The sequence below is a fragment of the Peromyscus maniculatus genome, chromosome 8 (genome assembly GCF_049852395.1).
Source record: "Peromyscus maniculatus bairdii isolate BWxNUB_F1_BW_parent chromosome 8, HU_Pman_BW_mat_3.1, whole genome shotgun sequence".
NCBI lineage: Eukaryota > Metazoa > Chordata > Mammalia > Rodentia > Cricetidae > Peromyscus > Peromyscus maniculatus.
The window spans coordinates 86,562,037-86,633,958 of record NC_134859.1 but is presented as its reverse complement, the minus strand read 5'-3'; the positions used below and the strand labels follow the sequence as shown (position 1 = coordinate 86,633,958).

Here is a 71,922-nt window from a genome sequence, read left to right as displayed (position 1 = left end):
CATTCCCCTGAGTCTTCTTGAGCATGTCCTCTCCTATGTCTCACTGAGATGTCCAGAATATTCAGTGTCTTGTCCATCAGATCTCACCAAAATGATGCCATTAATATCATGAGACAACAGGGAGTTCTGTTGGTATCCAGAGGTTCACATCTCATTTAAAATGTGTTGTGATGGAGAGGAGACTTAACACGGCCCTGAGTCAAGGCAGTAAAGTTACACGACTGCAGTGGATGTACCTCTGCTTCTCCTTGCATGGGTATCTTAAAGAGTTGATCTGCCAGTCCATTCTCTACTGCTCAGTCTAGACACCAAGAACTTGTTCAAAGTCACACTGCACATGTATCACATCAACTGCTATTGCCGGGCCATGTGGTCATCCACGGGTGACAGTCTCCAGCCATCTCTTTGACATGGGACTTCACATACAGGGACATGGGACAGATCAACAGTCCCTCCATTTTCCTGCCTTTAAAGGCAGCCCCGGCATCTGATATTTATTTTCTACCTCACCTGCAGTATGGTGAGGGGGGTTAGGTTGTTTCAAGGGTTTCCTGTGGCTTTTCTATTGTGCAGTTTTTACTCCGTGGCTCAAGGAAAGAAGTTGCTGGATTTCACACACATGCACTGAGTAAATGACCTTTAGGGACAGACTATGAGAACAGCCTGGGGAAGACACATTTGCTTTCTGACTGTCACGGACGGACTCCGATGGGGACTGTGTCTGCATTCTCATACCAAGTTGTGTGTGTGAGCTCCCATCTACTCCCTAGCAGCCTCCACATGCATGTGTATCATTCCCCTGGAGATGCGTGTAATAAAGGAGCAGAGGAGTCATCACTGTGTACACCAGCTGAGGGCTTTTAACTGGGGGAACCAGCCCGTTTTATAGCTGACGTGTCACAGCGCTAAGTACCACACCAGGACTGGATCTGGAGGAGTGATAAACCCTGGCCATTGCAGCAACTCATCTCTTCTCCTTGCTCATTTACCATTAAGATCTTGTTTTCTGGCTTAAAATTATTTCTCTTTTGAGATTCTAATATTATTACAGAATTTCCCTTTACCTTTCCACCCACCAAACCCTCTCCTGTATCACCCCTTTCTCTTTTTCAAATTCATGGGCTCTTTTTTCATTCTTGTTGTTACATGTACTTTGTGTGTGTGTGTGTGTGTGTGTGTGTGTGTGTGTGTGTGTGTGTGTGTGTACATATACATACATACAACCTAACCTACTCAGTCTGTGTCATGTTACTTGGATATATGTTTTCAGGTCTTGCTAACATAACTACCTAAACACAAGCTAAACAAAGACGATGATAATGGACATGTTTAAGGGGGCAAGAGAAAACCCATGAGGCCTCAGCCCTACACAAAGGACTATGGGAAACATCGAAATGCTGAAAGTGAGGGAAGTTGCCTTTCCCACGGAAGAGCACACCAATTGGTTATCCAATGCTATTAATACCTTTTACATATACATATGTACAGGCACGTAACATGCTGTAGCTACATAGACCTGGACTCTGAAATCACGGCCACACCAGTTTTGTCTATATTCACTCTGTTGTGAGGGGCATAAATGTTTCTACTGATAACCATCGGTCCCTCTGAGTTACATACCATACCACTCTACCTCAGTTGCCATTCCTAACTGATTGTTCATAAATCATTATATCCACCTTCATTCTTCCAGTTAAGTGATGCCACCTGGACTGTGGTTCACTACACACTTACCACTGCCATCACCCTTAGCAAGCTCAGGCCTGCAACAACATCCCCATTAACAAGAGGCAATAGGGACAGAGCCTGGTCCCAGTGCATCCCTGTTCTCAGGCTACTTGGCTTTCTGTGCTCACCTGACCTATTATTATGCATGAGCTGTCGGTCTAAAGCACCTGTATCTTCTGGGGTCATCAGATGTAATTACAAGAAAGTAAGAATGTGACTACTTGCAGGAAGGGAAGAGGTACCACAAAAATGACACCGAGACATGTGGGACCAGGACATAGAATGACAGGTGACAGCTCTCTTGGAAGAAATTAAAACAAAAGCCACTTAGGAAATAGTTCAGCAAGAACTGACAATGAGTCCTAACATGGCAGGAAGGAAATCATGTTTTCCATTCACCTGAAAAATGTAACCAGGAAAAGAAACTTGGCTAATTTGATAATCACCTGTTTATTAACCTAAACAATAACAGGGAAAGAATGCTGCCTGTGAGGACAGCAGCCCCTCAGCGGGGTATAAAAGGGAGCGTGGGCAGGGAGAGTCCCACTTCCAAACCTTCCAACCCACCTTCTTGTGAACTCACCCAGAACCTCCACCTCCGACACCATGGTCAACTCCTGCTGTGGCTCTGTCTGCTCTGAGGAGAGCTGTGGCCAAGGCTGCTGCCAGCCCAGCTGCTGCCGCCCAAGCTGCTGTGTGTCCAGCTGCTGCAGGCCCAGCTGCTGTGTGTCCAGCTGCTGCAGGCCCAGCTGCTGTGTGTCCAGCTGCTGCAGACCCAGCTGCTGCCAGTCTGTGTGCTGCCAGCCAACCTGCTGCCGCCCCAGCTGTTGCATTTCTAGCTGCTGCAGACCTTCCTGCTGCCGCCCCAGCTGTTGCATTTCTAGCTGCTGCAGACCTTCCTGCTGCCGCCCCAGCTGCTGCATTTCTAGCTGCTGCAGACCTTCCTGCTGCCGCCCCAGCTGCTGCATTTCTAGCTGCTGCAGACCTTCCTGCTGCCGCCCCAGCTGCTGCATTTCTAGCTGCTGCAGGCCTTCCTGCTGCCGCCCCAGCTGCTGCATTTCTAGCTGCTGCAGGCCTCAGTGCTGCATCTCCAGCTGCTGCCGCCCCATCTGTTGCCAGACCTCCTGCTGCCGCCCAGCATGCTCTAGCAGTTCTTGCTGCTGAGCGCTCTCACCCACGGTCTCCTGTTCTTCACCACCCAGCATTCCTGATGTGGACCACCTGTGAGCTGATCCTGAGAGACCAATCAAAGCTTCTCTTTGAACTTGATTTAAAGCCTCAAAATGCACTCAGTCTCTCTTCCCTAGCCAGGCCCTCCCCTCTCTCTCTTTCTCTCTCTCTCAAATAAAAACAAATCTGGATTTTCTCTGTAATCTAGTATGTTACTCCTACTCTGATGTTTATTTTCTGTTCTATGTCTATAATACAAGTATTTCTATATATTAAATAAATCTGAATTTTAGATATCCAGATGTAAATGCATCGTATCTCCTCATTTCTCCTTCATTGCTCTTAGCTCTCAGCTTTTTTTTTTTTAGCTCCACTCAAAATAACAAATAGCCCATAGCAGATTAATTTACCTGCACCCTCTGTTTCCTCTGTGTGCCTGCTGAAACGCAGGAAGGTGTTTTCTTTGAGAGGCCATGTGGTTCTCTCTACTGGAGCTTTCTCTGTCTGAGGGAGAAGCCCAGAGGGAGAGTTGAAGCCTGAGACCCAGAGCAAGTGGAAGAAGAAGGTAGGAAGCACATGCTCCCACTGGCACTCACTCACTGAGTACGTCTCAGCCCCGTGGTCTCGGGTGGGAACGGAAGCCAGACCCATCCGCTAGTGTCCTGCTCCTATGTGCTCTGCTCTGGCTTCCTTCCCATCCTGGATCATTTCTCAAGTGACTCCCTCATCTCAGAGCCCTGTCTCCCTAGTCTCAGTGTTGCTGGCCTTTTGTACATTTTCACATAACATGGGTGGTCACCATAAATGATGTGACCTTTGGATTGCTTCCCACTGAACTGCAAATCTTCTCACATTTTTCTCTTTCTTTACAAGTTTTACACCATTATTTTATCTATTAATCTTTATCTATTTGTCCATTTTGTCCCCATACTGTATCTGAGCCCTAGAGAGTAGTGTCCATGTCAGTAACACTCTAGAGGAGACTGTGTTTAGAGGGGAGCCACCTCATGGTTTGTGAACTATGTGGGATTTGCTAAAAGCACAACTGGACCCAGGGATTTTTGCCAAGAGAAAATTCTAATAAGGAAATTCTCCTGAACACAATCTGGCAGACAGCCACAGAAGCAAGTCACATTCCTAGAAACGGCTAAGCTCCAATCTGCTATCAGTGAAGCCCATCTTTCTGATTGCCAGCAGGCTCTGGAGTAGGAATGCCTCTCCTGGAGACAAGGTGCCTTGCTCTGTTGCCCAGTGTCACTACCTTAGGCTTCCACAGTGTCAGGGGAGGTGCATAGAAAGCACATACCTCCTACTGATTGCAACCCATCCACTGAGGACAGTTACCCAGAGAGCAGAACGCTATTTGCCTTGTGTCTCACATTAGCAATATGGACAAAGCATCTTTCTTGTATTCTTTGCACATACTAGAGTGGGGAGAGAGAGAGAGAACGAAGTTGGGTATTTAGGGAGGTGGGAAGCATCAGGGAAGACTTGGGGGAGGGGGAAGAATATGTTCAAAATGTATTGTATGAAAATATATTTGAGATAAAAACAAAATATCAAAAAGCAATATTTGACAGAGAGAGAGAAAAGAGAGAGAGAGAACATGACACTTCAATGGCACTAACTACACAGATAATTTGCTTGCCAGTATTTAAAAATATGGAAATGATGCCACATCTTCAACATCTGGCAAAATCCATTCCAGTGGCACAGATGTCATTAACATGACACACGCATACTTTAGTATCCTCATTACTCAAAAATGACCTGAACTATCAAGACCTTTTCCCTTTGCCCCGCAAAATCTCACAACAATGGACATCATTCCCGTTGGTTAGTGAAAAAATACAGAATAGGAAATATGTCTACACAACTATCATTGTGGTAGAAGATACAGACAGGGAGGGAAAGGGCTGTAGTCTCAAACACAGAGAGGGAGAGCAGCATACTTCAGAAGCAATCAGGACCAAATGTGAGTCAGGAGGAGACCAGATCAGCAGAATTTATCACAACTGGGCAAGAAAATTTTGTTTCTCACAAATTAAGTCATTAAGTGGGTAAATGCTATTCAAACTGACAATTACTCATCTAGACAGGAAATACAAACAAGGAAAGCATACTCACACAATGTGTAAGAGACTGTGGTAGAGGAGCTGTTTAAACTCCAGAACCTTCTTGGGAACCCTCCTGGGTCCCAGCCTCTGACACTGGTCAATTCCTGCTGTGGCTCTGTCTGCTCATTGCAGGGCTGTAGCCAAGGCTACTGCCAAGGGAGCTGCTGCCCGGCCAGCTACATCTCTAGCTGCTGTCCTCCCACCTGTGGTGGTTCCAGTTGCTAAGGGTCCAGCAGATGTGCCTGCTGATGTGCTCAGCATGTGGCCAACTCTTCTGTTATACCACATACCATCTCCCAACCTTTGTCATCTGCACCAGCCACCGCTCTGTGGACTGCGCCTCTCCTTGCTGCGGATTACTGTTTGGAATATTTGTCACACCATGGATGTTTCCACTAGTCACATAAAATGCATTGTAGCAACCCGGTGACTGGAAAAATGGATTCTTGGCTGCTAAGTCCTCTTTGATGAAACATTAAGAGCTGAATTCAGTTCCTATGGGAAATAGCAAGAGTAAATACGAATGATATATTAACCCAAGCTGAGCATATCTATTTTTAGACAGGACATATCTGCATCGTGAGTACTGGCTAATTGTGATGATCTCATAGAGCATTATTTCCACGAGATCTTAACTAAGAGCTATTTCCCATCTTACTAAAATCTCCTAATGTGTTTAATATTTTATCTCATGGGTGTGTGTGCATGTGTGTGCGTGCATGTGTATGTTTGCACATGTGTTTATCTATCACTTCATCCAAGGTCACTTTTCTCACCACCAATGTAGAAGAGCATGCTTAGGAGTGCTTTATTCTTGTCACATGGGATGGAGTCAGGACAGCTAAAGGGAATTTGCAATATGACACAGAGGAGGCTATTGACATCTTCGGATCTCAGACTGTCTCTGTAGAATACGCATGATGCATTATACCTTTCAAATTTAAAGACCGAATTCATGTTATATACTTATCACAGAGTCTGGCATATAATACAGGATCTTTATATGTGTATTTTTTATTATTGAAATATTACCTGAGGCTAAAAATAATGCTTGTTAGCATAGCATTCTCTTTGATGAATATCAGGAAAATATGTATCGCCCATGGATTGTCCTGTATAATTTAAAATGAAGCATTGGTCTGTATCTAAAGGGTCCTTTAAGGATTGCAGTGAATTCAAAGTCATGAAGCTATCTATATGTCACCAGGCTATATTTCGTGTTCCATTATGTTCTATTATTGTCTGCATAAATTGTGAGCATCTTTCCTTGTATCCTTCCTTCTTTTTTTCCTTCCTCTCTAAATATATGACTCTTATTTGGAATCCAACATGTGTACCTATTAACCCAAAATCTCTGGAAATGTATGAGCTATGTGGCAATTTCCTCATGAAAATTTAAAATGTTCATCAGCAGATGCTCACAGTTCTAGTGCCTTCATCAGATGACCAAGCTACTGAGGTCTCTGAATTTTCTTTGTCACTTTATTGTCTAATAATTAACTCTCTCCACTGTCTTGATCTTTCTTAGGATGACCAAGGATGGACATTTCTTGAACATTCAGTTTTCTTTTTCTTACCACCAAAACATAAAAAGTTAGTCAATAAAAAATATATTAAAGTTCAAAGTTTCTGTCCATTATACAATTGGTGATATCATATTTACAAACAACAAATGAAACTGAGTCAATTTTTTTCATTTTTTAAAAATTTTACCTTTAGTTAAAATGTAATTCCAACATTTCCCCCTTCCCTTTTGTCCCTCCTCTCCCACCCATGTCTCCTCCCTCCAAACCCTTCCCCACTCTTCCATGCCCTCCCCACTCTTTCTCAAAATGATGACTTCTTTTTCTTTGGTTATTATTGTCACATGTGTAGCAGTATGCAAATATGTAAATACAACCTGCTGAGCTCATTTATTGTTGCTATTGGCTGCAGCCACTTTGCATCAATGTGTAGTGAATAAAACGGTGACTACCCTTAGCTCTCATTTTGTTTAATTTGCCCATATATATATGGTTTATTTAGGCTGTTAAGTCCATCTGGATAATAAATAGCAAGTTATAAAGAATCACAGGACAACAAAAGATGTTCTGATCAACGGCTGAAAAGGGAGTTTCACTCCTCTACAAATCCTTTTCAGTCAGTGTGGTCAGAATGCAAGGAGGACAGCTCCTGAGGGTTAACAGACAGTTCTCCATGAATAAACAAGGTGGCTCCTACAGAGACTTCACTGGACCTAGTGTGCAAGACTTTACAAGAATCTTAAACCTAGAGAAGCTGCTGAGTCAGAGTCTGGCCAGGGGCCAGTCACATTCTCAGGGCAAGAACCTCACTATGCTTATTATTTTATCCCAGATGTAATTGAGTTCACTAGCATATTGCCATAATAATAGACTGGATTTGAGAACCATTACAAGCAAATTAATTCAATTCATTAATTCCTGCTGCAGTGGTCCATGAAAAAATCACTAGGGCATTGAAAATCAAATCCAGAATACATAAAAGAAGTTACTATTTTTGAAGGTGGCTGTAATGGTTAGTTTTAATTGAGAACTTCATACATTTTAGAATCATCTAGGAAGACAGTCTCTATGAGGGATTCTATAGGTCAGTTTGGCCTTTGGGCATGTCTGAGGGAGACTGTCTTGACTGTTTTAACTGAAGCTTTGTTTTGAACACCACTAATCTTTTATTTATTATTTGATACTTTTATACATATGTATGATATATTGATCATATGCTCACTTCCTGTTATTGTCTTGTATACCTACCTACTCCTAATGAACTGCCTTATCTTTCTTCCTTAGCCTCCCTCCTGCATTCTTTATCTGTTTTTGTGACCCATTGAACTTAAGTAGCATTGCTGGCATGAGCATGAGTGTGGGGGTCATTTTCTGGAGCATGAAAAACTTACCAATGGTTATACCACTAAATGACCCCACATCCTCCAACTTCAACTGAATGACTCCTTAGGGACAGATGAGGCCTCATGAGACCCTCTCCCATCTATGGCAGATTGTGAGTCTTGCGCAGGTAATCACACACACTGTGAGTTCATAAGTGCAAGGGCTATATCATGTGCAGAAGACAATGATTTCCAGTGCCCCATCCCTTCTTCCAGCTCTTACATTCTCTCCACCTGCTCTTCCAGGCTGTTCCCTGAGCCTCGGATGTGGTGATAGAGATGTCCTGTTTGGGATTACAAGTCACTGCATTAACTGTCACCCACTATTGAGAAGTTTCTCTTACCACAGTTGAAAACAGAATTTCTCTGGAATCCTGGTGTCTGATGTAAACTCTATAAATGTAATTTCTGTGTAAGCACATGTAAAATTGAGAATAGGTCTTATATTCATTTTAATGCCTCTAAAATTTAAACAGATCACAAAACTTCTAGAATATATAAAATTATTTTGGTAAAGTATAACAATGAAATACCTTAATATTCCAGAAAAATGCATTTAAAACTATTGGGTGTATTAGTCTAGCTCAGCCTGGAGGGCAATTCTGAAGACAGATCTCAGTCCTAGATAACTCTTCAGGGCATTAAAATACTGAGTCCTGCTTAACCATTTCATGGTGCATCAGGGTGCTGAGATGGAACACATCTTGGAATGTCCTAGCATTTCACTAGCTCAATGGGCACCTAGAATGTACACATGGATCATGAGCACCCTGCATTCTCACACTTGAAAGAGGGGACCTTACATCCTATTTCCATTCCAGTGGTGCACCTGATAGAAGCCAGCATTTATCTACTGTGAATTCCAGCTCCATGAGGAGCCCCTGGGAATCATGTGGGCACGAGAACTGAAGCAGACAATTGAGTCTGCCATGTCACATGACAAGCAGGGACTGAGGTCATGTAATATGGCAACCATGGGAAAAATACAAGAAGTGATTCATGAGGGAACACCAGGAAACATGAGAAAAGTAAAGTGATTATTTCCTACAGATTGGAAGTTTTTACTGGAAAAGTACAGCCTATTAATTTGCATTGGTATCATGTAAACAAAAACAAGGAAACAGTGTTTGCATAATTACAGAAACAACTTAGCTGGGTATAAAAGGGGACCTGCAGCAAGGAGGCTCCAAAACGTGAAACTCACTCACTTGTAAATTCACCCAGAACCTCCACCTCCAACACCATGGTCAACTCCTGCTGTGGCTCTGTCTGCTCTGAGGAGGGCTGTGGCCAAGGCTGCTGCCAGCCCAGCTGCTGTGTGTCCAGCTGCTGCAGACCCCAGTGCTGCCAGTCTGTGTGCTGCCAGCCCACCTGCTGCCGCCCCAGCTGCTGCCGCCCCAGCTGCTGCATCTCCAGCTGCTGCCAGCCCTCCTGTGGTAGTTCTAGCTGCTGTGGCTCCAGCTGCTGCCAGCCCTGCTGCCGCCCCTGCTGCCAGCCCTGCTGCCAGCCCTGCTGCCGCCCCTGCTGCCGCCCCTGCTGCCAGCCCTGCTGCCGCCCCTGCTGCCAGCCCTGCTGCCAACCCTGCTGCCAACCCTGCTTCCAACCCTGCTGCCAGCCCTGCTGCCGCCCCTGCTGCTGCCTGCGCCCAGTCTGTGGTCAGGTCTGCTGCCAGACCACTTGCTACCGCCCGACCTGTGTGATCTCCACCTGCCCCCGCCCCATGTGCTGCGCCACCCCTTGCTGCTGAGACCTTCCTTTCCTGAACACACCCATTTCCCCACCTCCTTTGTTATGAAAACAGACCTTGTGTACCTCAAAGCTGTCTTGAGAGAGGCCATTCCCATATCCCAGACTCAGGAAAGCTGCCTCTGTTGACTTCTACCTTGTCTCAGGCCAAAATATGAAATTGGAGGTTAAGAATTTAATATACAGGGGGTGGGGGTAGCTCCTGAAGAAGTTAGAGGAGGAGTGGAGGTGTTAATGTGATCAATATACATTGTATGCATTATGAAATTCTCAAATAATTAATATAAAATATTGTATTTTAAAAAGAAATTCATCAGAGTACAGGTCTTCTCTATCCAAAGTGGAAATACCTCCAGCACCTGTAGAGTCAGATTATGGAGCTGAAAGTTTCACGGTGCCATCTTGCTTTCACTCTAACTGTGACATCTCTGTACTTTATTGCTGCTACTTCTAAATAAAACGCATTTTATGGGAATAGAAATACAATTTTCCCGTGTCTGTTGCTGTATAGCGATTGTCTTTAACTAAGGAAATTATATTCAAAGCACAACTACACCAACATTTCCTGACCTTGCTCTCACAACTTCAGAAAATATCCAACACGTTGAGTCAAAAATTGGAAGAAAAGAAGTAACCACGGTTGATTGCAGCAAGTTCATGAGCGCATCAACCTGGCATGTCCAGAAGACACTGGCTTTTGTAGACTTTCCACTCTCTTTTTCATGATCTTTCCTGAGCAGTGTGTACATATGTGTGGGTGTACGTGTGTGTGTGTGTGTGTGTGTGTGTGTGTGTGTGTGTGTGTGTGTGTGTGTGCATACGCTCATGCATGTGTGATAAAATGTCCAGTTTAGGCCTAAGTTCTCCCCAGTCTCTTAATCATTACTTGGATGGTTATGAGTCTGCATTTAACTGCCCATGTCTACTGCAAAAAGCAGCTTTGTTGGATGAGGGCTGAGAGATGCCTACTTTCTTCAGAGGCCTAACTGCTGATAAGTTGCCCATGTTACAAGAAATAACCTATCCCTGCCCACTCGGCCAGGCCTGCTTAAACTCAGCAGTCACACCCATGGACAAAGGCCTGAAAGAAGAAGGGGGCTAGTCAGGAGGAAGCTTTGGGTCTGAGGAGGGGATGAGACTGGGTGACAGAAAATGAGAAAGACTAAAACCCCCTACACAAGGATGAAAGTGTCAAAGAGTTAAAAATAAACAAAGTAGAGCTGGAGAGATGACTCCACAGTTAAGAGCACTGACTGCTCTTCCAGAGGACCTGGGTTCAATTCCCAGTACCCACATGGCAGCTCACACCTGTCTGTAACTCCAGTTCCAGAGGATCCGACACTTTCACTCAGACATACATGCAGATCAAATACCAATGAACATAAAAAAATAAATTATATATAAAAAAGAAAAGAAAAAGAAAGAGAAAAATGTGAAAGAATACTTTAAGAGGTTCTGTACCAAGTATTCAAATGACAGCCAGCTTTTCATAGTAATCCATTAAAACACTTTTAAGTCTATCATCTCTTTGAATATCTGCATGGACTTCAAAATGAGTGCAGTGTTAAGAACACATGGAGGAAAATCCTTTTTTTAAAATGCCAGTGTATGACTATCCTGGATTTTTTGTTTTTCCATATGAAACTGAGTATTATCCTTTCAAGGTCTATAAAGAATTGTGTTGGAATTTTGATGGAGGTTGCATTGAACCTATAGATTGCTTTTGGCTGGCTAGCCATTTTTATTAGAATAATCCTACCGATCCCTGAGAATGGGAGATCTTTCTATCTTCTGATATCTTCTTCAATTTTTTTCTTCAAAGACTTGAAGTTTTTTTTTTTATTTTACAATGCTATTCAGTTCTACATAATAGCCACAGATTCCCCTGTTCTCTCCCTTCCTGCTCCCCTCCCCTTCCCCCCATTCCCACCTCCTCCAGATCAAGGTCTCCCCCGAGGACTGGGATCGACCTGATAGACTCAGTCCAGGCAGGTCCAGTCCCCTCCTCCCAGATTGAGCCAAGCGTCCCTGCATATGTCCCAGGTTTCAAACAGCTAACTCATGCAATGAGCCCAGGACCTGGTACCACTGCCTAGATGCCTCCCAAACAGATCAAGCCAATAGACTGTCTCACCTATTCAGAGGGCCTGATCTAGTTGGGGGCCCCTCAGCCTTTGGCTCATAGTTCATGTGTTTCCATTCATTTGGTTATTTGTCCCTGTGCTTTATCAACCCTTGGTTTCAACAATTCTCGCTCATATAAACCCTCCTCTTTCTCACTAATTAGACTCCCAGCGCTCCACCCAGGGCCTAGCCGTGGATGTCTGCATCCAGATTCCTCAGTCCTTGGATGGGGTTTCTGGCACAACTATTAGGGTGTTTGGCCATCCCATCACCAGAGTAGGTCAGTCCCGGCTGTCTCTCAACCATTGCCAGCAGTCTTTTGTGGGGGTATCTTTGTGGATTTCTGTGGGCCTCTTTAGCTCTTTGTTTCTTCCTTTTCTCATGTGGTCTTCATTTACCATGGTCTCCTATTCCTTGTTCTCCCCCTCTTTTCTTGATCCAGCTAGGATCCCCCGCTCTCTTTCCCTCGACCCTTGCCCTTCATTGCTCCTATTCATGTCCAGGCTGCTCATGTAGATCTTATCCATTTCTCCGTGTCTTTCTTGGGGTCCCGTTTTCCAGGTAGCCTCACTGGTGATGTGAGTAGCAGTCCAGTCATCCTTGTTCCACATCTAGCATCTTCCTATGAGTGAGTACATACCATATTTGTCTTTCTGAGTCTGGGTTACCTCACTCAGGATGATTTTTTCTAGATCCATCCATTTAAGACTTGAAGTTTTTGTCATACAAGTCTTTCATTTGTTTGGTTAGGGTTGTGGCTATTGTTAAGGGTGCTATTTCCCTGATTTCTTTCTGTCTGTTTGTCATTTGTATATAGGAGGGATACTGATTTTTTTTCTGAGTTAATCTTGTATCAAGCCATATTGCTCAAGGTGCTTATCAGCTGTAGGAGTTCCCCGGTAGAAGTTTTGGGGTCTCTTATGTATATCATATCATCTGCATATATATGTTGACTTCTTCTTTTCCAATTTGTATCCCCTTAATCTCCTTCAGTTGTCTTATTGCTTTAGCTAGAGTACTATATTGAATACTATACTATATTTTGAGTACTCTATTGGATAGATAGAGAGAGAGTGGACAACCTTGCTCCTGATTTTAGTAGAATTGCTTTGAATTCCTCTCCATTTAATTGGATGTTGGCAATCAGCTTGCTGTGTATTTCCTTTATTATGTTAGGTTTTCCGTTGTATCCCCAGTTTCTCCAAGACATTTATCATGAAGGGGTGTTGGATTTTATCAAAGGCTTTTTCAGCATCTAATGAGATGATCCTGTGGTCTTTCAGTTTGTTTATATGGTGGATTACATTGACAAATTTTCATATGTTGAACCATCCCTGCATCTCTGAGATGAAGCCTACTTGATCACAGTGGATGACCTTTTTGATGTGTTCTTGGATTCGAATTGCAAGTATTTTGTTGAGTATTTTTGTATCTATGTTCATAAGGGAAATTGGTCTGTAATTCTCTATCCTTGTTGAATCTTTGTGTGGTTTGGATATTAGGGTGACTATGGACTCATAAAATGAATTTGACAATGTTCCTTCTGTTTCTGTTTTGTGGAATAATTTGATGGAGTATTAGCATTCTTTGGAATGGAGTATTCTTTGGAAGTCTGGCAGAATTCTGCACTAAAACTATCTGTCTGGCCCTGGGCTTTTTTGATGGGTGGAGTGGAGATACTTTTAATAACTGATTCTATTTCTTTAAGTGTTATAGGTCATTTAAATTGTTTATCTGATTTGACTTAACTTTGACAAGTGATATCTATTGAGAAAATTATTCATTTCTTTTAGTTTTTCCAATTTTGTGGAGTATAGATTTTTAAAGTATGATCTAATGATTCTTTGGATTTCCTTGGTGTCTGTTGTTACGTCCCTATTTTGTTTCTGATTTTGTTAATCTGGATGTTCTCTCTTCCTGTGTTTTAGTTAGTTTGAATAAAGGATTTGTCTATCTTGTTCGTTTTCTCAAAGAAACTCTTCGTTTCATTGATTCTTTGTATTGATTTTTTTTGTTTCTATTTTATTGATTTCAGCCCTCGGTTTGGTTATTTCCTGCTGTCTACTCTTGTGTGTGCTTGATTCCTTTTGTTCTATAGCTTTCGGGTGTGCTTTTAAGTTGCTGGTATGAGACTGCTCAACATTTTTATGTAGGCACATAGTGCTATGATTGTTCCTCTTAATGCCACTTTTATTGTGTCTCGTAAGTTTGGGTATGCTATGCAATCATTTTCATTGAATTCTAGGAAGTCTTTAATTTCTTTCTTTATTTCTGTCTTGACCAAATAGCCATTCAATAGAAATTTTAGTCCCAGTTCCTTTTATATTTTTAAACTTTTATTTTTAAAAAGAATCAGGCTTATTGAACAATTGTAATGACAATACAAAGAGTTCCTCATTGCATGCTGCTTTCACCAAGATTCATCATTTTGCCACACTTGATGTCTGTCTAGACAGACACATTAGGAGACAGGTAGGTAGGTGGGTGGATGGATAGGTGGATGCATGGATGGGAACAGGAATGGATGGATAGATGAAAAGAGGGAGAGAAGAAATGAAGGAATGAATGAAGGAACAAAGGCCAATGAATGTAGTCAGACATAACACACAGATATATACATATCCTAAATTTAGGGACACTTTTATATAACCACAATACAGATAAAAATTGCATCATATGTTATCCAATATTATTATCTATTGTCTAATGTGCACTCCATATCCAAATGCTGTCAACACCTTCCTATAGAGGAATACTCACAGCTATACATTACGCTTAGATCCTGCATCTCTTTGATTTTCTTAAATCTGAAACATTTCCTCAGCCTGTCACTATATTAGAAGATTCTGACAGTGCTAAAGAGGGTGAGCCAGTCATTATGTGCAGAATTCCTCAGCCTTGGTTTATCTTAAGTTTCCCTAAAGCTACAGTCAGATTATGCCTTTGACAGGAATAATAAATGAGGTTTATTTTCAAAGTGTGACTGCATTTATCACATGTGTGTGAGCATGAGAGCATCTGTGCATGCACACATGTGTGTTCATTCATGTGTGTGCAGATGCAAATATATGCTCATGTTTGTGGAGACCAGAAAATGACCTTGGGCTGGGCGGTGGTGGCGCACGCCTTTAATCCCAGCACTCGGGAGGCAGAGCCAGGCGGATCTCTGTGAGTTCGAGGCCAGCCTGGGCTACCAAGTGAGTTCCAGGAAAAGTCGCAAAGCTACACAGAGAAACCCTGTCTCGAAAAACCAAAAAAAAAAAAGAAAAAAAAAAAAAGAAAATGACCTTGGATATTGTGCCTCGGGCACTGTCTATCATTTTGATTTTGAGACAAGACCATTCATTAGCCTGACTGGCCAACAAGCCCCAGGGTTCCACTTGTGTCTGCCTCCCCAGTGCTGAGGTGGCAAGTACATGCCACTCTGCTTGGAATACTTTCTGGGAGTTGAACTCAGGTCCTCAGGCCAGCAAAGCAAGCAGGAACCATCTTTACAGCCCTAACACCAATACTGATCCCCAGATTAAGAGTTCTTTCATAGTAAGTTAGTATTTTTCCATTTTAAAATTGATAAATAACTGATAGAGAAATACTTTGAAATATACAAATATCACATTCCTAGTCAAACCTTTATCCAATCATTTTAGGATTTATTGAGATTTCCCTGACCAAGTTTTATTATGATGGATCTAGAGACTCTAACTCCCTACTCCTTTCCCATTTAACTAATCACCATTCCACTGCTGTGGAGGGTTTCTCACCTTCTTCTATTTCTCTTCTTAGTCTTAGTATAGGCCAATTATTCTTATTTTATTTGGTGTGTTGAAATCCATTGCTGTCATTGTTTGTTTTGGTTTTCAAGTTGTCCCATACTGGGCCAGTGAGAGTGCCTTCAAGGTGGCACCAAAGGCCTCCTCATATTTAAAACAGTGAGTCATTCATGACAGCTTGAAACTGGGTGAAGGAAGTATCATTTTGACTGCATACCTTGAGATAGTCTGGACAACCCACCATCTAATGAGCATCCTTGACTCACAGACAAGAGTCTCTTCCTCATAACTCACAAGGAGCTATCTCACAATGATAAGACCCCCCCACACCCATTTATCTACTATCATTATACTTCCCTTTTGACATCAAAAGAGATGTGAGCATCATGAGACACATTGGCTTAAATAGCATCATGAGTGATACACAAACCACAGGCATAACCAGTGACCAGACCCATAGGATGGACCCACCCAAGAAGCAGGGTGTACAAACAGGGAAGGCAATTCTGAGACAAAAGTCAGATTAGGCAATCTCAATACACAAGGAAAAGGAAATTGTGTGTTTCATCTTCAAGTATTTAAAAAGGAAAACCAATGATCTGACTTAATGATGCCCATTTCTTCAGGGAAAAGAAAAACAAGTTGGAAATATTCCAGGCTGTGGTCACAGCACCCTTAGCAGAATATAAAAGGAGGCATTCGGCAAGGGGATGTTCAGATTCACTACACTACTCACTCCCTTACTAATCAGAACCTCCACCTCCGACACCATGGTCAACTCCTGCTGTGGCTCTGTCTGCTCTGAGGAGGGCTGTGGCCAAGGCTGCTGCCAGCCCAGCTGCTGTGTGTCCAGCTGCTGCAGACCCAGCTGCTGTGTGTCCAGCTGCTGCCGCCCCAGCTGCTGTGTGTCCAGCTGCTGCAGGCCCAGCTGCTGCAGACCCAGCTGCTGCAGACCCCAGTGCTGCCAGTCTGTGTGCTGCCAGCCCACCTGCTGTCGCCCCAGCTGCTGCCCCCCCAGCTGCTGCATCTCCAGCTGCTGCCAGCCCTCCTGTGGTAGTTCTAGCTGCTGTGGCTCCAGCTGCTGCCAGCCCTGCTGCCGCCCCTGCTGCCGCCCCTGCTGCTGCCTGCGCCCAGTCTGTGGTCAGGTCTGCTGCCAGACCACTTGCTACCGCCCGACCTGTGTGATCTCTACCTGCCCCCGCCCCATGTGCTGCGCCACCCCTTGCTGCTGAGACCCCTGCCATAGATCCACTTTCCTCTCTATAGATTCAGATCTTTTGTGCGTGTAATTTAACTTGAAACACGTGGAGTGGATTGATACCATGAAATTCAGCTTCATGAGTCCAGTGAGGAGCCAGACCATATGGATGATGTCTGGAGTCTGGATTTCACCTGGAAACAAATTTTATGGAGCCAGCAAACAACTGGAAAAACACTCCTCTTCACACCCTCTCTATAGGACTTTGCAGTTGGAGTAATTAATATATGCCTGTACCAAAGGAAACTTTCATATTTTCTGCAATAAAAACTCAGTATGACTGTTGCTCTTCTAAGATGATGTCTACTCTTCTTAAACAAGTGTGTCCAGGGGGGTTGGAGGATGGTTCTGTCAGTAAAGCACTTGCTGCACAAGCGTGGGGACCTGAATTCTATCACCAGAACCTGTGTAAAAAGCCAGATGTGGGGGTACATGCTCATAAACTCAGTGCTGTGGAGGCAGATCAAGGGAGTTCCATGTGCTGCTGGACTGGCCAGATTAGCCCAACTGATGAACTCTAGGTCCCAGGGACAGATTCTGTTTCAAAAACTAAGATGGACAGACTCTGCTGAATGACATTAGAGGTTGACCTCTGGCCTACCCAAAGAGAGAGAGAGAGAGAGAGAGAGAGAGAGAGAGAGAGAGAGAGAGAGAGAGAGAGAGAGAGAGAGAGAGAGAGAGAGAACAAGTGTATTTCACCTACAGAGCACACAAGAAAATGTTCTTGCTTTCCAGGTTCCCTTGGTCACTGGCCGACTTTTCCCCGGATGTCTTACTATTTCACAGACAAGCTATTTAGCACTATGAATCAATTTTGGGGAAAGAGAAAATCTGTGAGAAGTAGCCATACTTGCAGGACTTTATGAATGTAAGAGCATGAACAACAGAGTGCGTGCTTCTCACTTCACACCAGAAAGCTTGCGTCTTTGGGATCCAAATGCCACAAGCCTATATTGCCTCTGCCTCCATGCAGAGCAGGGCTTCTGTATGAGCACAAAGCACATTGACACCTATGTATAAAGATGCCAAGATGAAACTCAGTAATATGCTAACCTCATATATTAACTGGAAAATAATATGGCAGACATATTCCAATATCAGATTAAAATGTACTTGAAATAAAGCAGGACTTGGCCCATGACTCACCTTTCCTCTTCATAGAAAGTTTTCAAATCCTGAAATATCCAGAGGACAGAACCATATCTTAGAGGAGAGGATAGATTCAGTAGGGTAAATAGTCAAGCAAAATGTGATCTGTTGTAAACTATGGTCAACTGCATGCTGCATGTCCACATCAGTAAAGCCCCACAGAGCTCCTGGTGATTGTTTCCATGTTCTTTTGACATATGGGCCTGTTGAAAAGAGAGTCTGCTGCCATTGACCCTCTCGGATTCCAGACTCTTCACATACTCATTCAAAGAGCATGTACTGAATGCTTCCAACACAACCCCGGTTGTAAGTGCTGAGGCAATAGTGGGAGCCGACAGGCACAAGCCTCTGCGCTTAAGAGTCTACACCATGGAGTTTCCCAATAAAGTATCTGATGTGTTTGTTCCCTTTCAGATTTTTTCCAGGAGATGGAGAGATGTCTCAATGGTTAAGAGCATCGGCTGCTCTTCCAGAGGACCCGAGTTAGATTCCCGGCACCAACATGGTGGCTCTACAACTGATTGTAAATCCAGTTGCAAGGAATCCAGCACCTTCTTCTGGTCTCCGTGGGCACCAGGTGCACACATGGTACAAAGACATAAATGCCGACAGAACACCCATGTACAGAAAATGAAATGAAATAATAACAAAACAAATAAAAAGCAAAACCCTTGTCCTCTTCAGTTTGTACATAGTATTTTTGCTGGTAATTTTATTCATAGGGATGAAATTGAGCTTTAGAGTTCCCCTTTAGATAAAAAATGGGAAATATTCTCTCAAAAGGATATTTTTGTTAATGACATATCCTATCTTCCCATTCTAGAGAGCACCTGAAATCTTGTAGTTTGGAGAGGAAGCCAGAAGTGCAGACCCATGGATAAGAAACAAAATGGAAATACACCCTCAGCTATTTGCTTAGGATAAAAACGAAATGAGCTAAATCTAACCCAAAAGGCATTGCATGAGACAAAGAGAGATCCATTATTATGATGACGGTGATATAAATATATGAATATAGAGCAAACCTCAACTCAGAAGCTCTAGGACAGTAGATCCCAAACTAAGACAATCGGAAAACACAAATATTTACATTATGATTCATAACGGTAGCAACATTATAGTTATGAAGTAGCAATGAAATAATTTTATGGTTGGGGGGTCACCCCAACATGAGGAACTGTATTAAAGGGTCCCAGCATTAGGAAGGTTGAGAAGCCCTGCTCTAGGAGAAACAAGAATCAGAACAAAACTCAATATTCTGTGCAACTAAAGATAGAGCCCACAGGAAAACTGATTGAATTTGAAGTAACCAATCTGTAAGGCAGAGCTTATACTTGGCAGCGATCTCCAAACCAAAACAAATTAAAACACCCCCTCCCCAAAAACTTGTTTTCAAATGCAGAGTATCATTTTTATAACAAAATTTGCAATAGACCAAATATTTCTCAGTAAAATACTAGCTGGATGAGCTATATTACGTCCACAAAATCGAATATTGGATGGCTGAAATGCAATGAGAAATATCTGAAGCCACTACTATAGAATAAATAGTAATATACCATTACTGTGGTGCAATAAGTGAAGCAGAACACACTGTAAGTAAGTGTGCATAGTATGAGAACAGCTACCAAACAAAACTGACAGGAAATATGAACTTGTATTAAAATAACGATGTGAAGGCAACCTTCAGTTTTAAAAGTGATAAACATTTAAGTTGGTTGATATATTCATTAATCCGAGTTAATCATTATCCAATATGCACATGAGCCAAGAAATTGCACTGTGCCTCACAAATATGTACACATAACATGTGTCAATCAAAAGCAAGTTCTATTCATAGAGGAGAGAGAGAATGCATGCAGAGAAGAAAGACACAAAGCAAGGCTTCCTTGGATATGCCTCATTTTGTAAAAATTATTTTGGAACCCAAACTAATTTATGTAATTATAAAACAATTAAAATTTTAAAGTAATTTTTAGGACTATGAGAAGCAAGTATGGGATGTGTAGTCAATTCTAAGTATATTCACTTTTTTTTTTTTCATGATCAAATCCCTGGTAAATGTAGCCTAAGGAAGAAGGGTTTACTTTGCTTACACTCAGGGAGATATGGTCCATTGGACCTGCAGGGAGGGTGTGAAGTAGCTGGTCACACTGAATCTGTAGTCAAGAAGCAGAGAGAGATGAATGCTGGTTCTCTGCTCCCTTTCCTCCCTTTATTCTGCATGGGATCACAGCCTAAGGGGTACGTCGTCAACATTCAGGGTGGGTCTTCCTTGCTCTGTTTAAGATTTCTGGAAACACTCTCTTTGATACATTCAGATGTGAGTTTCCATGGGGAGCCTAAAGCCCATGAAGTTGACTATGAGGATTATCCATCGCACCCAGCATGATGACGTGGTAATACATACTTCTAAATACTCACTTCAGGAGTTTACAGTCTGGCATGAGACAATTGAACACATTCAGATTGCAGTCATTTGGGCTCTTCCCAGTATAAAGACAAGCAAAAGGAACAGGTGAAATTTCCACAAACTAATAAAATAATGCCAAAGAAAACACTTGGAAGGAAGGAAGGTGGGGCTGCTGATTGGCTTGAAGTAAAAGAACTTTCTGGAAAGAAGCTAAGGAGGGTACATTCTAAGGAGATGAAACAGGACAATAAAAGGTATGGAAGTTAATATTTCTGCTTTATGGACTACTGAAGTCTCTAACAACTTTAGCTCATTTCTGCTTGAGCTGTAGTGACCACATGCCTTGGGGGTTCTTTGAAAAGTAAACTCACTACAATAAACACAAATTATGAATAGGAGGTCTGGAGCATGGCCAATACTCACTAACAGTGATGGCCTCTGTGAGCTCTATTGTCATTGAAAAATATATGAGATGTTTAATTCTTGATTTGGATCCTGGTCTTCTGCACTTTCAATTTGTGTCAGAATTTCCTTTTTAACATAGCACACTTTAGAGTTTATAAGACAAAGAGCAAAACCTACTATGCCCTCATTATCCAAGCAAAATATCTTGAACCCATAATTACTAAAAGAGTGTCAGGAACAGATGCTTCACGTGAGTTTTTTTTTTTAATAGAAAGCAGAATCCACTGCATATGCTGGTTTATCAGACCCATTCACATTTCATATATCATACATAGAGAGGATGACTAGGGGGCTGAATTTGACTCCTTAAATAAGTCTTTGCCATTGAAAAACATTCATATAAAGCTAACCACTCAAGTACAATCTTTACAACGAGCTATGAACATTTACAACGAGCTATGAACATTGTTGTCCCTTAATTGTAGCCAAATAACTGCACTGACAAATCTTTCCCATCTCTCTCATTACCAGTGCGCTCCAGACAATAGCTTATGTGTATCCACATAAAAAAGAGACAACATTTTGTGAGCTATTCTCAAAATATTATCAGGCAGGCATAGAGTGACACATGTATCATGTGCTAGTACCAGTTTAGAAGGGACACAGGCAGAAATAGAAGCACAGATGTTGTTTCATGTGCCTTAATTCAATGAATCATAACAATGTAGAAAGAGAAAATGATGCCTTTTCCACATGCTGGAATATTTAACCTTGCAAACATAATTATGCCTTAATTACACTAATTAATGTCCTGGTAAGAAAAACAAGGAAAGGAGCTTTGCTCATGGTGACACCAGTTGCTGAACAGACTATATAAAAGGGAACACCAGCCAGGAGACCTTCAGATTCTCAAAACTCACTTTCTCAGAAACCCACCCAGAACCTCCACCTCCGACACCATGGTCAACTCCTGCTGTGGCTCTGTCTGCTCTGAGGAGAGCTGTGGCCAAGGCTGCTGCCAGCCCAGCTGCTGCCAGCCCAGCTGCTGCAGACCCAGCTGCTGTGTGTCCAGCTGCTGCAGACCCAGCTGCTGCAGACCCCAGTGCTGCCAGTCTGTGTGCTGCCAGCCTACCTGCTGTCGCCCCAGCTGCTGCCGCCCCAGCTGCTGTGTGTCCAGCTGCTGCAGACCCCAGTGCTGCCAGTCTGTGTGCTGCCAGCCAACCTGCTGTCGCCCCAGCTGCTGCCGCCCCAGCTGCTGCATCTCCAGCTGCTGCCGGCCCTCCTGTAGTAGTTCTAGCTGCTGTGGCTCCAGCTGCTGCCGCCCCTGCTGCCAGCCCTGCTGCCGCCCCTGCTGCCGCCCCTGCTGCTGCCTGCGCCCAGTCTGTGGTCAGGTCTGCTGCCACAGCACTTGCTACCGCCCGACCTGTGTGATCTCCACCTGCCCCCGCCCCATGTGCTGCGCCACCCCTTGCTGCTGAGCCTCCATCCCTGGATCCAGCTTCAATTTCACCTCTGTCCCCATAGCTGACCACAAGGACATACAGAATGGGCTCAACGTTGTTTTGTTGAGTCATGTATTTCTTTGGACCCAACCACAGCTATTCTAGCTTCAATCCAAATCCCTCATGTGGCCCTCTCCTTCCCATCTCCGTGGGGACTTGCTCGCCCCTCACCAGCTGATGAATTGGCCTGACTAATCCTTCCTAGATTCTTCTCAACTTCTAGGTTCAGGTCACAAAGTTCAAGCGTGCACCATTTGATTTCCATATTTCTGTGTCGTTGATTTTCATAGTCTCTGTCTTAATTGTTCAATGAAGATGCTCTTGGGTCATTCTTACTCTCCCAGTTTTCCTGTGTTATATCACCGTGTTAAAAATAAACTACCACCTTCCCATATAGAAAATCTGGTGTGATTTTATAAGTCTCTAAGATTTCTTCTTAATCCTGAAGAACATGTGTTTTGCCTGTACCCGTAGGATAAATGAAAAGACTCTTTTGGTGAAAAAAAATTTAAACTACATTTGCATTTTTCATCAGCAGTCTCCTTTGTTTTTAGACAACATGGGAAAACTCATGGGTAGAAATCAGAAAATCCATTTTAGAAAGATGGTAAATCATGTTCCGTGGATCTACATCTGTTGATATTATGCACACGCAAACATCTTGCAGTAACTAAAAGGAGAGCAGAGTCAGGTGTCTGTAGCTGAGGGCAATTGGTTTTTTAAAAATGCAACGAAAGCTACAGGTGCTAAATGTGAGATCAGAGGATGAAGGTGAGAGATGGAGGCTTCGTATTTGTGTGTAAACTCTCACTTGCAAACAGAGGAAAGACGAAACTGAAGATGAATCTATGACTTAGAGTAACCAAGCTCCAGGATGCTGCTTCTCTCAGTCTAGACTGTTCCACCACACCAGGACAGATTCCCTAACTAGGACAGAAGACACTGAGGTATGGTATGGTAGCATCTGGCTTGAGCAACTAAAGATCTTAGGTCTCTGAATGTCCCTGAGCTCTCTGGAGCAGAAGTAGTGGTGTTGTTGTTGTTGTTGTTGTTGTTGTTGTTGTTGAAGAAGAAGAAGAAGAAGAAGAAGAAGAAGAAGAAGAAGAAGAAGAAGAAGAAGAAGAAGAACAAGAACAAGAACAAGAACAAGAACAAGAACAAGAACAAGAACAAGAACAAGAACAAGAACAAGAACAAGAACAAGAACAAGAACAAGAACAAGAACAAGAACAAGAACAAGAACAAGAACAAGAACAAGAACAAGAACAAGAACAAGAACAAGAACAAGAACAGGATATCTTTTTGTTTAAAGATAAAGTGATGCCCAGCCTTGAAAGATAACACAAGATCCTTTCCCTCTCCTCCCGGGCCTCTCCTCTTTACCACACACCAATAGCCCAGCCTCCTGACCCACCTGACAGCCAATATCTACAAACCTGTGTTCACTTTCTGTTTGGCTTTTCAGTTGTCTCAGAAAAGAAAGTAAATCCACTCCTGCTACTCTAGACTTTGAGTGGAGATCTTTTATTCTTATGTCCTCACTTCCTTTTTCTCTATTTTCTCATTTTAAATTTTAAGCAAATGTGTGTGTGTGTGTGTGTGTGTGTGTGTGTGTGTGTGTGTGTGTAACACATTTAACAATTTTTACTTTATGTGTATAGGTCTTTTGTCTGCATGTATGTCCATGCACCACATATGTGCCGGGTGCCAATGGAGACCATCAGATCCACTGGAACTGGAATTACCAATAGCTGTGAGCAACCATGTGGGTGCTAGGGATCAAACTCAGGTCCTCTGGAAGAGCAGCAAGTGCTCTTAACCTCTGAGCCAGCTGTCTAGCAAACATGTATTTTTATATTTGCATCATGGGCTGTTTGGACATACCTTGATATTTGAGATGGAAGGTTTTTATCATCATCATCATCATCATTATTATACTTGTCTCATCTTTTCTCTCTCTTTTTTAAAATTTATTTCTTTACCACTGCTTAACAATATACTGCTTCACAGTAGCACAGAGAGGAGCACCCTCTTCACCTAAGGGCTACACAGTGCTGTGTTGTAGAAAGTTGATGTCATTCATTCTTCTGCCTCCTATAGAGGGATGCCCAGGTTATGTCCAGTTCTGTTTTCTTTCTTTATTTTACCTTACGAATAAAACTGATTTAATAATCTCATAAAAACATCTTCATATTTTTATGGATTGCATATGGGGATACTTTATAGAGAAATAGCTATGATCAAGAATAATGTTGCTATTTATTGGCAAATCGTCACAAGAAATTCATGAACCATTTATTTCCATATTGCCAAATTTTGAGCTTTTGACAACCTAATGGATAAAAAGTATCATCTCTAATTATTTTATTTCTTTTATTATGCAAGAGAGGGCACATGACTTATTCCCTCACCTCCAAATATTTTCGAGGCCTTGATGGTTTCACACTTTACTTCTCACTGTCCTGCATCTTTGTATGAAACATCTTTTTCCCTTTAGGCAGCTGATCTTTTTCTTGATCTATTTTATTTTTTCCTTTCAATAATCAATTCTATTTAATTGGAAGTAATTCTTCCATGTCAAATATCAACAAGGTTTTTATCATCATCATCATCATCATTATTATACTTGTCTCATCTTTTCTCTCTCTTTTTAAAAAACTTTTCATACAAAATATTTTGATAATGTTTTCCCCTCCCCTTGCTCCGCCCAGGTTCCCCTCCCCTCCCATCTCAGCAAACCTTTGTGTTCTCCCTCTCTTGAAAACAAAATAAATATGAGAATTAAAACAAACAACAAGACCAAAAATAACAAAACAAGGTAAAACAAAAACCTCGCAAAAAAATGTAGTGCTTGTCTAATAATACCAGAAATATAATTATAAATGTGCTCATTTCAACCGTTAGGTGAATGACTAGCTTACCTTTACCAAATACCAAATCCGTTCATGTGTTCTGTGCTTTTTTAAGACATTTCAAACTGTCCTGGAAAATGGGAGCTGAGCACGATTATACACCACTTATCACAAATGTCCAGTGTCTGAAGTTATGCTGTTCTTTAATTAATTCTTTTAATATTCTGATTGATTAAATTTGTTCTTTGACAATTTCATACATGGGTAAAATACATTCTGATTCTTCTCACCCCCGCCCTCTCTTATCTCCTTCCCACCCATCAGTCCCCCTCCCTACAATTGCTGCTCCCTCATCTATGTCTTTTTGTTTTGTGGCACAGTGAGTTAAACCGCGCCCAGATGTGCGAGACTAAGTGTGGTGCTCACTGGGGCCTGCACTACACCTTGCCCAGAATCTATCAGTAGCCAATAGTTTAACAGGAATGACTAGAGCCCCGCCCTAATCTGTGACTGATTGCTGACAAGGCCAGTCTTGTGCAGGATTGGAGCGGGTCAGAACAGGTCCTGGCTGTGACTTGCTTAGAGGATGGCAGTCCATAGCCTTCCTCCCTATCTTCCGGATCTTACATTCTTCTAATCCGCTCTTTGGCGATGTTCCCTGAGCCTTAGAGGATGTAGTGTTTTATTTAGAACTGAGCATTCAGCTGTCTCTTATTTTTGGCACTTTGAACAGCTGTGCATCTCTGCATTTGTTGCTATTGGCTGCAAAGAGAGGTTTCTCTACTTAGACCGGCATTTGTCTACAGGTATAAACCTACACACCTAGAAAACAGTCTGCCTTAATTTCAATCTAGCTGAACAACAGCAGTAAGTTTCCTTCTAGGGACTATGACTTTTATAGACAGTTTTTCACCTTGGACTATAATATCAGGCATGGATTCCTTCTGATTTATCTTGGAAGCTCTTTATGTTCTGCCCCACCTCCCCTCTGTCTCTGCCATTTCTGGTTTTATTTGTTTGTGATGACTTAGTATGCAGTATTTTTAAAACTTTTGTTGAGTTTGTTCTTTGGCAATTTTATCAATGTATAACGTATCCTGATTACTGGTGTGCATTTTTTCATGCCAAAATTATCAGGAAGGATTTGAATGCAAAAAGTGTGTTTGTTCACATGTAAGAGACAGAAGCATATGAAACTTCTCGCATGATGAAGCTCCATTGTAGCTCTGTCTTTGTAACTAACTCTAACTTTCATTGAAATGTCTATCAAGACAATGCTTTTCCTCCTTTCTACATTTATTCTTACAACCCTAGACAGGCATTCCCATTTCACTCCTTCAATACAACCACCATCTAAGTGTTCTTCCTGCTTCCTAGCATTCTCACACCTCCAAATATTTGCAAGCCCTGGATGTTGCTCACACTTTTATTCCTATTAGATGATGACATGGCATTCAGTATAAATTCAAGAAAATCCTTAAATTCTCTTAATCCTACTCATCAAGTGTTGTCTTCCTCTGCAATCCTCACACATGATTGATAGGTTATTGAGCCTATCAAAAGCCCAAACACAGGCCCATCCAAGCCTGTGTTCATCATTTGAATGTTTCTTCTACACCCAAATATATTATCTCTGTCACTGATAAGTGCCTTTGTTTTTAATAAATCACATATTTGCTCAACTAAACTATCACTTAGAACTGGGCATCATACTAATAAATGCAAGTGAGAAATTTTCTTTTTTATTTTTATTTTATTTTATAATTTAATTTAATTTTATATATCAGCCATGGATTCCCTTGTTCTCCCCCCTCCCACCCCCCACCCTCACCCCACCTTCCCCCCAGCTCATCCCCCATTCTCATCTCCTCCAGGGCAAAGATTCCCCTGGGGATTGAGTTCAACCTGGTAGATTCAGTCCAGGCAGGTCCAGTGAGAGATTTTCTTGAGACTACGACTACCATTTAGGTGATATCTTGGAAAGGGAGATAAAACAAAACAGTTGTGATATGATGTGATACCCTAGAACCGAGGCAAGAGTCAAAGAAAGGTTCCGTTGAGTATAACAGATGTTGAAAAAGAGATCACAAGTGAGCTGTGCTGGGCATTGAAGGATGAGTAAGGATTTGATAACTTGGCAAAGGAGAAAACATCATTCTAGGCAAGTAGAATATTCTAGGCATACGAAATGACACCAGATTATCATTTTTCATGTTCTATGAGAGAGTGGTTGTGTCCCTTCAGTCCATTTGGGACCTCAGTCACCTAGTGTGTAAGGAATTAACAAGAACTGCACCCACCTCAGAATCCTTGAGAAATGTAAATAAGATAACAATTACAGAGAACTCCAAAAATTCCTGGCACAAAGTAGGTATTCAGCAAATTTTAACTAGCAGGGTTATTACACTGTCCATTAGGAATGCACAGATTTAAATACCTCATTGTTATTTTATTAGCTAGTCCAACACCCTGGGAATAGCTGGCAAGCTCTACCATGTATATCTCCTGTTCCCTTAATTGTTTGTATGATGCAGATGAAAGTTTATGCCTTTATTTCTATCTTATTTCAAGCAAAACTTGTCCAAAAGAGGAAAAAAATAACTCAGAATATGGAAAAGACATACCTTTTAAAATTATTTTTTATTTATTTGTTGGGAATTTCATGCCTGTAGAGAATGTATTAAGATGATTGCATTGCATGTACTCATTGGGTTTGTTGACTTACCAAAAGGTTGATCAAAATGTGCCCTTAAGACACCCCACTCTGAAAAATATGACACTAGTAATTCAGCAATGTTTAGGGACCCATCAGGCTAACATGCTTTTGCTATTCAAAAATAATTGTCATTTCCAAGTCCTTTTACCTTGGAGAGACTAAATAAGACGAGATTGATAGGACCTTCCCTCAGCTTGCTCACATTCTACTGACAAAGTGAGAAATACAATACTCTTTGCCGATTGCAAGTTACCTCCTTCACACCCCCAAAATACCACCTATTCCATCCTGTTTTCCCACCAGTATCCCATAAGACCTGCTTCTAACCTACTGCTGCCAGAGATATAATCACCATAATGTCTGTTCTAAACAGGATAAGACCAGACATAAAGAATTAACTCTAAACACAAGGAGACAAAGTCAAAGACTTTGTCTGCTTTAGGGGATGTATCAAAGAAAGCTTTGTAGGAATTAGGAAGAAAAGGAAAGCTGATTCTCTTTGCTTTGCCAAATTAAATAGTGCAGAATAGAGCAGGAAAAGGAAGCAGCGCCTTTTCTATATATAGATAAACACAGTAATTGACTAAAACTGATCTTCTGTAGTATAAACAAGAGTCACGTGGTTAGTAGCCCTCAGCGGGATATAAAAGCAAGAGACAGCACAGAGAGAGACCAGACTAGGAACTCTCACCACCTTGTAAACCCACCCAGAACCTCCACCTCTGACACCATGGTCAACTCCTGCTGTGGCTCTGTCTGCTCTGAGGAGGGCTGTGGCCAAGGCTGCTGCCAGCCCAGCTGCTGCCAGACCACCTGCTGCAGGACCACCTGCTGCCGCCCCAGCTGCTGTGTGTCCAGCTGCTGCAGGCCCAGCTGCTGTGTGTCCAGCTGCTGCAGACCCAGCTGCTGTCAGTCTCTGTGCTGCCAGCCCACCTGCTGCCGCCCCACCTGCTGCATCTCCAGCTGCTGCCGCCCCTGCTGCCGCCCCTGCTGCCAGCCCTGCTGCCAGCCCTGCTGCCGCCCCTGCTGCTGCCTGCGCCCAGTCTGTGGTCAGGTCTGCTGCCACAGCACTTGCTACCGCCCGACCTGTGTGATCTCCACCTGCCCCCGCCCCATGTGCTGCGCCACCCCTTGCTGCTGAATCTTCTCTTCGAATGCACCTTTAATCCCCTCATTCTCTACAGATGAAGCCCTTCCTTCTAGAAAATATGTAGTGTTCAAGGGACTTGATTTCCCGAGTCCCAGAACTCAGTCTCATTTGCAGTTGTTCTGTGCGCATATTCTGACTTCTGTCCCAAGTTCTTCCTCTTAGTTTATCAAAATCTCCCAATAACTTAACAGGCCTCCCCCAACATGTCTCACCTTGTCTTTTTATCTATTCATCATGCTGGAGGAATTTAAATTATCCCTGGCACTTGTAGGAGCACAAATTTTAACCCTTCTGCCATTAAAATCCAATAAAGTGTCTTTTATAGTCTTTGCAAAAATTTTCATACTTTATTATCTCTGTGTAACAAAAATAAACATCCATCACACAGATACTTAAAATTGAGTGTGACTGTTGCTTTCTCTATTTAAAAAAAAAAATGTGTAAATAAAAAAGGAGGCAAGGGAAATGGTTCAGCAGATAGAGGCACTTAATAACAAACCTGATTATCAGAGTTCCAAGTCTGGTATTCACACTGTGGGAGAACTGACTACCACACGTTCAATGACTATGTGTATGCTGTGGCAACTGCAAACACACACACACACACACACACACACACACACACACACACACACACACACGGGGGGGGGGGTGGAAAATATTTTAAAATTACCAAAAAATAGAAACCTTTACATATGCTTCCTGGGCAAATGTATATTTGTCTTCATTTAGTTAGTTAATTTTTGAGAGTATATTTTAGTTAATAACATTTTCCCCTCCAAATCCTTCCATATACCCCTCCCTACTCTCCTTCAAACCCATGGCCTCTTCTTTCTTCAATTGTTACTCTATGTACATATTCCCAGATCTAACCTGGTAAGCCCACTACAGAAGGCCATAACCAATCAATGTGCAGAGTTGTGGAGCCCAGTCCCAAGAGATACAGCTATAGACACTCCTACACCTAAGGCTCAGGGAACATTGTGGAAGAAAGGATGGGAAGATTGTAAGAGCCAGAGGGTCAGAAAATTTGCTGTGAGATTGTATCTCCTGGAAACATCAGAAACTGCACCCATAAATCTCACCAACATGACTGCCTAAGTGTGAATTGTATTTTCACTGCACTTGAAAGCGAACAACCCATGGTACTCAAACTTCCAACAGAAAAGAAATGGCATTAGTAACTGCCTTGTTTCTCTAGAAAGTCTTCTTTGTTTCAGGTAAATTAGTCAATTTGTAATTGTTGGGCGAGGGGTAGGGGGGGGAAGGAATTAAAATGATAGAGTAGCCATGAGTATATGTTATCAGGGAAGACTGAACACAGTTCACACCACCTTTTATTCTCTTTGGGGGAATAAGGACAGTCAGTAGGTTGTGTGGTAAATTCTTTATATGTTCTACTCCAGGGTCAGGTGTGGTGAATCTTTTCTCCACATGTATGCTTCATAAGGGCAGACTGTCAATGGGGCATTCATCCCCCTGTATAGGGGACCACTTCTGAGGCAAAGAGATGATGCAAATGAGGACTGGAGGAAGCTTGTTGCTTTATTGGAAGTGGTGGCTTTCCCCCAAGCTGCCCTCTCTCCTTTCCCAGGGTGGCATATAAAGAACCACATTTCCTCTCCTCCATTTAGAGATTGTAAACAGGTCATTCCATTTTCTGAACTCCCCAAAAGACTAACTAAGCCTGTTCATGAAGTAGCCCTCCAGTTTGGTTTTTCCCAGTATCCAATTCTACTCGACCCTTCCCATCCATGACAGTTGATCCCCACAGCGTGTCTCCATGAACTCCCAGCATGCTGCTCTCTGTCTCAGCACATGCTTTCTGGAGATTTCCACCTGCTCCCAAAACCCATTCATGATAGATGACCTGAGAGCTGGAACCATTCATCAAAATGCGTGTTCAATCTTTCAGTACCTGATAGAAATAAGAATATAAGCATATGGCAGAAGTATATTGTACATAATCCATGAAGAAAATTATAAAGTTTATATAGGAACCCCACCTCTCTCTCACACACACACAATCTTTAAATTTTAAAACAACACAAAAGTCTGTGACCATAAGTAAACTCCCCTTTATGAGTCATTGTTAATCTCATTCAAGAGCTATTGGTGTGCATTATAGCCTTATTAAGCACATTCATACATGTAGTGAATAAACATCATTCACTCACCCACCTAGCTTTTGTTGTACATTACTTAGGCTGTCATTTATTTAAAAATTATTTGATTTACTTCAGGAAATGTTGGTACTTACTCCCATCCAGGCTGAGTGTATGGCTAGGCATGTTTATTTGCATTTTTTAGCATTTATTGTTGAGAATGGTGAATATATTTTAGGTAGGATTGTTGTTTACGTGTAAGATATCAATCAGTTTTCATAAATTTATATTATCCTGACTTCGTGGTTAACACTAATACCCAGCTGGTTCTGAGATATTCTGAGGAGACTGTCATGGCAACCCAATGCATCTGGGCTTAGACACTTCCCATGGCCTGTGCCCTGTAGCCCACAGTATAACCCCATCATTAACACAAATGTTTTGTTTTGCTTTGTTTTCTTCTGTCCATTTTCTCCATTTCCTCTCTCATACCTTCTGGGATGGAGCCTTTGTCTAGGGTTCTGTAGGGTGTAAAACTCAAGCAAAGTCAAGGGATGTTCAGAAATATTTTTGGCTGATAGATAGTTTTTCTAGCATTAAGAATAAAACTGGGGAGTCTGGGGGCAAAAGTGAATAGGTGTTACTGTCTTCTTCCTACCCCATTCCCCAAGGCTATAACCATGGGAGTTAAGCACATATTAGTGGACATCTGAAAACAAGTCTCCCTCTGCAAATCAAGTTTTCTGCAGCTTTCTATACCTAGCTTTTACCCGGCGACACACCACTGTAAATGCTGCCTCATAAGCAAAATGAACATTTGACCAAATAATGGATTCGATGGATAAATGTAGTTTTTCTCAAAGAGGACTGTGATCCACTTTGGGACTGTTTCCTGTCTTTTCTCTAATATATACAATGGCCTGCTCCTATACTTCCATCTATGCCACAACCTCTACCAGGAAGTAGAATGTGCTAAGTTAGAAGCACAATGCATGCAGGGGACCGTTTATGAGGACAGACACCATGCAGGAGGAAACGTCTCCAGTGAGTCTTGACGGATGAGGAAGGGTTTGCAGAGACGATGAGACGCGTCCCAAGATGACACAAGCCCAGCCAAGGCTTGCACGCTTGAATCTTCACACGTCCTCTGCTGCTCAGAGGCACGTTCAGCTCCCTTTGTGTTTCCACTTGGACACGCATTTTTGTGTTAGCCTCTCTGTGCTTCGTGAAGCTCCTCCATCAAGAGAAGAGTGCACAGCCCTTCACAGAACTGCATTAAAAACAAAAGAAATACAGCATAACTCACATAGTACCTGGCACACAGTCACATTTTACCAGCTCTACCCCACCGAGGGCACGTGGAACACATTGTCGCACTGCATATTTTGAGTTTAGTGGTTTCATTAAAGTCATGGAATTTCTTTATTTTATGCCAAACCGTTCCCTCAGCCTGTGTCTTATCCAACCACTTACAGAAAGGCACAAAGGTCTACCTGCTCTATGCCTAGAATATTCAACAGAAACTCTGCATATATATTGCCAAAGTTAGAAACTCAAAATATTTTTATGTGTTTTTTGTATGTAAATTTTTGTATGTAAATATTTTATGTATGTAAATATTACAAAATATTTTATGTACAAAAAAAAAAAGATCAGACTAGCAAAGTGACTCAGCAGGTAAAGGTATGTGCTGCCATGCCTGATGACCTGAGTTCCATCCCTGGGACCCACATGGTAAGTGTACTCATACACATACACACACTAGATACTAAATAAATTCAATGAACTGCTAATGACGTATAGTGCCTACACTGTAAATTGTTTGAATGCCTCTGTGAGTGAAAAACATCTACTGTGCAATTACATACTTAAAAGAGGAATAAACTTCCCCACTCTTCATCATTCTCCAGGAAGGCATACAAAAACAAAATAGACCCCAAACGCCAAAAAAACTGAGTTTCTATTCTTGGTAAGTGGTGGAACCGCTGCCAAGCCCTTCATCCTAAGAGACTGGAATGAGATCTGACAGTTTAGAACTTCCTCAGGTCTGACCATCTCCCCAGTCTCCAATGGATACACAATATCACCATCGTTCCCACGAGAGATGGGGCAACCTCGACTAAACGGTCTTCCCTTCTAATTCTTTCCCTGAGTCTCATCTGGATAGAACATTCCTTGACAACACAATAAATGCTGGAATTTGTGGGAAAACATTTCCATGATTTGCAAGGAACAGTGTACAGACAAGAGGGAATGTCACATTTAGAAAACAAAATGCCAAAGAGTCCTGTGGCAAGTTACTTGCAGAAAGGACAAAGGTGACCAACTATGAAAAAAATGCGATGAGCATTTCAGTTGCAAACACGGGGGCTACCAGAGGGGGGGAAATGTCTTATTTTCTTTCTTTTTGGGGTATTTAACTAGAAACATTACAATTATGCAATTAAATGATTAAGTTTCCCAAGAAGGTAAATACTAACAAGGAAATAGTGACGTCACATGAGGTGTTCAGCGGGGTATAAAAAGGGGTGCGGGGCAAGGAAACTTCCAAACCCAATATCTTCACTCACTTGTAAACCCACCCAGAACCTCCACCTCTGACACCATGGTCAACTCCTGCTGTGGCTCTGTCTGCTCTGAGGAGGGCTGTGGCCAAGGCTGCTGCCAGCCCACCTGCTGCCGCCCCAGCTGTTGCATCTCCAGCTGCTGCCGCCCCTGCTGCCGCCCCTGCTGCCGCCCCTGCTGCCGCCCCTGCTGCCGCCCCTGCTGCTGCCTGCGCCCAGTCTGTGGTCAGGTCTGCTGCCAGACCACTTGCTACCGCCCGACCTGTGTGATCTCCACCTGCCCCCGCCCCATGTGCTGCGCCACCCCTTGCTGCTGCTAACCCTGCTCTAGGCTCATCTCCCCCTGCAGCTATACACCATTCTCTCGTGTGAACCCTTAGGAATCTGTTTAACATCATTTACCAGGACAGACTGCACAATTCCAGTGAGCCTGCCATCCGCTCCAGAACCAGGCAGCACATCCTGGCTCACTGGACGGTCTCTCCTTTGCTACCATCTCTTTCCAACGTTAGTACACTGTAGAAGTTAATTTGTACATCGTGGGTTAAAAATTTATCCTAATTCTTCAAATTGATTAATGTTGTTGCTCTAGATTATTATTTCTAGTAAATTAGACATTTTCTACAGCCCTTGTCTTAGCACTGACTTTATAATCCCAGACCTGAGGCTTTGGGTATATTCTGTTTTTGTTTTTGTTGTTGTTGTTGTTGTTATTGTTTTTCCTAAAATGAATTTCTTATGACCTGTTATTCCTCTTATTTCTAATAAACTTTTTTACACATAAGAATTCATTGGTCCTGTCGTCTGTGTCTTCCATTGTACTCAATAACTGCGGACTGAGGTCTGGCTGATTAAGGAGTAATTTCTGCTCTGGCAAAAGACCTGAGTTTAGCTCCCAACCCCCATGTTGAACGGTGTACAACCCCCTGCAACTCCAGCTCCAGGAACTGCCTGGCCTTCTTTGGCCTCTGCAGGCAACTGCACTCCCTCCACACATGCACACAGATACACAAGCACGCATAGTATTTAAAATAAAAATAAATCCTTAAAAAGTAATTGAGGGGACTGGAGAAATCTCTCAGTGGTTAAAGAACACATGCTGCTCTCCCAGAGGACCAGAGTTTAGTTCCTAGCACGCACACTGGATGGGTCACAACTACTTGTAACCCTAGCTCCAGAGGATCTGATGCCTCTGGCCTCCATGGGTACTTATACTCACAAGTATGTACCCACACAGAGATACATAAAGTTAAAATGAAAAGAAATCTTCACAAAATAAGTGAAGATTCACGTTTTATATAAAAACACTGAAAAATTAAACCATAATTAAATCATTTTTAAATGCTATATGTGATATAGGCATGAAAATGGTATGTGTGTATTTGTGTTCATGTGTTTGGGAGTTTGAGTGTAATTGGTCCTCATAATCTCATAGGGAATGGCACTATTAGGAGGCGTGGCTTGTTGGAGTGGGCATGGCCTTGTTGGAGGAAGTGTGTCACTGTGGGGGTAGGCTTTGAGATTTCCTATGCTCAAGATACTACCCAGTGTCTCAGTCAAGTTCCTGTTGTCTGCAAGATGTAGGACTCTCAGCTATTACTCCAGCACCATGTCTGCCTGAATGCCATCATGCTCCCTGTCATGATGATAATCAATTGAACCTCTAAAACCCTAATTAAATGTTTCCTTTATAAGAGCTTCTGTGGTCATGATGTCTCTTCACAGCAATTAAAAACAAAAGCAAAAACCTAAGTAAGACACAGTTCTATAGTCAAGTAATACGAAACTCCTACAGGGGAAAAAAGCCTCCAGTCTATTAAATCATGATAAAATAATGACATATTGGGTGAGAAAACAGATGGCCAGTAGTATTTCTCCAGATGGTTTCCAGTTTGTTAGGAGCTCCCTGACCCGAGACAAATGAATGTCTTAGTTTTGTTTGGATCCAGACATTACAACTATCTGAAGTTGGATTTGAAACCCACATTAGTGTTTGGATCTCTATGTAAACACAGGGTTTACTCTTCTTCTATTAACCTTCATAAAACCAGGCTCTTCCTAATACTTTGGGTTTTGTTTTATCTTTTTTTTGGGGGGTCACAATAAATACGAACTAACAGGAGACAGACAGTGTGAACTGTTACTGAAGGGCTTCTCTCCAGGTTCCACAAATCCCACAATCCACATATAAAATAATCACTCAGACGCTTATATTACTTACAAACTGTATGGCCGTGGCAGGCTTCTTGCTAACTGTTCTTATATCTTAAATTAACCCATATCTATAAATCAATACCTTGACATACGGCTCGTGCCTTACCAGCATCTTTACATGTTGCTTGTCCTGGCGGTGGCTGGCCATGCCTCTCCCTCCTTCTTCCTGTTTCCCCAATTCTCCTCTCTCCTTGTCCCGCCTATACTTCCTGCCTGGTCACTGGCCATCAGTATTTTATTTATATAGAGCGATATCCACAGCAGTGAACTTCTAGGCAGAAATCCAGCAGTCCCTGTTTAATAACTGATAATTCTTGACTATCTGGAATGAGAGGAAGCAAGAAGAGGAGACCTTATTTATACAAACAGAGGCCATCACTTTCTAAATGTACTGTCTAAGCACCACGGAAGAGGTCACTGAGGTAGCCGATTCTCAACTTCATTAGATTATCTGCCATTAACAGTAACTCTACCCTCTTTCCTCTTCCACCCAAAGACATGACAGGTGTCTGTGGGGTTCTCTCTGCTAAGTAGGGCTGGCACCTAAAATACAGGACACCTTGTTAAATTTTAAGTTCAAATAATCAAGAATGACTTTTTTGTTTGGTTGGTTTTTGTTGTTATTGGTGGGGATTTTTTTTAAGTGTGTGTTGCGGGGGGGGGGGGGGTGTTCTTTTCTTTTCTTTTGTTTTCCAAGACAGGATTTCTCTGTGTAACAGCCCTGGCTGTCCTAGAACTCGCTCTGTAGACCAGACTGGCCTTGAACTCAGAGATCTGCCTGCCTCTACCTTCCGATTAAAGGTGTGTGCCACCTCGCAGACAACAAATACTTTTTTTTTCCTTTTATTTTATTTTACAATACCATTCAGTTCTACATACCAGCCATGGATTCCCTTGTTCTCCCCCCTTCTTCCCACCTCCCCTTCCCCCAGCCCATCCCCCATTCCCACCTCCTCCAGGGCAAAGCCCTCCCCCCCCCCCCCAGGACAGAGATGGACCTAGTAGACTCAGTCCAGGCAGGTCCAGTCCCCTCCTCCCAAACTGAGGCAAGCATCCCTGCATAAGTCCCAGGTTTCAAACAGCTAACTCATGCAATGAGCCCAGGACCTGGTCCCACTGCCTAGATGCCTCCCAAATAGATCAAGCCAATCAACTGTCTCACCTATTCAGAGGGCCTGATCCAGTTGGGGGCCCCTCAGCCTTTGGTTCATAGTTCATGTGTTTCCATTTGTTTGGCTATTTGTCCCTGTGCTTTATCCAACCTTGGTTTCAACAATTCTCTCTCATATAAACCCTCCTTTTTCTCCCTAATTAGACTCCTGGCGCTCCACCTGGGGCCTAGCCGTGAATCTCTGCATCCAGATTCCTCAGTCCTTGGATAGGGTTTCTGGAACAACTATTAAGGTGTTTGGCCATCCCATCACCAGAGTAGGTCAGTCCCGGCTGTCTCTCGACCATTGCCAGCAGTCTATTGTGGGGTATCTTTGTGGATTTCTGTGGGCCTCTTTAGCACTTTGTTTCTTCCTTTTCTCATGTGGTCTTCATTTACCATTGTCTCCTATTCCTTATTCTTCCTCTCTGTTCTTGATCCAGCTGGGATCTCCCACTCCCACAGGCTCTCTTTCCCTCGACCCTTGCCCTTCATTACAACCACTCATGTCCAGGTTGTTCATGTAGATCTCAGCCATTTCTCCGTCATTGGGCAATCCTTGTGTCTTTCTTGGGGTCCTGTTTTCCAGGTAGCCTCCCTGGTGATGTGAGTAGCAGTCCAGTCATCCTTGTTCCACCTCTAGTATCCTCCTATGAGTGAGTACATACCATATTTGTCTTTCTGAGTCTCGATTACCTCACTCAGGATGATTTTTTCTAGATCAATCCATTTGCCTGCAAACCTCATGATGTCATTGTTTTTCTCTGCTGAGTAGTATTCCATTGTGTATATGTGCCACAATTTATTTATCCATTCTTCAGTTGAAGGGCATCTAGGTTGTTTCCAGGTTTTGACTATTACAAACAATGCTGATATGAACATAGCTGAGCAAGTGCTCTTGTGGTATGATTGAGCATTTCTTGGATATATGCCCGAGTGGTATAGCTGGATCTTGGGGGAGATTGATTCCCAATTTTCTAAGAAAACACCATATTGATTTCCAAAGTGGTTGTACAAGCTTACATTCCCACCAGCAGTGGAGGAGAGTTCCCCTAGTTCCACATCCTCTCCAGCATAAAGTGTCTTCAGTGTTTTTGATCTTAGCCACTCTGACAGGCACAAGGTGGTATCTCAGAGCTGTTTTGATTTGCATTTCCCTGATGATTAGGGATGTTGAGCAATTCCTTAAATGTCTTTCAGCCATTTGAGTTTCCACTGTTGAGAATTCTCTGTTTAGTTCTATAACCCATTTTTTGATTGGACTGTTGGTCGTTTTGATGTCTAATTTCTTGAGTTCCTTATATATTCTGGATATCAGTCCTCTGTCACATGTGGGGTTGGTGAAGATCTTTTCCCATTCTGTAGGCTGTCGCTTTGCCTTGTTGACCATATCCTTTGCTCTACAAAAGCTTCTCAGTTTCAAGAGGTCCCATTGATTGATTGTTTCTCTCAGTGTCTGTGCTACTGGTGTTATATTTAGGAAGTGATCTCCTATGCCAATGCGTTCAAGACTATTTCCTACTTTCTCTTCTAGCAAGTTCACAGTAGCTGGATTTATGTTGAGGTCCTTGATCCACTTAGACTTAAGTTTTGTGCAGGGTGACAGATATGGATCTATTTGCAGCCTTCTACATGTTGATATCCAGTTATGCCAGCACCATTTGTTGAAGATGTTTTCTTTTTTCCACTGTACACTTTTGGCTTCTTTGTCAAAAATTATATGTTCATAGGTGTGCGGGTTAATATCAGGGTCTTCAGTTCTATTCCATTGGTCTACATGTCGGTTTTTATGCCAATACCAAGCTGTTTTTATTACTGTAGCTCTATAGTAGAGCTTGAAGTCAGGGATCGTGATGTCTCCAGAGGTTGTTTTATTGTACAGGATTCTTTTGGCTATCCTGGGTTTTTTGTTTTTCCATATGAAGTTCAGTATTATTCTTTCCAGGTCTGTGAAGAATTGTGTTGGTATTTTGATGGGAATTGCATTGAATCTGTAGATTGCTTTTGGTAAAATTGCCGTTTTTGCTATGTTGGTCCTGCCTATCCATGAGCATGGGAGATCTTTCCATTTTCTGACATCTTCTTCAATTTCTTTTTTCAGGGACTTAAAGTTCTTGTCATATAGGTCCTTCACTTGCTTGGTTAGTGTTACCCCAAGGTATTTTATGTCATTTGTGGCAATTGTAAAGGGTGATGTATCTCTGATTTCCTTCTCAGCTTCTTTGTCCATTGTATATAGGAGGGCTACTGATTTTTTTGAGTTGATCTTGTATCCTGCTATGTTGCTGAAGGTGTTTATAAGCTTTATCAGTTCCTTGGTGGAATCTTTGGGATCACTCAAGTATACTATCATGTCATCTGCAAATAGGGAAAACTTGACTTCTTCCTTTCCAATTTGTATCCTCTTAATCTCCTTATGTTGTCTTATTGCTCTGGCTAGCACTTCAAGTACTATATTGAATAAGTATGGAGAGAGCGGACAGCATTGCCTCATTCCTGATTTTAGTGGAATTGCTTTGAGTTTCTCTCCATTTAATTTGATGTTGGCTGTTGGCTTGCTGTAAATTGCCTTTATTATGTTTAGGTATGTTCCCTGTATTCCTGATCACTCCAAGACTTTTATCATGAAGGGGTGTTGGATTTTGTCAAATGCCTTTTCTGCATCTATTGAGATGATCATGTGGTTTTTTTCTTTGAGTTTGTTTATATGGTGTATTACATTGACGGACTTTTGTATGCTGAACCACTCTTGCATCCCTGGGATGAAACCTACTTGATCATGGTGGATAATTGTTTTGATGTGTTTTTGGAGTCTGTTTGCCAGTATTTTATTGAGTATTTTTGCATCAATGTTCATGAGGAAGATCGGTCTGTAGTTCTCTTTCTTTGTTGTATCCTTGTTTGGTTTAGGAATCAGGGTAATTGTAGCCTTATAGAAGGAGTTTGGTAATGTTCCTTCTGTTTCTATTGTGTGGAACAATTTAGAGAGTATTGGAATTAGCTCTTCTTTGAAGATCTGGTAGAATTCTGCACTGAAACCATCTGGTCCTGGGCTTTTTTTGGTTGGGAGACTTTTAATGACTATTTCTATTTCCTTAGTGGTTATTGGACTATTTAAATAGTTTATCTGGTCTTGATTTAACTTAGGTATGTGGTACCTATCCAGAAAATTGTCCATTTCCTTTAGGTTTTCCAGTTTTCTGGAGTAGAGGTTTTTGAAATATGACCTGATAATTCTCTGGATTTCCTCAATGTCTGTTGTTATGTCCCCCTTTTCATTTCGGATTTTGTTGATTTGGATTCTCTCTCTGTGTCTTTTGGTTAGTTTGGATAAGGGCTTGACTATCTTGTTGATTTTCTCAAAGAACCAACTCTTTGTTTTATTGATTCTTTTTGTATTGTTCTCTTGGTTTCTATTTTATTGATTTCAGCTCTCACTTTGGTGATTTCCTGGCATCTATTCTTCCTGGGAGACTTTGCTTCTTCTTGTTCTAGAGCTTTCAGGTGTGCTGATAAGTCACTAGTGTGGGATTTCTCCAACTTCTTTATGTGGGCATTTAGTGCTATGAATTTCCCTCTAAGCACTGCTTTCATAGTGTCCCATAAGTTTGGGTATAAGGTGTCTTCATTTTCATTGATCTCTAGGAAGTCTTTAATTTCTTTCTTTATTTCTTCCTTAACCCATTGGTGATTCAGTTGAGCATTGTTCAGTTTCCATGAGATTGTAGGTTTTCTGTAGTTTTTTTATTTTTATTTATTTATTTATTTATTTATTTATTTATTTATTTATTTATTTATTTGTTGTTGTTGTTGAAATCTAACTTTAAACCATGGTGGTCTGATAGAACACAGGAGGTTATTCCAATTGTTTTGTATCTGTTGAGATTTGCTTTGTGGCCAAGTATGTGGTCAATTTTAGAGAAAGTTCCATGGGGTACTGAGAAGAAGGTATATTCTTTTTTGTTAGGATGGAATGTTCTGTAGATATCTATTAGGTCCATTTGGGTCATGACATCAGTTAAGTCCTTTATTTCTCTGTTAAGTTTTGATTTGGGAGATCTGTCCAGTGGTGAAAGTGGGGTGTTGAGATCTCCCACTATTAATGTGTGGGGTTTTGTATGTGGTTTAAGCTTTAGTAATGTTTCTTTTACATATGTGGGTGCCCTTGTGTTTTGGGCATAAATGTTCAGAATTGAAACTTCATCTTGGTGGATCTTTCCTGTGATGAGGATGTAATGCCCTTCTTGATCTCTTTTGATTGTTTTTAGTTTGAAGCTATTTTGTTGGATATCAGGATGGCTATACCCGCTTGTTTCTTAAGACTGTTTTGATTGGAAAGTCTTTTTCCAGCCTTTTATTCTTAGGTAGTGTCTGTCTTTGAATTTGAGATGTTTCTTGTATGCAGCAGAAAGATGGGTCCTGCTTTTGTATCCATTCTGTAAGCCTATGTCTTTTTATAGGTGAATTAAGTCCATTGATATTAAGGGATATTAATGACCAGTGATTGTTCATCCCTGTTATTTTTGGTGGTAGTGTGTGTGTACTTCTCTTCTTTGGGGTTTACTGCTCAGGCTTTATCTATTGCCTGCGTTTTCCAGGGTATATCTGACTTCCTTCTGTTGGAATTTTCCTTCTAGTGCTTTCTGTAGGGCTGGGTTTGTGGATAAGTATTGTTTAAATCTGGCTTTGTCTTGGAATGTCTTGTTCATTCCGTCTATGATGATTGAAAGTTTTGCTGGGTATATTAGTCTGGGCTGACATCCATGGTCTCTTAGTGTCTACATTACATCTGTCCAGGTCCTTCTGGCTTTCAAAGTCTCCATTGAGAAATCCAGTGTTATTCTGATGGGTTTGCCTTTATAGGTCACTTGGCCTTTTTCCTTTGCTGCTCTTAATATTCTTTCTTTATTCTGTACGTTTAGTTGTTTAATTATTATATGTCGAGGGGACTTTTTTGGGGGGTCTAGTCTGTTTGGTGTTCTATAGGCTTCTTGTATCTTCATAGGCATTTCTTTCTTTAAGTTGGGAAAGTTTTCTTCTATGATTTTGTTGAATATATTTTCTGTGCCTTTGAGTTGGTATTCTTCTCCTTCTTCTATCCCTATTATTCATAGGTTTGGTCTTTTCATGCTGTCCCAAATTTCTTGGACATTTTGGTTCATGACTTTGTTGGCTTTAGTGTTTTCTTTGACTGATGAATCTATTTCTTCTACTGTATCTTCGATGCCAGAGATCCTCTCTTCCATCTCTTGCATTCTGTTGGTTATACTTGCATCTGAAGTTCCTGATCGTTTACTCAGATTTTCTATTTCCAGCATTCCCTCTGTTTGTGTCTTCTTCATTTTTTCTATTTCCCTTTTCAGGTCTTGGACTGTTTCCTTTATTTGTTTCATTGCTTTTTCATGATTTTCTTTCAGTACTTTATTGTTTCCTTCCAGGACTTTATTGTTGTCTTCTAATTTGTTTGCCCTTTCCTCTAGTTGTTTATAGCATTCTTCCCATTTTTTTGTCTTTTCCTCTACACAAGCCTCTAGCTTCTTCATGATGTTATTCATAAGGCTGTTTTCTTCTGCTTCTTCCAATTTTTGATGTTCAGGTCTAGATGTTGGAGGTGGGCTAGGTTCTGGTGATGCTGTATTGCTCTTCATTTTGTTGTATGTACTTCTGCCTTGACGTCTGCCCATCTCCTTGTGGTTCGTTCTTGGTCTTATCAGCGCACTTAGTTCAGACAGAGCTGAAAGTTCCAGGAAGTCTCTCTCTCTTGTCCAGATGGGAGCTCTCTTGTCCAAATGGGAACTCCGGGGCAGGATGGAAGCTCTTATATAGACGGGAAGTCCGGGGCAGGACGGGCGCTCTTGTCCAGAAGGGAAGTACGGGTCAGGATGGGCGCTCTTGTCCAGAAGGGAAGTCCGGGGCATATTGGGAGCTCTCTCTCTGGTCCAGAAGGGAAGTTTGGGGCAGGGTGAGAGCTGTTGTCCAGAAGGGAAGTCCGGGGCAAAATGGGAGCCCTCTCTGGTCCAGAAGGGAAGTCTGGGGCAGATTGCAGGGTCTGGTGGGGGTCTTGGAGAAGGGGATCCTTCCCGGTGGGGCTAGAAGGGAACCTGCCTGGTGGCCAGAACCTGAGGCCAAGTTGGGCAGGTCTTCCCAGGAGTGGCTGGTGCCCAGGGATGGGGTCCAGGCTGGGCCCAGATACTCACCTCTGGTCCAGAAGCAACAAATACTTTTAAAATGTAAAGATGTGTCAGCTACACTCAAGCATAACAACTATAAAATTATGTATCTAGAAAATAATGTATCTAGAACATATACAATTTCATTTTTGGAATATGGCAACCCGAGTTCCAAAAGATCTACACTAACCTGTGACCAGAAGCCATTCCCAGTTTTAAATCATCCAGACCAGGAAATAAACTCCGATTACTGTACTTGATGAGAGCTGATGGCTGCTTGCTATGCACCACAGTTGAATGTAACTAACTCAGTCATGGCAATGATAAACTAATTTAGTATGCCTGTCAGTATGCAAAGATGGGAAGATCGTTTTCCACAAGACAGCAAAAATTAAGTGGTATCCAAGAATACAGACCAGGACTGGTTATATTTTGAGTTTTAATAAAATTTTTAATCATAAATTTGAATATTAATAGATAAAACTAAGCTGATATGAACAGTGTAAAGTCAACTTATTTATGTTAACCTGTAAGATGATTCCATTCATTTGAAAGCATCTTTTTTTAAACATAAACTAACCACTGAGACATATCTGACTATGTATCCAGACTCTTAGTAAACAGCTGTGTGATCTTGAACAAATTAGTTATCTTTTCTAAGCTTCAGGTTGCTCCTCTTTAGTGTGGAGATAATAATAATAGCCACCTCCATTGATTAGCATGGTAGTCAATCAGTTATTAAAATACCTGTTACAATCCATGGAACGGATCAAGCATTCAATAAACAGCAAATTAGAGTTCTCATGTGGGAGGCAGGAAAACAGCAGTTGAAACATAACACCAGTAAATGAAGTACATTAGAGAAGGTAGCTATGGTAACTATGGCAAGCTGTTCTTAGAGTAGATGCTTTTAATAAAAACCTGTTGCAAAAGAAAACGGGATTCCCTACAATCCTATGATGTGAATCATCAATTCAAATGACTAAGAAAGACTAACAAAATGTCTACAGAAGCTGGTCAATATTAAAAAGGTTATTTGTAAACAAACTGGGAACTAGTTTTCTTTTACCAGATCATAAAGTAGTACCAACGAACCAAGAAGAAACCATTGCACAAAGAAAGACAGACATAATGAATTTGAGAACACTCACAGCTACATTTCCATGATATCTTTTATGTGAGATAGAGCTAATTTCCTCATGATGTCAACAAAGATCCCCACCGGAGAAGAGTGATTTCAGCATAAATGACATATAAAGAGAATTTAAGTCAGGTTTTTGTTTGTTTGGTTGGTTGGTTTTGGTTTTTCGAGAAAGGGTTTTTCTGTGTAGTTTTGGTGCCTGTCCTGGATCTCGCTCTGTAGAACAGGCTGGCCTTGAACTCACAGGGATCTGCCTGGCTCTGCCTCCCTAATGCTGGGATTAAAGGCGTGTACCACCACCCGGTCAGGTTGTTTTGTATTTTCTTTTCTTTTTCTTTTTCTTTTTTTTTTTTTTTTTTTTTTTGTGGGGTGGTGGTGATGGTTTAAGACAGGGTTTCTCTGTGTATCTTTGCACCTTTCCTGGAACTCACTTTGTAGATCAGGCTGGCCTCGAACTCACAGAGAACCACCTGCCTCTGCCTCCAAAGTGCTGGGATTAAAGGCACCACTGCCCGGCCGAGTCAGGTTGTTTTTATCTTTTAACGCTTATCTTGTGCGTGCGTGCGTGCGTGCGTGCGTGCATGCATGCATGCATGCAAAAAGTGTGTGCGTGCATGTGGACACCCTTGTCAGAGCATGTGTGGAGGTCAGAAGATAACTGTAGGAGTTGGGTCACTCTTTTCAACTTGTGGTTCCTGGGGCTGGAACTCTGGTCCTCTGGCTTTGAGGCCAGCTGCTGAGCCATCTTGCTGGCTCTTGCATTCGGTTTTGAAATGTTTTGTCCTCATTTCCCACCATTCGCTAAATCAGACTAAAATTAGGGAAATAAAGGTGCCAACAAGAGCTTGTCCTTTGATGACGTCCAGAGAGAACTTTCTGGGCTTGGTCCTCACCCAGAAGTTATCTGTTTCTGTGATCAAAAGTTTCCCTACTTCACTGATGGGATCAGTTAGCAATCTCACATAAGCATAAAAGGAACCGTCCTACTGATTTTGATAAAATCATGGTTTACAGAACAGTACGCATAGACCCCAGGGCAGAGACTATTGACATCAATAAAGAGTGAGGGGTTTCAGAGCTCAGACCTCATACTACAACCTCACTGTGTGACCTCAGTAAACCCCACAACAGTAAAGGAGGGAAGGGACAGGCCTATAGAAGTTCCACAATCCTTTCCTGGATTCTAGAGATGCGATGACTAATCCTAAATAAATCCCAAAGATAAAAATCGCAAAGAATCTTGGAAGCAGATTTTAAGATCAAGGTGGAAGTTGAGTTCAGGACAAGCAGGGCATTCCAGGTCAGTAAGGAAACAACAGCCAGCACTGACTGGAAAGCCCTGATCCTCAGCAAGAGAGAGTGACCAAACCAGTGTGACAGGCTGGAAATGCCCATGTGGTCCTTCATCACACATAAAACCACACACCTGCCAGAGGTGCATGCTGGGAGTTCTCTGGGGAGCAGATGAGTATTGGTCTGTTTACAGTGGTGCTATTAATCTGCTGCTATCATGTGTGTGCTAATAAAGTAAGTCACAGCTTGGGTGGTAACCCAGGGAGTCTTTGAAGGCAAGATGATGGCATCAGAGCCAAGGAGAGAGTGGTTAGATCATATCTGATTTAGAAAACAAATTCTTTCCTCTTTGATGACTTACAAATATTCCAAACTCATCATAATTGAGTCCAGAGTTTAGACTCAGTAAGAATAAACCACAAAAGAAAATAAAGAAATATTTGTGATGTATATGCATGCTATGTATGGAGGGGGAAAAGATACCATTAGTCAATGCTAACTCTTCCCTTAATTAGCCAGAGGATTTACAAGAATGATCATGTGCCTGGGGGTCATCAGCACTGGCCAGGTATATAAAGGGACCCGACCTAGAAGAGACATCACACCTGAGAACACCCATCCGCTCTCCACTTCTCAGCCCCACTCCAGCACAGACACCCACCATGACCGGCTCCTGCTGTGGATCCTTCTCCTCCCAGAGCTGTGGAGGCTGCTGCCAGCCCTGCTGCTGCAGAGACCCCTGCTGCTGCCGCCCAGTGTCCTGCCAGACCACAGTGTGCCGCCCTGTGACCTGCGTGCCCCACTGCACCAGGCCCATCTGCGAGCCCTGCCGCCGCCCCATCTGCTGTGACCCCTGCAGCCTGCAGCAGGGCTGCTGCCGCCCCATCACCTGCTGCCCCACCTCTTGCACAGCTGTGGTCTGCAGACCCTGCTGCTGGGCCTCCACCTGCTGCCAGCCCATCTCTGTGCAGGCTCCCTGCTGCAGGCCCCCCTGCTGCCAGCCTGCCCCCTGCCGCACCACCTGCAGGACCTCCCCCTGCAATACCTGCTGCTGATCTCCTGGCATCCCCACTAAGGATGTGCCATCACCTACACACCTATTTGGGTTTCTAATCAAAATGAAAGAAAATATTTTCCCCCAAAGGTGACAACAATTTAACATCCTGCAACCTGGATACAATGTGAAATAAGGACACTGTCATTCCTGCCCTATGCTAAATTGGGAGACATCTGTCCCAGTAGGCATCATCATGGATGGTAAATCACCTTCAGAGGTCCCCAGAATGGACTCGACTAACCCATCTTAAGCCCTTATGTTTCAGGCAGTCCAAATCCTCAATAATGTCTTTACCATTTGTTGCTCACTATTTCAATAAAACGATTTTCTTGGCATAGCAAATGCCACACTCCTGATTCATTCATTAGTGTATGTGACTGGAGTGTACAGATGAACAGAAGTCTAGACTGCACTAGCAAACCAAAGTTCTGTCATTTCTCTCAAATATTCTTTCATCTCCTTTTAAGTACTTAGCTCTGATTCATTTCTGATCATCATCTCAGTCTCTCCTGTGGGCGTGTCTTAAACCACATACCACAAAAAAAACACACATGCACACATCCACATCCACTTGCATAACATCAGGCTACAATAGGTACCCAAGCATGTTCCTGGAGCATCCTTAGCTACCTCACTCCGCACAAAGCACCACATTGAGGTTATCTAGTCTCTGCTTTTGAGGAAGAGATGGTCGTTTATTGGAATTGCCTGAAGAGATAGAGCTCAGTGTTTAGTACAAGGCTGGTGCTTGATTTCCATTTTTTAAATGAAATTAAGATGCAAAGGAGTTGTCTTTACAAGAATTAAAAATAAGGAGGTATTCACTTAAAGAAAAGACAAAATCATCGTAGATCACTTAACTGCTCTAGCTTTTAGTTTCTGTTATAATTTACTTCATGCTGCTGTGGTAAACAGTATGTCCAAAAGCAACTTGGAGAAGAAAGGACTTGTTTCATTTTACAGGGGACAGTCCATCCAGAGGAGCCAGGGCAGGTGCTCCAGGCATGAAGTGGAGCACAGGAGCACTGCTTACTGGCGTGCTCCCTCTGGCTTCCACAGCTGCCTTTCTTACACAGCCCAGGCCCACCTACCTAGGGATGACACTGTAAAATGGGAGATTTAGCAATTCTCAGCATAGATCTCTGGAAAAGTTGAATGACTTCTACCAATCACACACTAAGTGCCCAGTGCCATTATTTACACCAGTTAGACTCTGTCTTAAAATAACAACAAACAAACAAACAAACAGAAACATACTCACTGGTTCAAATCAAATCATTGAGGGTCAGAGAGAATTCAGGGGGGAGATCTTACTCACATGTTTCAATTTTTTTTCTGAGATACTTCATATCCACCAGAGAAATGAATTTTCTAACTGGTGTCAGTATACTTTGGTATCAGATTAATATAGTCTCAGAATGAAAAGATATCTTTAAAACTTATTACAGTTTTTTATTTATTTAATTTGTTTATTTTACATCATGACCACAGTTTCCCCTCCCTCTTCTCCTCCAGTTCCATCCCCCCAGCTCCCCTCTGCATCTCCCCCGACATGCACTCCTCCTATGTTTCTGTTGAGAAAGGGGCAGGCCTCCCATGGATATTGACAAAACAAGGTATATCAAGTTGTGGTAAGACTAAGCATCTCCCTTTATATTAGGGCTGGGCAAGGCAATTCAGTATGAGAAATAGGTTTCCAAGAGCGAGCCAAAGTGTTAGGGACAGCCCCTGCTCCCATTGCTAGGAATCCCACAAGTAGACCAAGCTACACAACTGTCACATATATGTAGAGGGCCTAGGTCAATCCTATGCAGACTCCCTGGTTGTTGGTTCAGACCCTGTGAGTTCCTATGAGCCAGGTTAGTCAGTTTCTGAGGGTTTTCTTGTGGTGTCCTTGACACCTCTGGCTCCTCCTTCTCTTCAGCATGGTTCCCTGAGCTCAGCCAAATGTTTGGCTGTGGATCTCTGCATCTGTTTCCACCAGCTAGTGTCTGAAGGTTCTCATGACAATTGGGGTAGTCACCAATCTGATCACAGGAGATTGCCAGTTCGGGCTACAAATCCACTCTTGCTAGGAGTCTTAGTTTTAAAACCAATAGAAATGAGCTCCAGACTCCAGGTCTTCCGAGGAGAATTTAATAACAAGAGACGAGAACAGTAGGTGATATGTGTATCTGAAAGTCTTTCTCTCATACTTACCCATTCAAGGGGATTTTAAATCTAAAAGCGTTAAGAGATCCCAAGATATTTGGTTTAATCTTCCTGACTTTAGGCAGAACTTAAAAGAGATTATATAGATATATGATAGATTGTTTATATATACTTCTATAATGTAATATATAAATATATATATATTACAGAAATAAATTCAAAATTTCCACCAGTTCCCTGACCATTGTTTTTCTGTATTTCCAATTTGGCTATTTTCTCTTTTTCGTTAATTATTTGCATCTCTCTGTCTTCTGTGTTTGCACAGATATTATAATAGAGCATTCATGAAGAACTCCAGATACTGAAGACTCCATTTCACAGATGAGGAAACTGGGCCTATGGGAATGTTATCTGCACTTTTCTCTCCACCCTCCTCATCCATATTTCTGGCTCCTACGACTGGAGTGTACTTTAAGAGTTCCACCAAGAAATAATTCTCTATTAAAAAAGTATCTTTCCAGAATTGTATACATCTCCTGACACCTAGTTTCCCCCAAACTAGTTTCTAACAAAACATAATCATAAAGCTATCAAGATGAGGACATGGCCTACTGGACCAACAGTCACCATTGCTACATTCTTCTCTGATCCAACCACAAAAGTCTCACAACTAATTAACATTATGCTTAAAATGCATGTGTTCCCACTGGTGATTATGCTCTTGCAGAATGCTTGGAACTGGAAAAATATGACTTTAAAAGCTCATGTCATCAAGTTGGGGACACTCCCCTGTGGTGGTATTGTGTTCTCCAAAATATTGTGTATACTAATAAACTTATCTGGGGTCAGAGAACAGAAAAGCCACAATATTAAACATAAAGGATAGGCAGTGATAGCACACACCTTTAATCCTAGCATTTCAGAGGCAGAAAATCCATGTGTTCAAGGATACAGACAGGCATGGTGACTCACACCTTTAATCCCAAAAAGCAAGTCTTTAATCCCAGGGAGTGGTGGTAGAAAGCAGAAAGGTATATAAGGTGTGAGGACCAGAAACTAGAAGCATTTGGCTAGTTAAGATTTGGCTGGTTAAGCTTTCAGGCTTCTAGCAGCAATTCAGCTGAGACCCATTCTGGATGAGGACTCTGAGGCTTCCAGTCTGAGGAAACAAGATCAGCTGAGAAGTTGGCCAGGTGAGGTTAGCTGTGGCTTGTTCTGTATCTCTGATCTTCCAGCTTCACCCCAATACCTGGCTCACAGGTTTGATTTTATTAATAAGACTCTCTAAGATTCCTGCTACACTCCCCTTTCAACAAGCCTGTCTTTGAACTTGTGTCAGCAAGAGCACCCATCAAGCAGAGCAGCAAAGAGAATGGGGAGGTCATCTTAGGATTTGATGGGTGGTGGCATTCTGGTAACATTGCAGGAAATGAAATCTAGATAAACTGAACAGGACTGTTTACAAAAGAACCAACATCAGCATGGACTGGCAAACAGACCCCTCTTCCGCGGGAAATGACATGATGAATATAGAGGGCAATATTGTGACTTTATACCTCCTACCTGAAATTTGGGATCTTCTGTTAGTTACTTCTTGCTGTGACAATATTCCTGACTATGGCAAATTGAGGGAGGGAGGGTTATTTTGGTGCACAATTCCAAGTTATCGTGCATCATTGTGGGGAAGTCAAGGTGGCAGGGAGTTGAAGCAATTGTTCATATTACATCTGTCGTCAAGAGCAGAGAGCGATGAGTTAGTGCATGCTGGGTGGTACTCAGCTGACTCTGTACTTTTTGTTCACTGAAGGGACCAGCCCATGAAATGATGCTGCCTACATTCAGGGTCAGTCTTCCCACCTCAGTCAACCCAATTAAGCAAACAGCTCATAGGCATAGCCACAGGCTGACCTAATCTGGACAACTCCTCATTGTGACTCCCTTTCCAGTTGACTCTACAGTGTGACTAGTTGACAATCAAGACTAATTGTCACACACACTCAGAGGCAAATTTGATCCCAAAGTCCTCAGCAATCCTTTCCCCATGCTATTATTCACCTGCCTCTCTACCCTTCGTTTATCTTCAATCCCCTCGTTACGGTGGTGAAGCACAAAGTTTTCTATCCAGTCACCGGCTCACCAAGTCTCCTTCTATTTTGTAATAATCCTATCCCATATTTTTATAAGAAATCAAAATTCTCAGCCAACAAACCCAAGTACTGACTACAGAAAGATGTTTTATTCCTTCACACATATTTCCAATGGATTTTATTTCTTTTCTTTATTTTGTGTACTGGTGTGTTCTGGTGTATGTGTGGAGGTCAGAGGACAACCTGCAGAGATCTGTTCTCTCTCTCCTCTATGTGGGTCCTGTGGGATTGAACTCTGGTTGTCAGACTTGGCAGCAGGAGCATTTGCCCAGGGAGTCATCCATCACACCAGCCCTGCAATAGATTTTAAAGAATTTAAATTGCAGTGTTTGTCTCAGTTAATAAGCAAGAAATACAGCAGTCAAGAAAGAGATCAAAAGACAGACATGAACAAAATCTTCATTTGGTTTCATCTTATCGACCTTTGAAGAGTTCTTCATCTTTAATTACTTTTAGTTTTATCTTGTCTCCCCACAAATTGTGATTACTATGTGGTAAGGAATTTGGGGGCTTAGTTTTCCTTCTCTGTCCCCCTCATTGCCCTGTTCACATAGTAAGTGTTTCATGGGAGGTTGTGAGTTACAGGACAATTCGGGTTCCTTTATTAAAGGTCACTCTGATGCTTTGGTGATTATCTCTCCATAAGCAAGGGAATTAGCTCTTTTTCAGAAGCCTTGGGCCATATTTCCCATAACAGAAGAGACACACATCTATTTTATGAGCCATCGTGGCTCTTCAAGAATTGTTACTTTGCCTGAATGTCAATCAGAAACCAGGCTTGTGACTCATGTGCATCATAGCCTCACATTTCTTCAGAGACTGTGAGCAAGGTGAAAGTGACATCAGTAATGTGCACTTCAGACTTTCAGTATGTCACATGGCCTAGCCTGGGAGGATTGAGTGACAGGTGAGCAATAGTTCTGATGATACAAACTATCAGGCATTCATTCCAAGGGAAACAGCAGAAGGGTGGAAAGAAAAGCATCCTTGCAGATGCTGGAATTGTTGCCTGGCAACTGAATCCAGGCTTCTCTTTCCATTGGGTAACCACGATTCCAGGAAATGACTTTGTGTCCTTAGGATCATCAGCACTGGCCAGGTATATAAAGGGACCCGACCCAGAAGAGACATCACACCTGAGAACACCCATCTGCTCTCCACTTCTCAGCCCCACTCCAGCACAGACACCCACCATGACCGGCTCCTGCTGTGGATCCTTCTCCTCCCAGAGCTGTGGAGGCTGCTGCCAGCCCTGCTGCTGCAGAGACCCCTGCTGCTGCCGCCCAGTGTCCTGCCAGACCACAGTGTGCCGCCCTGTGACCTGTGTGCCCCACTGCACCAGGCCCATCTGTGAGCCCTGCCGCCGCCCCATCTGCTGTGACCCCTGCAGCCTGCAGCAGGGCTGCTGCCGCCCCATCACCTGCTGCCCCACCTCTTGCACAGCTGTGGTCTGCAGACCCTGCTGCTGGGCCTCCACTTGCTGCCAGCCCATCTCTGTGCAGGCTCCCTGCTGCAGGCCCCCCTGCTGCCAGCCTGCCCCCTGCCGCACCACCTGCAGGACCTCCCCTTGCAACACCTGCTGCTGAGCCACCTAATATACAACTTTGCCTTATGAACAGAACTCTTCCTACTCCTGCTGGAGCAGATGGAAGTGCGACCTTTGCAACCCACCTGTTCTTCCTCAACTCACTCAGCTGTAAAGGCCCATCAAATTTCCCACATGTATGCTGCTGGTCATCTGCATAGCTCTAGACGATTCCTAGCTCTCGTCAGCTGAATTCTTGGCTTCAAAAACATGTAAACAAAGATGAAGTTCTTTCATGAAGCATGATCCCATTGCGTCACTGTAATTTTCTATTTCAGGGTTCAGACGGGATATATTTTCAGCATGATATTTTCAGGCTGTGGCTTTTCATGATAAAAACAATAAAATTTTATTTCTGATGAAGCACATATGCTTTTTTGTATTCTTCCTTGATATTCACAACCTCATTTACAGAATAAATTGCAGTGTTCAGAATGAGAAGAATCAAGGGAAAATGTTTTTTTTTTTATTCCTGAGACAGGGTTTCTCTGTATAGCTTTGCACCTGTCCTGGAACTCGTTCTGTAGCCCGGGCTGGCCTTGAACTCACAGGGAATCTGCCTGCCTCTGCCTCCCGAGTACTGGGATTGAAGGAGTACACCACCACCGCCCGGCTGGGAAAATGTTTCTAAAGGCTGTATTTTGAACTTTCCCCACATGAGTATTTGAGATACATCATCTGTAATTTTAAAAAGAATTCAAATATTTCAGATAATTTTGCTGATGAGATTTCATATTTAAAGACACAGACTCTTGTGGTGATGGGACAAAAACGTTGAGGCAGATCTTTGATTGTGAATTTGACTCATGAGTGGTCCATGCACATGAGAAAAGGAAGAAACCCCAAGTTACAGCCCCGTTTGCTTCCCGACATAGAAAACTATGCAATGATCCTATCAGCTAGTCCCCAGGAACACCCTCACCACTGAATTCCTCTGTCTTTACCGATCAGCCACTCTCCCATCCCCTGCAACCAGCACCACCATGGCAGTTAGGTTCCCAATGTGGCTGTTGACGAGAAAATCAAAAAATACAGCCTTGGGTTAGATGAGATGACATACAGTGTCATTAAAACAGTGTCACTGTGGGTGACATGATGTTTACATTAATCCTTGTAGGATGGCTTCACTGTTGCTAGAATCTTGTTAGGACAGTTAAGAAAACTAACTACTGTTTTTTTTGTTTGTTTGTTTTGTTTTGCTTATTGCTTTTGTTTTCTTGAATAAAACCTTCTACCATGGAAGTCATTTTAGAGAAAGGACAGACACAAACAAGTCACAAAACAGGGGCTCAAAATCGTGCTGTCAACTTCTTGAGTCCCGGGAATCTAATCTACATGAGTCCTTTGGATTGCTGCTTATACACTTAGTCCTATGCACTGACTGATGAGGCAGGGCAAGTGAGGGAGCTTTGTGAGGGGAGGGACTGAGCTGGTTTTGGTCAAGAATGGATTCTGATTCAACTGCACAACTTTTGGCACATAGACTACAACAGAATGATATTGAGAATAAATAAGCACTAAGGAGGTGAGGACACATCATCTTCCCAGCACACTTGCCTCATTTTTGATATGTGCATTTTTTTTTAAATAACACTGAACTGATTCATCACACGGTACCTCAACAGGAAGTCATGTGTCCAGGGTGTTCTGTGGCTAGGGACTTCAGGGACCATTTGATAGTGATACATCTTTAGTATATGTACAGTGGAGTTTTCTCATGACTAGGGAGGGCAGTTGCTTCTCATCAGACCTTTGGTTTACCAGTCCCATTGTTTTGCAGTTCTGCGGATAGAGCCTTATGAACACTAAGAAAGCGCTCTACGGCTGAGCTATAGCCCTTGCCCTCTGTGAGTCCAATTCCTTTCTGTGTGTCTTTGCTCACCATTTAAAAAGAAAGAAGTATAACGACCTCCGCTTCACTCCTCTCAGCATTTTCCTTCTTAGACATCAGGAAACTTTTTCATATGACTTCGTTTTCTCAGATAGATAGATAACATTTTATTTGCTTCCAAACACACTAATATGAGTGTTGGCACTTGTTTGTGTCCATGGTAACCCTACACTCTGGTCAGCTACAGTGGCTGCTATAGTGCTGGGTAACCCTGTAACAAACTATGCGAGCCTCACGACACATGAAAAGGAGTGAACTGGAGCCTCCAGTCACAGATCTAGAACAGAAGACATCATAGAGAAAAGGCAGACAAGAGCTATAAAATAGTGATGTCGTTCTTCTATGAAGTCAGATTGTTTGGAGTCTTTAAACATCAGGGTTGATTCTGTTGGTGGAAATAAACTTCATGAAGCCTCATACACAGGAGGTACTGGCCATACTAGACACAGATAAGAAAGGACTGAAGACCACTTTGTATCAGAGCTACCTGGTACTGCTATACCAGGAGATGGAAGCTTCTCTGGATGGACTCAGATTCTTTGACTTCCTCACCTTTTGGGTGGCTTTGTTCACAGTGTCCCATGACTATTTAATTGTGACCAATTTTTTTGGAGGCATATTTGGGAATTTTTAGAATTCCTAAGTTATGTGGGACTCAATTCTTCCAGTTCCTTTGGTAAGCAGCAAAATGCAGGTAGATGATTGAAAATGTCATATGTAACAGTTGCAAAAGTAAGTACACCATTAAAATTCCTAAACAAAGCAAATATTCAATAAGCTCTGGTCATGTGGTCCTCATCATTTATTCTGCACCTCGTTGGACTTACAAACAATGTTGTGACACATATTTGGGGTTTGAGTTTTGGCTGCAGCATCTACTAATACATGACATTGAGTAAATAACTCACTTAGACTGGTATAGGGAAATTGCAAGAAATAATAATCCCTACCTTGTAGGAATTTATAAAGATTAAATTAACACAGTTATTTAATTAAGCATGATGTTTGAAACAGTTGGGATTCAGTGATACTAAGTAAAGATACAAAGCAATAGAATTCCCTTAGAAAGGTTAAGACCGTGAAATCAGGGAATGGGTAACTAAGACAAAACCCACTGCTGAAGACACAGGCCTACTAAGATGTATTCCTGGAACTCCCGAAGGAGATGGGAAATTCCTTTCTTATTAACCTATTTTGACATACTCTTACAACATTCTTGCCTCCTTTTGTCATGAGCAGTGAGTGGAAAAGGAACTGTATGATGATTTGCTGAATTCACTTCCATCATTACCAATTCACCCCGAGGGCACGGCAGCTCTTCTGAGCCATCAAAACACCAACCGGCAAAAGCATCACCAAACTATGAAGATAATTGGCGACTTTGAAGTTAGGGTTATTAAGTTCATATTTGAACCATAAATAGCAAAATATAATGAGTTACCATGAAATAAGGAACACAAATAATCTTTTACAAGGACCCGAGCGCCTAAAACCCGTCAAGAGAACTTACTAATCCACCAATGCCATTACAGAAGGAATAAACCAAAACAAGGAAATGGCCATCTGTCCTGGGGGTCATCAGCACCGGCCAGGTATATAAAGGGACCCGACCCAGAAGAGACATCACACCTGAGAACACCCATCTGCTCTCCACTTCTCAGCCCCACTCCAGCACAGACACCCACCATGACCGGCTCCTGCTGTGGATCCTTCTCCTCCCAGAGCTGTGGAGGCTGCTGCCAGCCCTGCTGCTGCAGAGACCCCTGCTGCTGCCGCCCAGTGTCCTGCCAGACCACAGTGTGCCGCCCTGTGACCTGCGTGCCCCACTACACCAGGCCCATCTGTGAGCCCTGCCGCCGCCCCATCTGCTGTGACCCCTGCAGCCTGCAGCAGGGCTGCTGCCGCCCCATCACCTGCTGCCCCACCTCTTGCACAGCTGTGGTCTGCAGACCCTGCTGCTGGGCCTCCACCTGCTGCCAGCCCATCTCTGTGCAGGCTCCCTGCTGCAGGCCCCCCTGCTGCCAGCCTGCCCCCTGCCGCACCACCTGCAGGACCTCCCCCTGCAACACCTGCTGCTGAGCCAATCAACCTTAACGCTAAGGATTCCTGGCAGATGGCCAGGTTCATGCTGCTGCCACTCAGGACATCACTTAAAAAAATTGCTTTTCCTTGACAAGTATGTTCTTAAAATTAATTCAACCCATACATGAAAGATCCCTTTTGGGACCCTCTTCTGATAAAGAACACTGCACCCTCTTTGGACTGTGATCTAATACTTACATCATACTATTTTCAAATAAACTCAACATTCTCAGCATAGACATTATGGGCATTGTGATCATTTCCTTTGGTCTATTGTCTCAATTACCAGAGATTTTCTTTTTCAGTACAAGATACAGAATAATCTTACATTGTCCTGGGAAATAACTAAAGTCTGAGTTGTTTTATTGGAATCATTGTAAGTGGAATTTGGGGGCAAGCCATCTGATTAGAATGGTGGCAGTTAGTCCCCATCCGTTCATCACATAATCCAAATTCCACCCTTGCCAGTCAACTGAGAACCTCCCTGCAGTGGCCAGCCTGTTAGGAAGCTGTGCCCAGGTGGCATCTGCATGTCCAGGCTGCTGGCTTGTCTCCTGAGTTGAGAACTGTTGGGAAATCATGAAAGTCTGCAAAGCAGAGGTGGGAGAAACCACAGGGTACATCTGGTGAATTGTCTCTGCCTTGAAGACAAAAAAAAAAAAAAAAAAAAAAAGGCTAGTGAATGTGAAATAAGTTGGTTATTTGTAGGGATAAAATGTAATTATCATTACATTACCCCAGAGAATAGACAATTCCCAAACTTCAGGTCAACACTTATCCTCAGTATGGCAGAAGCCTGTTCTTCCTGCCAAGGTCACTAAGTCTCTTTTCTTGGTTACCATTGTGACTGCTGCTCTCAGTAAGCAATCTCTTCCTATGTGCTTCTATGTGACATTGAAAATGTGAGTGACAGTGCCAGCTCTTATGGATACTAAGTCTGCAGTGGCCTTCCAAGTCTGCTTACTTTTGTGCTCAGAAATTGCATATTATTGATATTTTTCAAGCAAATCAATCACTGTCAGTTTGGCATGTCTTTATTGTACATCTACCACAAATGAGGTGCTGAGCTCACCACACTGAAGGGTATACAGTGTGAAACAGGAGACCTTGCTTGAAAGAGTATATACTATGCACAGGGGGAGGATGTGTAAGTAAGTCAACTATCAACCTACATACCACAAGCAACATAAAGAATTGACAAAATCAGCTGGGCAAGGTGGTTTAGGCTTATAATCTCAGAACTTGGGAGGTTGAGGAAGGAAGATCACCACAACTTTGAGGATAGCCTGGGCTATATAGTGAAATCCTGTGAGAGAGGGGAAGGGAGAAGAAGAAAGGGAGGGAGAGAAAGAGAAACCAGGCATGGTAGTACACACCTGCAGTCCCAGCACTATGGAAATGGAAGCAGGAGGATCAGAAGTTCGAAGTCACAGTTGGGTACAGAGTTTGAGGTCTGCCTGGGCTGTGTGAGACCCTGGGACCCTGTCCTTCTTCCACTCCTGCTCCAAGAGACAAAAGTAAGTGTGTGTGTGTGTGTGTGTGTGTGTGTGTGTGTGTGTGTGTGTGAGAGAGAGAGAGAGAGAGAGAGAGAGAGAGAGAATGAGAACAGAAATTATTTAAATGAATGAAGATGATAAACCTCCTAGGAAATGCCACACAACTGTCCATAACATATTTGTATTATAAAGTAAACTGTAATAGAAGAAACCATTTTTGTGAGAAAATTTTTTCTTAAATAAACTATATCTGTTTAGTCTTAAATTGTAATATTATACAAAATCTACTCATAGCTGGTGATAATATTCAGTTTCTTCTCTAGGTTTTCTTAATTACATAATTCTTAAGTAAGCACATGTTTTTGCTTTGAATGAAATACAATATCTAAAGGCCATTATTGGGGTAAAGGAGAATAGAGAATATAATCTGTATGTTATAAAATCAAGAGGAGGAACTATTTAAATGGTGGAGGGAGGGTGGTAGTTAGAAGAAATAAGTACACAATAATAAAATATAATAATATATATGAAAATGTCACAAAAAGACCCCATTTCTTCATGTGCTAACCAAAAACAATCTAAAAAAATTAACTTTTTTGAGAAACTATTACTATTTTGGAGAAAACACTTAAGTCCCTTTTCCAATATATTCTGACTTCAAAACTTATCTATTTATCAAAGTCTAATTGACCTAAAGCAGTGTTTTGTACTGTAAAGAAGTCTCTTTGTTTGACAGGCAGGTGTATGGTGGGATTCTCTGATATTTTTAAAAATGTAACCAAATTATAAAGCATTGAATTTATCTTCTAACACTTGAAGATCAGCTCAATTATATAAATAATCTGCATTATTATGCTCCAAATTAATGAAGTCATAAGTTGTTAGCTATTCATGTCACATGTACAACTGCTCCTATCCATTTGTGTGAACAATCAGAAATTTGAGAACACAAGAAAATATTTCCCACACAAAATGTGTTCACAATGCTGATGTTGAATGATAGTGTTAAATGGGGGCCCTATGATTTTGCTATGAATAAAAATATTGCCCACCAACAGCAGGAAGCTCTCTAAATTCTTTATAAGTGTTTTTAAAGACACTGTCCTAGGACCCCAGTCTGTTGTTGAACTGGGGGTTTGCAGTAACACATTATGTCCACAGTTCTCACATATACGTGTCCTCTGCACTCGGCAGTAGTCTGATTCCCCTGAACAAAGACCTGGAAAGAGTGCTAAACCTTCCTTACAGGTACTTCAAATTTACTTTATGATATTAAAAAAAGCCACCACAAAATATTCATCTTATTTGATATGCATCCTGTGGCAACTAAGCGGAGAACTGGCCCATATCAAACACGCTGACTTTGTTCTAAGTTCAAATGTTAAAGTCTATGATACACCAAAATAATATGGTGTGTGTGTGTGTGTGTGTGTGTGTGTGTGTGTGTGTGTGTGTGTGTGTGTGTGTTCATGTGGGGCATGAACATGTGTGTGCACAGGCACATGTGTGTTCATGCATGTGCAGACCAGAGATCAACCTTGGGTATCACTTCTTAAATACCATCCATGGCTCATTAAGGTAGATTGGTTGGCCATGTAGCCCAGGAGATCTGCCTGTCTCTTCCTCCCCAGTACAGAATTATGATCATATGCCACCGCACCTTTAAGAAAAAACATGAATTCTGGGCATTTAACCCAGGTCCTGATGTTTACAAAGCAAAGCACTGTACCCACTGAGCCATCTCCCCTACCAATAATATAAACTTTTAAAATATATTTTTTAGATAGGGTCTCACTACACAGTTCAGACTCTCCTCCAACTAGAAATGCTCATGTTTCAACACTCTTTGTACTGGGATTGCAAGCCGGCAAAGGCAGCTAAAAAGCATTTCTTCACCTAACAAAAATAAGACACCAAGCATCTGACTCTGCTCTTAGTCCTTGGACAAGTATTTTTAATCCCCATGACTATTCAGATGTGCACAATTATCTGACCGAAGGACACAAAGGCAGTGAGTGTCAGAGCCTCATTGCGTGCTGAGTGTTATAGGATAAGTGGTGTCAGAAGACAGCATCTGCCTTGCTGCCAATGCTAAAGCAAGTAGCTGAGTTCTCACAGCCCTGTGTCATGGATAATGGGAACAGGAACCATATGTCCTCAGTCTGAAAATGAGGATGCGCTAGGGAGCCAGGAAAAGTATGCTACAGTAAACAAACATCTGAAGAGTTTGCTGAGCTAGTCTCAGATTCTGTCCTTGTGGGTCTTTATATAAGAATCAGAAAAAAAAATCCCTATGGGACAACTGATGAGAAGTATATGTAGCAGGGCGATTCATCTTGTTAAGTTAGCATTTTGTGCCTTTGGAGGAGAGTCCCATTGCAAAAGGAAAATTTTTAACCATGAGATTCCACAACAACATGAAATCTGATAATTAATGTGCACCAAATATACAACTGTTTATTTAGGTTACTGATTTGGAAAGAAGGAGAAGAAGGAGGAGGAGAAGGAGGAAGAGAAGAAGACATATTATGCCTATGAACAAAAGAAAGAACCCAAAGTATGTGAAGCATCATTATCTATGAGACACATCGGCATTTCTCCCTCCTCTATCTCCCTGGTTGTGGAAATAGTTAATCCGCCTTTTTTTTTTCCCTTTTGAGATAGTGTCTCACATAGCCCATGCTGGTTTTGAACTTGCTATGTAGCCTAAGATTACTTTGGATTCCAGTTCCTTTCGACTCCACTTCCCATGCACAGGGATATAGCTGTGTACCACTGTGCCTAGTATATGTGGCCCTGGGGATCAAACCCGGGGCTTTGTGAGTGCCAGGCAAGCGTGTTACCAATGGTACTACAGTTTCTTTAAAAGTAGTAAAATTAGGTTTTAATTACCATTGAGGTAACTTTAGATCCTAGAGCCTGAGGCACACTTGTGCTTGTGTGTGTGTGTGTGTGTGTGTGTGTGTGTGTGAGAGAGAGAGAGAGAGAGAGAGAGAGAGAGAGAGAGAGAGAGAGAGAGAGAGAGAGAGAGAGAGAGAGTCATTCTAAAATAATCTAGCTGATGCCTAGAAAGTTTCAGGAAGGTTTGCAAAGCTGGCAAATAAGGAGGCCCTTCCTGAAGCAGCTTGCCCAGTGCGTCTTGAGCAGAGCTACAATATTACAAATATGGGGGAGCCTTCCTTTGTGCCCCCATCCCGAAAGTCATATTGAATAATACCTTTGCAGTCTAGAGTAAGAAAACTTCCACCATTTCACTTGATGATAGTCATAGGATATCAGAGGGGGAGGGAGAATCTCCCCACAGCATTTGGGCTGGGGAGAGGGCTCTGTGAGTAAAGTACTTGCCACACAAGCACTGATATCTGAGTTTGGACCTCCAGCACCAACGTAAGAGCTGCGCATCTCCAGCCTTGGGAGGAAGTGGAACAGGTCAGCCCCTGGAGTTTGATGGCCAGATGATTTGATAGGATTAGTGAACTTCAGGTTCAGGTAAAAGGCCATGTCTCAAAAAGTAAAGTGAAGCATGGAGAGGAAAACATGGACATTTGGCTTCTGCAAGTGCCCCTGCATACACATACACACATGTCAGCATGTGCTCCTACATACACCAACATATGCATACAAAAGCCACATTTCCAGTTAGGCATAATGGTGTACATCTGTAATCTCAACCCTTGGGCAGCTGGGGCAGGAGGATCATAAGTTCAAGACCAGTTGGGCTATATAGTGAATCCCTGCCTCAAACAAACAAAATCTGATTTAGAGATAAAAATTAGTTCCCTGTGACCAGTAACATCAGAGTTGAACATATCCTGAACTAGAGAAAATAAAGATGCACACAGTGACCTTAGATGCTTTCTTTTAATACATTTACAATATATTAATGCAATACAATAATATTATTAACAAAAATAAACTTTGGAAGACTACAGAAATAGCTCAATATTTAAGAACACTTGCTACTAGCAGAAGACCCAAGTTCAATTCCCACCACCCATGTTGTGACTCAGAGCTATCTGTAACTGCAGTTCCAGGGCACCCAATGCATTCTTCTGACCTCTGAGAGGATGAGGCATGTACATGGTGCATATATATGCATACAGGCAGAACACTCATGTGTAGAAAATACAATCAAACACATCTAAAAGTTGCCTTTTGATTTTTCTGTATTTGAGCTGCTGTTCTAGCAAAAGAATTTATAGTATCTTACACCTAATGGTAAATAAATGTATTCTTAATGAATCTCTTAAATCAACATGCTTAGTGCTTGTGTCATTTACAGACAGGTGCTTCTGGGGTAGAATCCAGTCAACAATCTATGTACCTCACTCTACTCAATTATGTTGAAAACTGAGTTCTTTTGTGGCCATGTGCTCCAGGTTTACCTTAATTGCTGATACTTGAAATGAGCCCAAAGAGATGGTGGGAGGAGCTGGGGGAGATTGGTCCACAGGAAAAATCACAGTCAGATAGGAAAGTGCCGGTATTCCATCACACAAAGTGTGGCTATAATTAACAATATTGCATCATCAAAACTAGAAGACAGAATTAGGAATGTTTTCAGCACAATGGAATGAGAAATGTCTGAGAGGACCATGGCAGGTTGCCTCCTGGATTGATCAATACACGGTGGGTGAGTGTACCACAACGTCACACTCCACTCCATAAACCCCCACATTTTCTGTCCAAATGGCACTCCGTCATCTCATGGCTGTGATTTTCAAGTTTTCACAATGAACAGTGAGTGTAAGATGTTCATATTTAGAGATGTAGTAAGAATCATTTAATGAGACCATGACTCAACCGTTACTCAAACAGAAGTTGACTTAATTAGTCAAAAGATAAACAAGAGGGGTCATCAGCACTGGCCAGGTATATAAAGGGACCCGACCCAGAAGAGACATCACACCTGAGAACACCCATCCGCTCTCCACTTCTCAGCCCCACTCCAGCACAGACACCCACCATGACCGGCTCCTGCTGTGGATCCTTCTCCTCCCAGAGCTGTGGAGGCTGCTGCCAGCCCTGCTGCTGCAGAGACCCCTGCTGCTGCCGCCCAGTGTCCTGCCAGACCACAGTGTGCCGCCCTGTGACCTGCGTGCCCCACTGCACCAGGCCCATCTGCGAGCCCTGCCGCCGCCCCATCTGCTGTGACCCCTGCAGCCTGCAGCAGGGCTGCTGCCGCCCCATCACCTGCTGCCCCACCTCTTGCACAGCTGTGGTCTGCAGACCCTGCTGCTGGGCCTCCACCTGCTGCCAGCCCATCTCTGTGCAGGCTCCCTGCTGCAGGCCCCCCTGCTGCCAGCCTGCCCCCTGCCGCACCACCTGCAGGACCTCCCCCTGCAACACCTGCTGCTGAGCAGTGAGCTGAGCACCTGGGGCAGGCAGCCGCCCTTTGGAAAATAGTCGTGATCCTATTTCTCTCTCTCTAACCTCCTGCCCTGAGCCACTTATGCCCTAAATCATCCAGCTTGTGAATGGAGGCCGGGAGCCTGCCATGAAGGCTGGTGCGACTTTTTAGCAGTCTTTGTCCTTCTCTCCTTCTTGGATCTAAGGTCTTTTTGAAGATTAGTTTATGTTTTGTTTTTTAATAAATTTCTCTTCTTTGGCCCCACAAATTATTGCTTTGCTCTTACTTACTTGTGCCTTTTAAATTATTTTAATTTATTCTTTGAGAATATTCTGCACATGTACAATTTACGTTGATCGCATCTATATCCCACACTCCCCCTTCAATTCCAGACCATCCTCCCCTCCCCACAACCATGACCCTCTTACAGCTTCATACCTGTTTTTCAGTAACTCACTGAGTCCCATTAGTGCTGCATTTATCTGCATAGGTACAGGGCCATCCGCTGGAGCACGGGCAGCCTACCAGAGGAGGGGAGTCCATCTTCTTCAAGCTTTTTTAAAAATTAGGTCTCAAAGAAATTCTGGTTGCTTACCACAGACTGCATAGGCCATGAGAAACATCAACTGAGGTTTTAAAAAGCTTTCCCTCAAAAACCTGACAAGTTCCCACGCCTAAATGAAAAGCTATAGGCAATTAATGACTACTACTAAAAGAGAGAGGAATCAGTCCTCCCCATGGACAAGCCCCCTATTGGTTATTCAATATCAAGTGGTCATCTCTAAAACATATACACATGAGCAACACATGAAGTTGTGTTTATGTATTTGTGTGTGTATACATGTAATAATCATAAAGAAAAAGAAAAATTAAAGTATGTCCTTTTATTTTTTACTACTTTTATTTCATGTGTTTGGATGTTTTGCCTATGTGTATGTCTATTCATCGTGTGTGTGTGTGTGTGTGTGTGTGTGTGTGTGTGTGTGTGCCTGCACGTGTGAGTGTGCACGTGCACACGCGCCTGGTGTTTCAGAGGTCAGAAGAGGGTATGGGATTCCTTGGAACTGGAGTTACAGGTGGTGATGAGCTGCACTGTCAGTGTTGAGAATTGAACCCAGATCCTCTGGAAGAGCAATCAGTGCTTCTAACCACTGAGCCATCTCTCCAGCTTATTTTTTTTCTTTCATTAAAAGCCTCTGGGGAGATGAGTCATAACTACTTTGACACAATTAAATAGAATATGAGAAATGAGATGTATATGTCATATAGTATCCACAAAGACATTACTATTGTTTAGAAAGAAAGTTTGAAAAATGTTAGTATCTTCTATGAGTTAAGGTTTTGTTGCCCAGATTAGAAGGAGAGCAGCTTTCTCATCAGTGGAAACAGTCTAGACAAAGGTATGGAGGGAAGTGCCTCAAGGGTCATCCATACATTTTGGCTACAGCACTGGATATGTGAGGAGCCGCCGTGGAAGGACTGTTTAGAGACTTATACTTTGCCTGTCAGCCAATGGAGTTTGTAAGTAAGCGCTAAGGAGCCATTTCAAGCCTTGGGTCCATACATGGCAGGACAGAAGCTGGTGCTGGTGGTGGGAGCTTTTTAATGACGACAAGAAGAAGGCTCAATCAGTAAAAGTGCCACGCAAGAGCGAGAACAAGAGTTCAACTCCTAAACACATGTGGAAAAAGTCAGACATGGTAGTACAGGCTTGCGGTCCCAGTGCCAGGGAGAGACACAGCCTAATCAGCGAGCCCCAGGTCCCCAGGAGGGACTCTGTCTCAAAATAAATAAATAAATAAATAAATAAATAAATATATAAATAAATAAATAAATAACATGGACAGCTCCTGAGGATGACAGCCAAGGTTGAGTTCTGGCTTCCCTATTTATGCACACACACAAACACGTATGTTCACACATACACAGAGAGGGAGGGAGGGAGGGAAGGAGAGAGAGAGAGAGAGAGAGAGAGAGAGAGAGAGAGAGAGAGAGAGAGAATGAAGGTGACACACACAGAAAACCAGATACATTAAATTTAAAGTGGGAGACAAGAAACAACTAGAAAGCAAATGTGACTTATTTCAACTCTGGGCTAAAAATGCTTAAAAGGATTTTAATATATTTATGCTTCTTTGCTTTGTGTTTCAGATTCTTATTCTGTAGTATAGCCTACCCAACACCTCATGTTTATATTCTTGAAGTATTTAAAGTAAAGGCAGTACACAACGAGTTTTACTGAAACACACTGAACCTGGAAAGCAGCATGTCATAAAATAAAATAAAAAAAAAAAAACTGGTCTAGGAAAAGTAGAGGAGACCATCACACCCATGTCTTCTCTTGGTGTGTACAAGTGCTCATTTAATGTCTACGAATTTCTCTGTTCCCAGATCACAATGTTCTTTCAAGAATTGATGCTGAGGTAAAATGAAAACTCATGCCTACCATAACACCAATGTTCTGGTCTAGGACTTTGAGAATGAATGGCTCTGTTTCTTAACTCATTCCTTTAATTGATCAATCCTATTGATACTCCACAGCTTTGCGCACCAGAGCAAAATATGAGACAGATAATTATTCTTTTTCTTTATAACCCTTCAGTGTTCTGTGACTAGTAGAACTAAACAAGCTTGTGACACTCACATTGAAAACAGTATTGTTTTCTACACCTAAAATGTCAAGTAGTCAAAAAATGGGTTATTGTTTTTTCTTTCCATTATTCAATGATTACATGTAACTATTTTCAACTTCATGCCTATCACCATGGTTACCAGAGAGCGTACATCTTTACTGAAACTAGCATGAACAATATTCCAACATAATCTTACCACTGTCCAAAACAGTATCCCCATCTCATAAAAGCCATCTTTGTGTTTGCATTCATATGCGTAGGATTAACAAGCCCACCACTGAAGCAACAATGACTCTTGGTCACTCTACGTTTTTCATGTCCCTCATGTAACCCTGAACATACAGCAGAAAAATCACATTGTTTTTGTCTAATACCAGAAATGGTTTTAACTTTTCTTTGCTAAGATTTATCCTAAAATTTTGCTTTTGTACCTACTAACACATATTGATAACCCCTTTTTAATCTCTCTTACAAATATTATGAACCAGAGAGACAGTATTTCCTGATTCCTTTCATCTCCTTGACTCCTCTTTGTAAATTAGGCTGCTGTCCCATTTGGCTCAATACCCTTTTTGCAGGGCATATGGTGTAATAACATAAAATGACATCAACTGAAAGCCTTTGGGGAACACTGTCCAAATGATCCACATAGCATCAATTTTAAACTATCATAAGGAAGCATAGGTTTCTCTTGACTGCTTTGTGGGTGCTTTTCCCCACTCACTGATTGCAAATTTTAGCCTCTTCTTTAAATTAAATTGGAGTGCAGCAAGTTTTGTTCCATATATTCTCCTGAGTGACAAATGAGTCCTCAAATATTAATGTCTTAAGCTTAGAAGAGCTCACAGAAATCATACAAAAAATATCTGGAGATATCTGTGAATTCCTTTTAATGTGTAACTTATCTTTCTATGTGTAACTTTCTACACAATGATATAGAAACAGTGATATTAGCAATAAAATTAAAAAACAGAACCATAAAGACAGTCTTCTTGAAGGACAACCCAGGATCAATGGTCCTTTTCTGTATATTTGAGATTTGGTGAGTGTGTCTCTGTCATCGTAATTACAGGTGAGAGTCACCTTGTCAGGTGCCATGACCACAAACACAAAACTGAGGCGAAGACTCAAGTGGAAATCACGACTCTGTTTGGACATAAAGCATTTAACATGTCTGCCTCAGATGAACATATATGATGAGCATTAGCTGAGCAACAAGCAAACACCCAATTTAAAATATGTTTAAAGTAACTCAGGGGCCCCAGAAAATCTGGTTTTAAGAGTAACAAGATAAAAATGCTACCTGTCACAGAGCGACTGCCCAAGCCTTATAAAAGGCCCCAGCTGGAACAAGCAGCCAGAATCCAGAAACTCATCTCAACTTCACAGCTCTCAAACCAACACCAGACACCATGGCCTGCTGCGCTACCAGCTTCTGTGGCTTTCCCACATGCTCCACTGGTGGCACCTGTGGCTCCAGCTGCTGCCAGCCCAGCTGTTGCCAGCCCAGCTGCTCCCAGTCCAGCTGTTGCCAGCCCAGCTGCTGCCAGCCCAGCTGCTGTGGAACTGGCAGTGGCCAGGAGGGTGGCAGTGGAGGCGTGAGCTGCCGCGTTAGATGGTGCCGCCCAGACTGCCGCGTGGAGGGCACCTGCCTGCCCCCCTGCTGTATCGTGAGCTGCACACCCCCAACCTGCTGCCAGCTGCACCATGCCCAGGCCTCCTGTTGCCGCCCCTCCTACTGTGGACAGTCCTGCTGCCGTCCAGCCTGCTGCTGCTACTGCTGCCTGCCCAGCTGCTCTGAGCCCAGCTGTTGAAAATCTTCTGACAAGAATCCTGAGAGGATGACACTTCAAAATGAACCAGCTATAACCCTAGAAACCTTCAGTATCGATAACTCAGCTACTGTCCCAGGTACAGAATTTCCCAGGAGGTAAAGTCATTTGCCGTGAAAGAGCCAACATCTCTGCTGGCTTGAACACCGACAAACGCCCTACAATGTGGAGAGGGGGGTGTAATACATCACCATAAGTATCACCAGAAATACTTCAGTAGCTTATTGGGACTTGTATACTTAATAAAAAGTATTTGATATCTTCAATGGTAAGAAGTTATTGTCACTGCTTTCTTTCCTTTGGAATTTGTTAATAATAGTGGGGACTGGAATTTTTCAAAGTCTCAACATGGCACTACAGCATTTTTTTTCTTTAACTATGCTTGTTCTTTCAATAATCCTTTTTCTTTGTTTCCTACTAAATGGTCTATTACTTCTGCAACCAAAATACATCACTAAAAAACACAACAACTGCCGGGCGGTGGTGGCGCACACTTTTAATCCCACTCGGGAGGCAGAGCCAGGTGGATCTCTGTGAGTTCGAGGCCAGCCTGGTCTACAGAGCGAGATCCAGGAAAGGCGCAAAGCTACACAGAGAAACCCTGTCTCGAAAAAAAAAAAAAAAAAAACACAACAACCATGAGGACCCTTACCTGAAAGAAGTGGTCCTGGTATTCCAAAAGGTCCATTTTACAATAGGAAGTTTGTGTCATTTGGGTGTCTGAGGCATTGCCAAGCACATCCAGTCACTCACGTGTGACTCTACAGATGATGCTTTCAGACATCAAAGGGGTACTAAGGTGTAATGCAAAATGAAAGACCATAAACTCAAGATGGCAAAATAACAGCACTAGATGTTTCTAGCCACAGCTTGTAAGCCGTGACCCATGACTACTGAGTAAGTCACTTCACTCGCCTGAGCATCCATTTCTCATCTGAAAACTAGGGGATGTCCCATTCAGATGTGTAGATCATCAAATGAAAAGGCGACATGCTGGCCTTATCTTCAGACATCAGAAGAGGGAAAGAACCCAATGATCCAATAATATTATATGCTTTATTGTTGTCTTGGTTAGTTTGTAATGTTACCTTCACACACTCTAGAGTCACCTGAGAAGAGGGACCCTCAAATGAAGAAAGGCCTTGATCAAATTGGCCTGTGGGTATGCCTGTAAGGAATTCTCTTGATTGCTAATTGATGTAGGAGGCTTCAGCCCACTGTGGGTGCTACCACCCCTAGGCAGGTGGTCCTAGGCTGTGTAAGAGCACAAGCTGAGCCAGACTGCAGTCCCACCAAAAATGTATAAAGGTTCTCTTTCCCTTTGTCCTCAACAGCACTTGTCAATTATTATCTTGATCTTAGCTATTCTGAGTGGGGCAAGATGAAAATATCAAAGTAGTTTTAATTTGCTTTTCCCTAATTGCTACAGACGTTGAATACTTTTAAAGATATTTCTTAGCGAAATAAAATTCTACTTTTGAGAGCTCTCTGTTCAGATCTATAGTCCATTTTCAATTGGGTTATTTGTTTTCTTAGTTCTTTATATATTCTGGGTATTAATTCTAGATAGGGAAAAGTTTTCAATATTCCCCCCCTAGATAAAGAGTATAAGCAATCAATGGCTCCTGAGAGAAAGAAAGAATAGTTTTCTTTGGGGATAATTCCCTTATACCTTATATGTCATCCAATCCCAAGTGATCAGCCCTGCACACAAGCACATGCCAGCAGCACTAAAGAGACTCAACTCAGTAAGAGAGACATTATTTTTAAGAAAAGAGGTTATGAATTTGAGGGGGGTGGAGGCATGAGAGGAGTTGGAGGAGAGAAGAGGGGGGTAGATATGATGTTAATACAATACTCTAATATTCATATATGAAATTTTCAAAAACTAAAAAGAATTAGATAAAAATAACAACCCAGAACCAAACGAAAATAAAAGCAAGCTGAGCATAAGCTGAGAGTGAGCCAGGAAGCGACTTGGTTTGTTCCTCCACGATTTCTGCCTCAGTTCCTGTCCTGACTTCCCTCAGGGACAGACTGTGACTTGAAAGTATAAACAGAAATAAACACTTTCCTTCCTCCAGTCGCTTTTGGTCAGAGTGTTTTTATTGTAGTAGCAGCAACTCAAACCTGGACAGCTGTCATTTTGAAGATTTTATAAGTTGCCTTGGAACATTAAGGCATAATGACCTCAATAAGACCGTCTCTGTCCATCATGCCCAAACTGAGGAAGCCAGGATGTTTGCTGTTGTTATCTCGCCTGTTAGTGTCTTGTAACTAGTGATCCTCGATATGTACTTTGGAAAATGATGAAAGAACGTATCAGTCTTCTAACCTGTATTTTTGTACCTATACAATCCTCTCAAGTGCTGCGAGGCAGAACACAGAGCACAATGTTGGTCTCATCTTATCACCATTCTTGTTCTAATCTCCAAAAGATGTTTCTAAAGTAAAACAAGTCCAAAACAAAAGCTGCACAATGGAGCTTTCATTCCATGGGATAAAATCTTTGGTTATAGAATCAACGTGATGAACTACAGGTCATGACTAGCAGCATTTAGCAAGTGATTGTTTAAAGGTTATAGGGTATTCTTCAGGGGTGATTAAAGAGATTGGCCATCAGAGGTCTAAAATGTACCATGAGGTTGAGAAGATGGCACAGTGGGTAAGGGTGTTTGCTGTGAAAGGAAGAGGACCTGAGTTCAAATCCCCGGTGCCCATATGAAAAGCCAGGCATGGCCGTGCATGCTGGTATCACCAGCACTGGGGAAGTTGAGACAGGCAGACCCCAGGAACACTCTGGCCATCTAGCTAGTCAACACGCAGAGAGCTTCAGATTCACTGAGAGATCTTGTCTCAACAACAAAACGGAGGAGCCAGCAAAGGTGGCTTGGTGTCACAAAAATCTGACCACCCGAGTTTTATCCCCAGAATCCATGTGAAGATGGAAGAAAATAACAGGTGCCACAAAGTTGTTCTCTTACTTCAACATGCACCCCATGCCCTGTGCACACCTGCACACGCACCGATGATGATGATGATGAAGATGAAGATGATGATGATGAGAGCAATAGAGGAAGATTGCTCATATCCTCCCCTGACCTTCTCCATGTGCACACGCTGAGGAGTGTGCACCCACATGCTCCTGTGCACATGAACCACAAGACACACACATACACAAAATGCACTAAGTATCACCTTACTGTACACTTTAAAATGGTTCTTTCATTATATATGAGTTTTACATCAATTTGTAAAAAAGTAAAAAAGGCCTTCCCTAGTACAACTTCATAACAATTAGAAAAACACCACCTTGAAGTCAGCATATACCCAGGGAACACAGCTCATCAGACCTACAGTACATTGGCATGAAGAATGGTACACACTTTCTTCTGTGTGAACACAGCCCCACATCCAGGCACAATCTATACACCTGTGCTTAATGGGCTTACAACATGGTCAATATCCAAATCCTAATATATAGGTCTCCTGTCTCCAACTGGATAAAAAGTTAAAAGTTGAGGCATCTTTTACTTAGAAGGACTTCAACTCAGAAGCATCCAAAGGACATAGGTTGATATTTAGAAAACTTAAGAAGGACCTTCTTACTTGGTTAAGGCTAGAAAGTTGGGGATGAGAGGAAGTCTTTGAGGCTCGTTTGTTGCCTGGTTGAGGTCCCTGGGATAAATACAAAGTAGAGAAGCATGGATGCCCTGGGCAGGAATGGTGCATTCACTTGGCTGGTGTATCAACCACCACACTTTATCCTTCAGAACTGTAAGAGAGAATTAGATCAGACTGGTTCAGAGCATCAGTGAAATGAGGATGAAGAAAGTTGGAGAACTCCCCCCCCCAGAACCAGGACTATGCTGTCTTACACAGAAACCACTCAAACATCAGTACCACTCTTAAGCAGAGGGTCAACTATTCAAAAATAAAAGTCCAAAAGTCCCTTGTTCTTACCATACAGGAGTGGTCTGGGCCCTCCAAAATGAAGTTGTGACAATGTAAGAGAATAAGCAGGATAATTTTTATAACATCAATGTCCAGACACCT

At 42.4% G+C, this 71,922-nt stretch overlaps 5 protein-coding genes and 1 long non-coding RNA gene across 6 annotated transcripts; 5 read left to right on the top strand and 1 right to left on the bottom strand.

Moving 5' to 3' along the window:
• The first annotated feature begins 46,299 nt into the window (after window positions 1-46,299).
• On the top strand, window positions 46,300-46,697 carry LOC102920673 (keratin-associated protein 2-1). Its single transcript, XM_006971786.3, has one exon. It carries the CDS (start codon window positions 46,305-46,307, stop codon window positions 46,695-46,697), a length of 393 nt encoding a protein of 130 aa, XP_006971848.2. The 5' UTR covers window positions 46,300-46,304.
• A 4,386-nt stretch (window positions 46,698-51,083) lies between these two features.
• LOC121831664 (uncharacterized) lies at window positions 51,084-52,873 on the bottom strand. The gene is made up of 2 exons (XR_006075176.2): window positions 52,669-52,873; window positions 51,084-51,291 (listed from the first exon to the last, which is right to left on the bottom strand). It is a non-coding gene; the product is annotated as an uncharacterized LOC121831664 (long non-coding RNA).
• Window positions 52,191-52,583, top strand: LOC102920986 (keratin-associated protein 2-1). The gene has a single exon (XM_006971787.3). The coding sequence runs from the start codon at window positions 52,191-52,193 to the stop codon at window positions 52,581-52,583; it is 393 nt and encodes a 130-aa protein (XP_006971849.1).
• Window positions 52,874-56,159: 3,286 nt separating the features above from the next.
• Window positions 56,160-56,552, top strand: LOC102921290 (keratin-associated protein 2-1). The gene has a single exon (XM_076577776.1). The coding sequence runs from the start codon at window positions 56,160-56,162 to the stop codon at window positions 56,550-56,552; it is 393 nt and encodes a 130-aa protein (XP_076433891.1).
• A 6,082-nt stretch (window positions 56,553-62,634) lies between these two features.
• LOC102921584 (keratin-associated protein 2-1) lies at window positions 62,635-63,410 on the top strand. Its single transcript, XM_006971789.3, has one exon. The coding sequence runs from the start codon at window positions 63,018-63,020 to the stop codon at window positions 63,408-63,410; it is 393 nt and encodes a 130-aa protein (XP_006971851.1). The 5' UTR covers window positions 62,635-63,017.
• A 4,036-nt stretch (window positions 63,411-67,446) lies between these two features.
• Window positions 67,447-67,848, top strand: LOC102921894 (keratin-associated protein 9-3). Its single transcript, XM_042283391.2, has one exon. It carries the CDS (start codon window positions 67,447-67,449, stop codon window positions 67,846-67,848), a length of 402 nt encoding a protein of 133 aa, XP_042139325.2.
• Window positions 67,849-71,922: the final 4,074 nt, after the last annotated feature.

What these genes read in the sequence shown, in the direction of transcription:
- LOC102921584 (XM_006971789.3), top strand. Translation starts at nt 63,018, where the DNA reads ATGACCGGCTCCTGCTGTGGATCCTTCTCCTCCCAGAGCTGTGGAGGC.
- LOC102921290 (XM_076577776.1), top strand. Translation starts at nt 56,160, where the DNA reads ATGACCGGCTCCTGCTGTGGATCCTTCTCCTCCCAGAGCTGTGGAGGC.
- LOC102920986 (XM_006971787.3), top strand. Translation starts at nt 52,191, where the DNA reads ATGACCGGCTCCTGCTGTGGATCCTTCTCCTCCCAGAGCTGTGGAGGC.
- LOC102920673 (XM_006971786.3), top strand. Translation starts at nt 46,305, where the DNA reads ATGACCGGCTCCTGCTGTGGATCCTTCTCCTCCCAGAGCTGTGGAGGC.
- LOC102921894 (XM_042283391.2), top strand. Translation starts at nt 67,447, where the DNA reads ATGGCCTGCTGCGCTACCAGCTTCTGTGGCTTTCCCACATGCTCCACT.